General features: G+C 49.8%; 6 protein-coding genes across 8 annotated transcripts in view; 3 read left to right on the top strand and 3 right to left on the bottom strand.

Moving 5' to 3' along the window:
* ELOA (elongin A) overlaps positions 1–7,883 on the top strand; it is a 16,288-nt gene extending 8,405 nt beyond the window's left edge. The window contains exons 5-11 of the mRNA XM_026517070.4: positions 253–367; positions 1,107–1,262; positions 1,368–1,465; positions 2,661–2,841; positions 3,157–3,268; positions 3,947–4,119; positions 5,295–7,883. Of these exons, the coding sequence (XP_026372855.3) occupies positions 253–367; positions 1,107–1,262; positions 1,368–1,465; positions 2,661–2,841; positions 3,157–3,268; positions 3,947–4,119; positions 5,295–5,356 (897 nt within the window). The 3' untranslated portion in view covers positions 5,357–7,883. The remainder of the gene's footprint in view (positions 1–252; positions 368–1,106; positions 1,263–1,367; positions 1,466–2,660; positions 2,842–3,156; positions 3,269–3,946; positions 4,120–5,294) is intronic.
* A 9,577-nt stretch (positions 7,884–17,460) lies between these two features.
* Positions 17,461–24,008, top strand: PITHD1 (PITH domain containing 1). 2 transcript variants are annotated; one of them, XM_026517068.4, is made up of 6 exons: positions 17,464–17,694; positions 18,397–18,440; positions 18,798–18,875; positions 21,624–21,728; positions 22,415–22,523; positions 23,070–24,008. In XM_026517068.4, the coding sequence occupies exons 1-6, from the start codon at positions 17,497–17,499 to the stop codon at positions 23,169–23,171; spliced, it is 636 nt and encodes a 211-aa protein (XP_026372853.1). In that variant the 5' UTR covers positions 17,464–17,496; the 3' UTR covers positions 23,172–24,008. The 2 variants fall into 2 exon arrangements, with proteins under 2 accessions (XP_026372854.1, XP_026372853.1); XM_026517069.4 differs by lacking the exon at positions 18,798–18,875 and having other exon boundaries at positions 17,461–17,694.
* A 2,049-nt stretch (positions 24,009–26,057) lies between these two features.
* On the top strand, positions 26,058–30,607 carry LYPLA2 (lysophospholipase 2). The gene is made up of 10 exons (XM_026517066.4): positions 26,058–26,202; positions 27,689–27,791; positions 28,070–28,101; positions 28,235–28,300; positions 28,768–28,815; positions 28,914–28,984; positions 29,113–29,186; positions 29,263–29,364; positions 29,468–29,641; positions 29,729–30,607. The coding sequence occupies exons 2-10, from the start codon at positions 27,714–27,716 to the stop codon at positions 29,777–29,779; spliced, it is 696 nt and encodes a 231-aa protein (XP_026372851.3). The 5' UTR covers positions 26,058–26,202; positions 27,689–27,713; the 3' UTR covers positions 29,780–30,607.
* A 51-nt stretch (positions 30,608–30,658) lies between these two features.
* GALE (UDP-galactose-4-epimerase) lies at positions 30,659–35,570 on the bottom strand. Its single transcript, XM_026517063.4, has 11 exons — positions 35,036–35,570; positions 33,283–33,408; positions 33,022–33,137; positions 32,828–32,941; positions 32,445–32,621; positions 32,038–32,151; positions 31,875–31,941; positions 31,703–31,788; positions 31,524–31,601; positions 31,194–31,308; positions 30,659–31,034 (listed from the first exon to the last, which is right to left on the bottom strand). The coding sequence occupies exons 1-11, from the start codon at positions 35,208–35,210 to the stop codon at positions 30,976–30,978; spliced, it is 1,227 nt and encodes a 408-aa protein (XP_026372848.2). The 5' UTR covers positions 35,211–35,570; the 3' UTR covers positions 30,659–30,975.
* A 441-nt stretch (positions 35,571–36,011) lies between these two features.
* On the bottom strand, positions 36,012–50,496 carry HMGCL (3-hydroxy-3-methylglutaryl-CoA lyase). The gene is made up of 9 exons (XM_026517064.4): positions 50,364–50,496; positions 46,805–46,888; positions 44,867–44,974; positions 44,084–44,179; positions 42,863–43,011; positions 40,588–40,651; positions 39,019–39,207; positions 37,568–37,693; positions 36,012–36,660 (listed from the first exon to the last, which is right to left on the bottom strand). Exons 1-9 carry the CDS (start codon positions 50,421–50,423, stop codon positions 36,559–36,561), a joined length of 978 nt encoding a protein of 325 aa, XP_026372849.1. The 5' UTR covers positions 50,424–50,496; the 3' UTR covers positions 36,012–36,558.
* Positions 50,497–62,481: 11,985 nt separating this feature from the next.
* Positions 62,482–67,629, bottom strand: part of FUCA1 (alpha-L-fucosidase 1) — a 12,507-nt gene continuing 7,359 nt past the window's right edge. For both annotated transcript variants that reach the window (XM_026517061.4, XM_057305138.1), the window contains 4 exons: positions 66,195–66,395; positions 64,708–64,898; positions 63,480–63,579; positions 62,482–63,254 (listed from right to left, as the gene is read on the bottom strand). In XM_026517061.4, the coding sequence (XP_026372846.3) occupies positions 63,114–63,254; positions 63,480–63,579; positions 64,708–64,898; positions 66,195–66,395 (633 nt within the window). In that variant the 3' untranslated portion in view covers positions 62,482–63,113. The remainder of the gene's footprint in view (positions 63,255–63,479; positions 63,580–64,707; positions 64,899–66,194; positions 66,396–67,629) is intronic.

Here is a 67,629-nt window from a genome sequence, read left to right on the forward strand (position 1 = left end):
TCAGTTTCCAGGCCTCTCTAGCTGCCAGGGCAGCTGGCACCCAAGATGCACGTTTCCCGCGGTGTCCCGTCGTGCTGGGCCCATCTCTGTATTTCCTGCCTTCGGTCTTGTCAGACCTGGCTGATGGCCCCCCCTCCAGCCTGGGTCTGCTTGGGAAAGTGTCTGCCTCGTCAGCACTGCTGGGAACGGGCTGTAGGGCAGAGAGCTGTGCTCATACACGGGGCTGTCCACTCACTGGTCTTGTCTCTGCAGGTCCCCACGGATGCATTACCGGTGTTGCCAGACCTCCCATTACCCATGATACAGGCCAATTACCGGCCACTTCCTACCCTGGAATTGATGTCCTCCTTCCCACCAAAGCGAAAAGGTATTTTCTGCATGCTTTTTTAAATATTTAGATTTTAACAATTTATTCATAATGTCCTAAGATTTTGGTGCATTTCCTATCCTCCCAGGCTCTGGAGTTTGACAGCTTGGGTTTGAAACCCAGCTTTGGCTTCTAAAAGTTCTATGAACTGGGATAATAATTTTCTTGGACTTCAGTTTCATGCTCTATAAGTGGGCACAATAATGGTATCTGCCTCACAAGTCTGTTAAGTGGATTAAAAGTGATAATGCTGGTTAAGCTCTTCACTAGTGTTCAGTAAATCTTAGCTGCTGCTGTTACTAGCTGTCCTTTATTCTATTTGTTCTGCCTGAGCTTTTTATCTGGGGAAAAAAAAGTTCTGGTCTTAATAGCAAAAGAATTAGAAGCCACATAAGTGTCCCTCAGCAAGACAGTCACTAAACCAGGGTTCATCCACACAGTGGCCTTCTATACAGCTGTAACCAATGTGGAAAGTCTGTCTGATATGGGATGATTTCTAAAATGCGGTAAATGAAAGAACAATGATAGTAGGTGTTACTGGTGAAATTGGTGAAAATGGAATAAAATACATACTTGCTTATTTTTGCATAGACTTGATGGAAGAATACACAAAACTGGTAGCATTGGTTGCCTTCGAGAAAGTGCACTGGGAGGCTGAGGAAGGGGGAGAGAAGGAGAGCTCTCCCTGTAGAGCTTAGTGTCCTTTGTAACGTACAGTCCTGTCCTCCTTGCCCTGTAGCGCTCTCTTCACCCCAGGAAGAGGAAGAAGCTGGATTCACTGGACGAAGAATGAATTCTAAGATGCAGGTGTATTCTGGCTCCAAATGTGCCTATCTCCCCAAGATGATGACCTTGCACCAGCAGTGCATCCGGGTACTTAAAAACAACATCGATTGTAAGTCACATGCTTTTCTCGTGCTCTAACACACATTGTGGCCCTGGGACCTCACCGTTAGGTGGCTTGGCCAGTATTCAGCACTTCACCTTTGATTCTCTGCAGCCATCTTTGAAGTGGGTGGTGTCCCGTATTCTGTTCTGGAGCCCGTCCTGGAGAGGTGTACGCCTGACCAGCTGTACCGCATAGAGGAGTACAATCACGTGAGTACCCGTGGGCGCAGAGAAGCCCGTCTTCTGGTTCGTGTCTCCAGAAGGAGCTTGGGCTCTGAAGCTTGAGTGGGTGAAGGGCAGGCGGCAGTGGTCGGTTCACTGTTGTGGGCATGTTGCTTCCCCTGCGGGCCTTGAACCGTGCATATTTTTAGCACCTGCTTCTGGCACCAAATCAAGATGGGCTTCAAAAGGAGCAGAAAAACACTGCCCACCCTTCTCTTGAGCTTGCCTAGTCGCAGAGGTCAGGGGGGAGTTTTGGCAGCACGGCCTCTAGGATCCAGGGCGGCGGCAGAGCTTTGTGTTGACACTCAGGGGTCTGGTGACTATGAAAGGGCACGGGGGCACCTGGGGGCTCAGGCGGTTAACATCCGACTCTTGATTGCAGCTCAGGTCATGATCTCAGAGTCATGAGCTCAAGTCCCGTGTCAGGCTCCATGCTGGGTGTGGGAACCTGATTGAGATTCTCTCTTTTCCTCTGCCCCCTCCCCCCTCTTCAAAAAAAAAAAAAAAAAAAAAAAGGAAAAAAGAGCACAGATTGGTTAGGTGTCTCCTAGAGACATCCCGGTGTGACCAAATGTCTTTCTTACAATGCTGGACACGTAGTCATTTGATTGCATTCGCTGGCTGTCTCTAATTCTGAGGGATCATCCTTAGGTAGGCCCCTTGCCTGGATGTGTCATCATCGCAGTTCTACCTGTCAGCAGTTTCCTAAAGGAAAAACCTGGTCTTCAGCTAGTTTGTGTTGTCTTCTCTCCTAACCCCACAACCCCCAAAAGCAGCTAGTACAGTGCCTCACACTTAACATTTTTTTTTATATATAGTGATTTTTTTTCTAGAACCGTGGTATTTTATTTTATTTTATTTTTTAAGATTTTATTTATTTATTTGACAGAGACAGAGACAGCCAGCGAGAGAGGGAACACAAGCAGGGGGAGTGGGAGAGGAAGAAGCAGGCTCCTAGCGGAGGAGCCTGATGTGGGGCTTGATCCCATAACGCCGGGATCACACCCTGAGCCGAAGGCAGACGCTTAACCGCTGTGCCACGCAGGCGCTCCTAGAACCGTGGTATTTTAATACAATACTACTATGAGGACCAAAAAACCACGAGGAAAGTGGTCACCCTGAGGTGATTAAGATGGAAAAGAGATATGCTTGCATATGAATGATGTCCTGGTTCTGATTTTAGGTATTAATTGAAGAAACAGATCAATTATGGAAAGTTCATTGTCACCGAGACTTTAAGGAAGAGAGGCCAGAAGAGTACGAGTCATGGCGGGAGATGTACCTGCGGCTTCAGGATGCCCGGGAGCAGCGGCTACGCGTGCTGACCAAGAATATCAGATCTGCACATGCCAATAAGCCCAAAGGTAACGGGGACCCGGGCAGGAGGGGGCCACCTGGCAAAACAGTGAGCCCTGTGCTCTGGTCAACCACAGGGCCTTAGCAGGCCGAGCTGATGTAGCCTCCAGCTTCTAAATCTGTCTTGCTTTTGCAGAAGCGGGGCAGGGGTGGGCTGTATCTTCTGCCACCACACATACTATCTATAGGGGTTTTCAGGGTTAATAACCCCCTGGCTTTGGGGGCACCTGGAAAGCCTTTACCTCTTAATAGTGTAAAGTATTAAAATCACAGTAGCATCTCTGCTCTAAAAAGCAGGTATTGATCTCCATATTTCTCAACAGGCCGACAAGCAAAGATGGCCTTTGTCAACTCTGTGGCCAAACCGCCTCGTGATGTTCGACGGAGACAAGAGAAGTTTGGAACCGGAGGAGCAGCTGTGCCTGAGAAAATTAGGTGAGCCCCCTGCAGCTTAGGGTTTCTGTGTGATCAGGGAGGAGAGCGCCAAGAGCTTGTCTTTCAGCCCTACAAGGCATCCCAGGGGCAGGAAGCAATTCATTTCTGGGGTGAGAGCACGGCCTTGCAGAGTGGATTTTGGAGGCTGACCTTGACCAGCTCAGCACTTGACCCCCCCGGAGCCTCCACGTCCATGACTGCAGTGTAGGCCGATAATTATTCCTGCCTCTCGGGGGTTAAGATTAAATGGAGAACAGGGGAGACACTCCCTTGTGCTTTCCCTTTCTCCCTTTAAACAAACCATGCTCCTGGGGCGCCCGGCTGGCGCAGTCATTGGAGTATGCGACTCGTGATCTCGCGGTCACGAATTTGAGCCCCACGGTGAATGGTAGAGATTACTTAAAAAAAAAAAAAAATAAGAAAAAGAATAAAATAAACCATTGTTGCCGTGATGAGTACATAAGCTCAGTCACGTTAACATTTTCAGAATACAGAGTTACGCCTAAAGGGTGAAGGGCTAACGCCGTCAGCTCTGTGCCATCCCCAGAGTCCGGGGCCCTAGGGTCGGCTGGGCAAAGCCACAGAACTGGGTCTTCCTCAGGCAGGCCGGCCGTAGGCTGTCGGTGCCGAGGGCAGATTTCTCACACCCGGGACTAACCAGCTGGCTCTGTGTTGCAGGATTAAGCCAGCCCCGTACCCCACAGGAAACAGCCACGCTCCCTCCGGCGGTGGCAACAGCTACGGCGCCAGCCCCGAGGAGCCGGCCTACGATGGTCCAAGCACCAGCGGTGCTCACTTGGCTCCCGTGCTCAGCACTGTTTCCTACGATCCTAGGAAACCGACTGTGAAGAGTAAGTAACTTGGGGTTCATGCTCAGCTATCTCAGAACCGGTATTTGAAGCCTCGACTGTCCTGGCCGCTGCATCACGTTCCGCGTGCTAGGTGAGGCACGTGGCCGAGGCTCTGCCCGTGGCTGGTCCAGATGTTGGTGCCTCCTTCCCCGGCTTTGTGCGTGACGCACGAGCATCTTCCAAATAACGATCGTCGTTTTGGCACTCTGCCTTTTTTTTGGGGGGGGGCGGGGAACCTGAATGTAAACCTGCTTCTCTGGGCAATAACACGGGGTTCATAACTATTACTATTAACTGCTAAATGACAGTCCGTCTGGAGGGTTTGTAACCTATAACCCCCAGCTTCCAGGTATTTATTTTTTATATCTAGTTACGTGTATTTTGTATTTTATTACATGTATTACCATAGACTATCTCCAGTATTTTTTTTTTTTTTTTAAGATTTTGTTTATTTATTTGACAGAGATAGAGACAGCCAGAGAGGGAACACAAGCAGGGGGAGTGGGAGAGGAAGAAGCAGGCTCATAGCAGAGGAGCCTGATGTGGGGCTCGATCCCATAATGCCGGGATCACGCCCTGAGCCGGAGGCAGACGCCCAACCGCTGTGCCACCCAGGCGCCCCATCTCCAGTATTGTAAGCGGGCATCCTCCCCTAAAAGCAGGCTTCTGTATTCACTCTTGGGCCCGTGGGCAGGTAGGAGTCCTGGCATGAGCCTTGGCCGTGCTCGGGTGAATTATTCAAGAGGGCGGGCTAGCCAGCCTGAGGTGGCGTTTATTTTGAGCTCGTCTCGGACGTGCTGCTGCCCTGCACAGACCCAAGTGAGAGGGCTGCCTTGTGCTGGTTCGGATACTGGTGACTCAGAACGGCCGTGAGATGGAGCTGGTGAATCCCAGTTCTGCCGCCTGCTGCCCAACCAGGGGGTGGGTCGGCCAGGGTCTCGGGGTTGGTGAGGTGGTCGCAGGTAGAGCCGGGGATGGTTACGGGCCGGCAGGCGCTGCGGAAGTGCCGGTACGTGCTGCTCCGCTGTCGTGCTGGGAGCGGACTCCTGCGTATCCCCATCTGTCTGCTGGTGCGGAGCCGAGAGCAGCAGGGCTTGGCCTTGGTGTCAGCCAGTCACGTGTGTTAGTCTAAACTGCCACGATCTGAAACAACTGCCTGATTGCTCTTCTCACAGAGATCGCCCCAATGATGGCCAAGACGATTAAAGCTTTCAAGAACAGGTTCTCCCGACGATAAACTGAGGACTCGCCTTGGAGACGAATTAGCGGGGAGGAGTGCCAGGACAGTGGGGTTGGGGAATGGAACTTCCAGAGGAGACCAGGATCCTTTGCTTGGAGGCACCTTTTGGTCTCCGAACCCTGCACGGCCCGCAGGTGTTGCCCCTGTGAGCCTGTGCACCGCGGCCACTGCCTCCCGGCCTGGAGAACACTTCAGAATTCTGAAGAAGATGTGAAGCCTCAGTCTTACCGAGGATTTTAAGGTCAATTATACTTTTGTTGTTAATTAGCTTCTTTGTAAACTATAAGACATAGTTTTAATTAATAAATATTGCCCCCAGATTGTATTTATATTACCCCAGTATTTTTTTTTCTTTTTTTTTTTTTTTTTTTTAGGTCCTCTACTATACACTTAGCCTTTTATTTTCAGGGTCCCTTATTAAAGTTAGATAAAAACCTAGTGAAAGCCATTCCCCTGTCCCAGTTCAGCTCTTCTGAGTGGACTCCGGTCCAGAGGGAGGGCTGGGCATCCTCAGCGCCTGTGTGGTGCCTGCTGCACAGAGGGCCCGGAGTGGGTCCTGGGCTGCCCGTCCTAGCGGGGCGCCTCGACGTGGAGACCAGAAGTGTTCAGGGTGGACCCCTCGCCTCTGAGGCCCTTCTCGGTGTTGCTTTGAGTTCCTATGCAGGCACATCTCTTCTTCTTCATTAAATAGTATTTATTAAAGGAGGTTATTTGTAAAGCTCTAGAGTCTTTTCCCCATCCTTTTTGCCAGTTCCCACTTTTTTGAGGCTCACTAGAGGACACAGAGCCTTGGGGGATCGATTTGCACAGAACCCCAACATTTTTACGATTTACAATTTCTGATTCAAAACTTTAGGGTCTTTTTTTCCTCCCCTATTTTTCCTTCTCCCCACTAGCGGGGGGGAACACACATGGCAGGGCTTTCTGTGCCCCCCCCCATTCAACTTCGGAGTCTAAGAAGCCAGCACTTTAATCTCTTGTTCCCTGTGAACTGCTAACAGAAGCGAGTGATTTTAAAAGTTGTAACGCTGTGTTCGAAATTGGTTTTGTTTTGCCTTTCTTTAAAAGGTAAGATCATGTGATTGAAAGAGCACAAGAATTTGCTATGTTTTGTAGAGAACTTTGCAGCTGAAGCTGTCTCTACTTTTTGCGTGTTTAAGCCAGAATTTGGAGGGAACGGCCAACTTAGGGAAAGTGTCTGAGCTGTAGTGTCAGGATGGGGGAGAACCGCAAGGACACCCACCAGGTTTGGGAAGGGAGGATCTCACTTTCAAGCTGACATAGGAGCAAGATCAGCACTTAGGAGGGCAGCGTCAGTGCCCTTCTCGGCTGTTGACGAGCACTGATCTCGTAGGAACCCACTTGGTTGTGACCCAGGGGGAAGCAGATGCTATAAATTTGAGGTGCCTAGCCTTAAGATACTTACGCGGTAGACGGAGGGCATGGTTCGTAGGACAGCCTCAGGAGCTTGGCAGTGAGTCCCCTTGACAGGCTCCCTCAAAGCCCGGAATAGGGAGTCCACTGCTTTTAACCATCCTGGAGACCTCAGGCTGACTTTGAAGATTCCAGAGCGAGCAGAGACTGCGCCAAAAGCTGCAGCGTTCGGTGTGCGTTGCTGTGCAGGCTGCCTGTTGCAACAGGACACAAGTATTGCCGTGTTTTCATTTGCTGTGTTTTTGAATTGGGTAAAACACCGTTTCTCTTGGTCGTTTGTCTTACCATTCCACCCCTAGCCCTGGCCTGCTCCGCAGATCTGGTACTAGAAAGCCTCTTCCCTAAAGCCAAATGAACATCTGGGTCAGGGGCCAGACGGCTGTCGCCTGGAATAGCTTCCTGTAGGTGTCCACCAGCTTGAATCTGTTTCTTAGCTCTGCGTTCAGGTCTTTGTCACTGAAACCGTTTTCATATTGCAGATCCCGTCGTGTAGGATTTCATTTCCTTACTTAGGAGTTTTTAGGCAGGGAGGGAAGGAAGGACGCACTCGTTCATGCCAACATCACCACCCATTTTTAGCACGTGCAGATGTTTGATCAGCCCTGTTTGCTTAGAGCCAGATCTTTCCCTCCTCCCCCTCCAAGAGTGTCTGCATCAGGGATGTGACTTGGTGAGAAGAGTAAGGAGGGAAGAGGAAAAGCCGAATTTCTGAACAACCTTCTCACCTGGTTATTGAAATGGCTGCAGAGCAGACACGCAGGATGATGTTGAACCTTTGGTCTCATTTGTGAAAACGTGTGCAATTTTTCTCCTGTGCTACACTACATACGAATCACCAAATTACAAATTAACCCTTTGTGATCCTTGGTGTACTGAGCAGTTTCTTTGGGGCTTTCTCTTCCTGGGAAGTGGGAGGAAAAGGAGCAAGGGGTCCTCTCCTGCTCTTCGTTTGTATTTTGGTCCCAAAATGTAAATACAATTTTCTATGTTACTTTTTTGTGGTAACTACCAAGATGAATATTTTAATTAGATAAGTTATATGAAAAGGAAGGAAAATTCCATGTCTAAATAAAAAAACAAAAAAACCCCATATACTGTGGTGTTCTTTCCTTTCTCCCTTATTGTGTCCGAGAATGGCAGTTGGTCACCAAGTGTCTGGTTCCTGGGCAGTGAGGCAGAGAGCTTGATCCCCGGACCAGGCTTCGTAAAGGATGTTGGGTTTCTGGAGCAAAGCGGGACTGGGGGATGGGAATTCGGGGGGGAAGGAACCCTTGAGCAAAGGGAGGAACCTCAGATGACAACGAGTACCTCCTGGGACTGAGACATTGACCCCTTATTACAAGCCAGAAGCCGGGGCTCCGGGGTGAAATAATGCAGCCAACCTGCTGTGCAGAAAAGGGTGTGAAACCCAGGTTCTCTGGCTGCAAAGTGGGTGCCACTCTACCTGTCAGTCCCTGGGGGGTGTGAAGGACCCAGGTGGGACTTGCTAATGAGAGCATAATGACAACTAACACAGACGGGTCACATCAGCCAGAACTTGAAAACCCCGCGGCGTGGGCCCTGGCTGAGTCACAGGAGCGTCACGCGCTAATGGAGCCCAGCGCTTGGTTGCGGCCTCTGCACACATTGGATTGTAGCTTTTTTTTTTTTTTTTTTTTTTAAGTGAGATCATGAGTTGGGGGCGGGGGAGCAGAGGGAGAGAGACGATCTTAAGCAGGCTCTGCTCTGAGTGGGGAGCCTGACAGGGGGCTCGATTTCACGACCTTGAGATCAGGACTGAGCCAAAACCAAGAGTTGGACGCTCAACCGACTGAGCCACCCAGGCGCCCCTCCATTGGATTGGATCTTACGTCAAACCTACAACATCTTCCAGAAACACATTTTTATTATCCTTCTCTCCTCAAGAGGGCATTCTTGGTGTATGCACTTAACTTTCCCCCACCTTTACTGGATCGAATGCTCACTGTAAGGAGTTACAATGCATTGGAAGGAGATTATGGAACATCGTATCTGATGGATGATTTTACCCGAGTTTGTAAGTTAGCACCTGGTCCTTTACTCATTAATTCAACATTTGCTGAGCCAGAAGCTGGATTCGGCCCTGGGATACAGAGTAGCACACCCGTCTGGCAGGCAGTTAGGTAAGAGTACCTGGCCTCACTGGTTCTGCCCCCACCACTGGCAGGCACGGCTCTGACTCAACCACATTGTCTCAGTTATCACAGCGATCTTTCCAGGTAGGTGGTCATGGCCCCATTTTTAAAATGAGAAAACTGAAGCATAGTGAAATTAAGAATGCGCACAAGCTCCCACAATCGGTGAGCAGGGTGGTGTGTGCTGGCCTGACTCCCAAGCACGTGTCAGTCACATTTCACTATCCCTGCAATCACACACCCGAGTGAAGCCGAACTCCAATGCAAAAAAACGCCCTAATCGTTGTGAACAATGATTTCTTCTCTCTGCTGCATATAATTAATGCCCAGAAGAACACTCTGGCTGGCTTATCGCCTCGACACATGCCCCCTTCACAGACTCTCTCCACTAGGGTTCCACATCTACTTGAGTCTCTCTCTGATTATTTGCCCAAACGGTAAAACAGGCAGTTTGTCTTCACAGGCCCCCAGACTTCTCTTCCTGTGATGCCTACTGTCTCAACTCCATTCAAAAACCTCCTTGGAAAGGACAAGCCATTGAAATTTTATAAAGCTATACCTGTGTTTCTCAAATATAGAATCTCTGGGGCTGGGGCCCCAGCGTGCACAGTAAAAAAAAATTAAAAATAAAAACCAGTTCTTAAAATGTACATTAAAAAGTTTGAGAACTGCTCCGGCTGATTTGCCGCAATTAGTTTACAAGCTCTTTTCAGCTGACCCATGGGTCAGGGCTGGGAAGTTTTCACATTCGGTCGTGTGGCACACCCTTCGCCCCCAGCCTGTGTCACCGAATCAGACAGACATGGTCCCTGCCTTCCTGGAGCTTCTAACTAGTAGAGGAGACAGTAATCTGGTTACTGCACCGATCATTGTTTAAAATGCAGATATCTGGGGCGCCCAGGTGGCTCAGTTGTTAAGCGTCTGCCTTCGGCTCAGGGCATGATCCCGGGGTCCTGGGATCGAGCCCCACATTGGGCTTCTCCGCCAGGAGCCTGCTTCTTCCTCTCCCACTGCCCCTGCTTGTGTTCCCTCTCTTGCTGGCTGTCTCTCTCTCTGTGTCAAATAAATAAATAAAATATTTAAAAAAAAATAAAATAAAACAGGTATCTTCTGGGCCCCACTGCAGAAATCTGTTCAAATAGGTCAGAGGTCGGATCTGGAAGTAAGTACTTTTCAAAGGCCTTCCCCAGTGATGAGCAGCCTGGTTTGGAAATGCCTAGTGTAGTGGAGAAACTATCCATGAGCTTTGAAGAGAGGTCCAGGTTCAAATCCTGCCTCCACCACCCGTTAGCTGTGTGACACCTCTTTCACTTAGTTTCCTCGCCTGTAAAATGGGAAGAATGACACCCCACGGGAATTCTTGTAAGGATTCAACGAGAGAAAGGGAGCTCAGTACGTTTTATTGTCCTTCCTTCATTCCCTTGAAATACGGAATGAAAGGAAAAGCTTTATTTCCTATTGATGGGAATTGAAGCTTTCGGGTCACAAGCTGAGCACTATTTTGAGGCCAGCAAGTCCTTCCTGATAACTGAAATGCTAGTCTGTGCTGCCCCAGGTGGGGTCATTCAGCTTTTCTATTTTTGGACTCCTATCTATTCTTTCAGGTCCCTTACACTGCAGCCCCTAACGACCATGAAAACAGCAGGCTCTACCTAATTCCTTCTTTTTTTTTTTTTTTTTTTACTATTTTATTTATTTATTCGACAGAGACAGAGACAGCCAGAGAGAGAGGGAACACAAGCAGGGGGAGTGGGAGAGGAAGAAGCAGGCTCCTAGCGGAGGAGCCTGATGTGGGGCTCGATCCCAGAACGCCGGGATCACGCCCTGAGCCGAAGGCAGATGCTTAACCGCTGTGCCACCCAGGCGCCCCTACCTAATTCCTTCTTATCTCAGCAATCACAAACTCATACGCCAGGAGTTTGGTATAAGGTAACAGCGGGGTGGGAGCGGGTGGAAACAGGAAATGAAAGCTATTTACCTAGATCCACGCGATTGTCTCAAGGTGGAAGGCAGGGCCCAGTGCTGCCACATCTTTGGAATTTTAAAGAAAGACAGAAATCTAGAATTGTTTTAAAAGATTTTATTGAGACAGAGAGCATGAGCAGGGAGAGGGGGAGAGGCAGAGGGAGAAGCTGACTCCCCGCTGATCGGGGAGCCCAAGGTGGGACTCGATCCTTCTGGAATCATAACTTGAGGCAAAGGCAGACGCTAAGCTGACTGAGCCACCCAAGAGCCTCCAGAAATCTAGAGTCGACTTGACTTCTTTGTAAAATTTCCCAGCTTTTAAAACCTTGGGCCACAACTATATGAAACAGATCAGGAAACCAATATGAAGTAGATAATTCTCCAGAAAAAAAAAAAACAAAACTTACCAAAATTGACTCCTATAGGGATGTCGCCTTTTTTTTTTTTTTTTTTTTTAAGATCTTATTTATCTGACAGCACAATCAGGCAGAGCAGCAGAGGGAGAGGGAGAAGCAGGCTCCCCGCTGGGCAGGGAGCCCGACATGGGGCTCAATCCCAGGACCCTGAGATCATGACCAGGACCCTGAGATCATGACCTGAGCTGATGGCAGACGCTTAACCAACTGAGCCACCCAGGCGCCCCTAGAGATGTCAAGTCTAAACAGAACAGTTACCACAGAAGAAATAGGGAAAGTAGTTATAGAGCCCCTGTAGATGGTTTCATAGGGAAATTCTTTCCACCTTAAAGTCACAGAATACTAACGCTACTTAAACTATTCCAAGGCAAAGCCAAGTAAGGAAAATGCTATTGAAGTTAGTATAACACTGACCTGGAAACTGAATAAAGACCGAGCCAAAAAAATTACAGACCAATCTTATTTATGAATATTGACGTGACTATCCCAAATATTAGCAGAATCTAACAGCATATTAAAACAAATAGGGGCCCCTGGGTAGCTCATTCAGTTAAGCATCTGACTCTTAGTTTCAGCTCAGGTCGTGATCTCCTGGTCATGGGATTGAGCCCCGGGTCGCGCTCTGCGCTCAGCATGGAGTCTGCTTCGGATTCTCCCTTTCCCTCCCACTCATTCTCTCTCTCTCAAATAAATAGATAAAATCCTTAAAATAAATAAATAAAACAAAGAAATCATGCCTAAATGGGGTTTACTTAGGACTGGCAGGATACTCAGACTATTAGGATAGGCTGGGAAGTCATTCTCAACCAGAGGTGATTTTGCCCCTAACGAGACACTTGGCAGAAAATGTTAAACATCCCACAGCACAAGGGACATCCTCCCAAAGCAAAATATTATCGGCCCCCAAATGTCAATAGTACTGAGGACGGGGAACCCTAGACTTGGTCATGTTGTAGCAACAACTCCCAGATCTCAGTGGCTTAAAACAACGAGGTCTATTTCTCACTCGTATTACATGTCCTTTGTGGGTCTGATGGGGTTCTGCTTTATGTCATCCTCACTCAGGGACCCAGGCAAAGGGAGGTACCACCTGTGCTGCTAAGATTTTTAGGACGAGTGAAGCATAGTGCACGGCTGCTAAGCTATGTCCAGAAGTGACCGCCATCATTTCCACCATGTTTCATTGATGGCACCTAAATTCAAGGGGATAAAGAAGTACAATCCCTCCATGTGCCTGGACACAGAGAACTGGAAATATTTGCTAACAGCATCAAAGACTCCCAAAGCAGTTACAACAGCCTGGACCCTCAGGTAACCCACAAGGCCACCCAGCTTCAAATCCTGCACTTCCTAGCTGTGGGCCCCTGAGCAAGTCACTTAACCTCTCTGTTTCTCCTCCCCAAAATGAGGAAAATATATCAACCCTGCAGAGTTATTATACAATGATGTAATGACTTAAAACATATAAAGTGCTTAAGACAGTGCTTGGCACATAGAAAGCGCTCAGGACATGTTAGCCAGGATGAATAATGTGAAGTACCCCACGTGGAATGGGCATTTAGTAAAGGATGGTTATTATGATTGAAGCTATGAGGGAAATGAATGTCCAAGCTAACGCAGCTGGTAAGGACAGCATGGTGGTTAAGAGCCTGGGCTCTAGGGGTGCCTGGGTGGCTCGGTCATTAAATGTCTGCCTTCGGCTCAGGTCATGATCCCAGGGTCTTGGGATCGAGGCCTGCATCAGGCTCCCTGCTCGGCGGGAAGCCTGCTTCTCCCTCTCCCTCTGCTTGTGTTCTCTTTATCGCTGTGTCTCTCTCTGTCAAATAAATAAAATCTTAAAAAAAAAAAGAGCCTGAGCTCTGGGGTCTCACCTTGGTACTCAGAAATACTCAGTAATGTTAATTAATATTTGGAGAATGTTCAGTGTGGTTTAGAGTATGGACACTGCCTGGGTTTAAATCCTGGTTGCAATACTCATCAGCTGTGTGACCTTGGGCAAGTCACTAAGCCTCTCAGAGCTTCAGTTTTATCATCTATAAAATGAGGATCATAATAGGACACCTGCAATTATGAAGATTAAAACACAATATAAGTAAAGCCCTAGGGACCTTTGTGGCCAAGTGTTTGGCGCATTATCAGTGCCATGTGGTTGTTAGCTATTATTTTACTATGCTCTCAGCTTGCCACACAGAGGCAACCAAAAGTAAAAGAAAGACAGTTCGTTTCTCCCAGCCTAATTAAAATGGGTGAGAAGATACAAATTTATCAGTCCTTGAACCACAGAAATGTGCACAATGAATCTGGGAATGAGAGAAAGAAAAAAATTGGAAACGTTTCCTACCTGCCCCAGGGAGTCCTAGAAGTCAGTGAGAATTTCCATTTGTTCTCAGTCATCCCTGCGGCATAGGAGTTCAAGAGAAGGGGCAGGCAAAATAAGCCCAGTAAGCAGAGGCAAAAGGGCATTATTCCTAAATCAGAGCCAAGTTACTCTGTAACCGCTAGTTTCCGCCAAATCCGGCCCCCTTTTAAGCAATTGCAGTTTCCCATCCAACCACACGGGGGCGCTGAGTCAAAAGTCTTGCTCTTAGCAACAGTAAGTCACTATTTAACTTTTTTCCTACTGGACCAGACGTTGTTCCAAACATTTTCCATGCATGATCTCATATTGCCCTCATAGTAAAACCCTACAGAGTAGGTATTCTTATTATTCCCATTTTAGATATGACAAATCTGAGGGGAGTAACTAAGCCACTTGCCCAGCAGGCCATACCTAATATTTGCAGGACTGGACCAAAAGTACACCAGGAGGCATACTTAAAAAGTTGTAAATGAGGGGCTGCTTGGTGGCTCAGTCAGTTAAACGTCTGCCTTCGGCTCAGGTCATGATCCCAGGGTCCTGGGATTGAGCCCCACGTCAGGCTCCCAGCTCAGTGGGGAGTCTGCTTCTCCCTCTCCCTCTACCCTTCACCCTGCTCGTGTGCTACGTCTCTCTCTCTCTCTCTCTCAAATAAATAAATAAATAAATTTTTTTTAAAAAGTTATAAATGGAGTTCATGAACTGTTACGTAAAATACAGTCTATTGGGCTACCTTGAAAAATAAATGACCTGGAAGGCCACATTCAAATCTCTGGGCTTCTCGGAGCTCTGCACTAGAAGGTGGTGGAAGGTGGAAGAGCGGGACGGTGGCCCCATGCCCCCTTCTCTTTGTACCCCTAAGCGCATTCCCCTGCAAGGGACCTTGTGCACATATGTGCAGATATCCTAACCTGTATGCTCACGTTCTGTTCTAAGGTTTCAGAACTGAATGGGTCCATTAGGTATCCAGCACAGTGAATCACGAAAGAGCCACAACAAAGCACATTATCACCTTTCAGAGTACCAGGGACCAAGAGAAAAGCTAAAAAGCTTCTAGAAAGGGAGCAGGGGGAATACCAATGCAAAGAATGGCAGTGTACTTCTCAAAGCTAGAGGAAAACAGCAATATCTTCACCATTCTAAATGAATTTTATCTTCAGTTAAATTACCAATTAAGTAGAAGAGAAAAGTAAAGACATTGTCAATGGTCACTTAGCCTGTATGGTAGTGTGGTAGCCAGCCTTTAATGAGTTCTCTCTCCTCCTATTTGTATCCTGACACAGTTCCTTCACACTTTGAATATGGCTGACCTGTGGAACCATGGTATATTCCAGAATTGACAGTATGTGATTTCTCAGGCTAGTGCATAAAACACATTGTGGTTTCTACCTTGCTCTCTCTGCTTTGGTGAAAGCCAGCTATTATATCCTAAGGACACTCAAGCAGTCCTATGGAGAGGTGTATATGACAAGGAAGTGAAGCCTCCAGTCAATAGCCTACATCAACTTGCCAGCCATGTGAGTCCGCCATCTTGGAAGTGGATCCTCCAGCCCCAGTCAAGCCTTGAAAGACCCCACCTCCTGAGAGAACTGAGCCAGAATCACCTAGCTAAACCATTCCCAAATTCCTGGCTCAGAGAGACTGAGATACATACTAACTTGTTTGGCCGTTACGTTTGGGAGTAATTTATTCCACAAGAAAAGATAATTAATACAGATACATTGGGGAGGGAGGGAAAGGACCCAGAGCATTTTGCAGTTCTCTCAATTAAAAGGTGCAGTCAATACCTCCACCCTTGAGTTTGGATTTGGCCATGAGACTTGTTTGGCTGATGGCACATTAGCAAAGATTACAGGGCAGAGGGTTAAAAAGTGCTCATGCAATTGGGTCTTCCTTCTCTTGTTCCTAGAACTGTAACTGCCACCACGTTACTAAGCTCAGGTGGCCTGCTAGAGGCATACAGCCCCACCGCCTCAGCGGACAGCCAGCGTCAACCAGACATGTAAGGGAGGCCATTCCAAATTATCCAGCCCAAGCCAAACTGGCCCAGAAAAGAACGGCCCAGGTAATCTACAGAATCACAAGCATAGTGCTCAATAAATCAGTAAAGAATGACAAGGATGAAAATGACAGGAAAGAAGCCAAAAATGAGTAATTGTCTTGAGTAAGGCCTGTGTTAGTCCTGCAGTGGCACATGGTCTTCCCAAAGAAAGGCTTCTAAGTATATCATTCAATTAAACAAACATTTACCAAGTATTTACTATGCGCCAGGCTCCTGGCCTGAAACTGTCATTGCAAAGTAGAAATAATTCGTGACGTTGTGCTGTTCTGAACCAGAACCAAGCTTGCCTATTTCACAAAGAATTGAACTAGGACATCAAAATATTTTAAGTAGGCTCCACGCCCAGTGAGGGGCTTGAACTCACAACCCTGAGATTAAGAATTGCACGCTCTACTGATGGAGCCAGCCAGCCACCCCAGACATCATAACTGGAACTTAACCAGATGGATATTTTGGGTTGTATCTCACCAGCCCCCAGTCTTGTTTGGACACTCCAGAGGCAGACATGAAGGGCAAGGGACAGCCAGAGTGTCCCATAACTCTCTCTACATCCTCTGTCTTTCCCCCTCCCCACCAGCAGTAAGAACGCATTCTACTCTGAATCCAAATTCATTTCAACTTTAAACATTGGCTTCCAATTCTTTTGACTTCAACCCACAATATGAAAAACACTTTACATTGCACCTGAGTACACAAACCCAAAACTGGAACAAAAGTTCTATAAATCGAGACTTAAAAGTGCGATATATTCTGAATTTTGAAATTATATACTATTTTTTTAATGCTAGTCACAATCCTCAAAATGGGTTTTAAGACCCATTAATGGGTCACAACCAGCCATTTGAAAAACCTACTCTGACATGTCACATGGCAAGGGGACTTAAAGGTCATCTAGTCCAATCCTTGCACTTTACAAGCAGTAAACTGAGACTCAGAGAGGTTAAGTCACTTGCCCAAGGCCACATAGCTAGGAAGTCCAAGGCGCTTAGATTTGAACCAAGATGTGACTCAGCTATTGAACTATTACCATGTGTCAGCCACTGTGTTGAGTTCTTTAAGTTCATTATCTCATGTAATACTCACTGTGGTCCTATGAAACATGTTATCATTCCCACTTTACAGACGAGAAAACGAAATGTCGGGATGGGGAAAATGACTTATTCAGAGTGTCACAGTGTTAGTAGCAGACAGGACTTGTCTCCAGATCCGGTCGTCCGTGAAGCCTGGCCTCGATCGCTAAGCCCACTATGAAGAGAGTGGTTATGAAAGTGAGTTTGCGAGCTCTAAACGCCTGCAGGTGCACATGTGAAGGAGCGATAACGTTCTGCGCCCAACCCTTCAGGGCCTTATCACTGCTCACGCTTTCCTCGACCAACTCCCAAAAAACGTTGGTGGCAAAAGAGCACAGACTTTAGCCTAATGGGGAGGAGGATTCGAATCCCAGCCCCATCATTTACTCGGAACGCCAGCCGAATGTCTCTGCGCTTCAGTTTCCACACCCGAGTAGCGGGGAAGCCGATAGCATCCAACTCCACGTCTGCCTCTCTGGCACCTGCAAGCGCTTGTCAAACGTCAAACCCTCTCCGAGCCCCGCCCCCTTTCTCCCCGCGCGCATGCGCCGCACAGGCGCGCCTTTTACGACGCGGCGGCCGCGGCGCGCTTGGCGGCCGGAGCGGAGCGGGGCGAGCGCAGCGCGGGCGGCGGCGGCGGCGGCGGCAGGGCCGAGGGGACGCGCGGGCGGCGGCGTCGCCATGTCGCACGGCCACAGCCACGGCGGGGGCGGCTGTCGCTGCGCCGCCGAGCGGGAGGAGCCGCCCGAACAGCGCGGCCTGGCCTACGGCCTCTACCTGCGCATCGACCTGGAGCGGCTGCAGTGCCTCAACGAGAGCCGCGAGGGCAGCGGCCGCGGCGTCTTCAAGCCGTGGGAGGAGCGGACCGACCGCTCCAAGGTGGGCCTTCCGGGGCCTGGGGCGGGCGGGCGAGGCGGGGACCCGCGCGGGGCCTCAGGCCTGCCGTCTGCTCTGTCGGCCTCAGTCCTGCTGTTAAAAATAACGACAGCCCGCTTGCCAAGCGCTTTCCCGTGCCCGTCACCTGCCCGCCCCCTGGGAAGAAAACAGGGTCGAGTCTCCCCATTTTGCAGATATGAGGAACTGAGGTCCAGAGAGGGAAAGGGGCGCTTTGGCTTTACACAGCCAGTATTCTCTTCAGAGCTTCAGGAGGTAGCGGAGGAAGGCTGTGAGGGCGTTTTCCCGACTGTTTGACTGCTAGACCCAATGGCTGCCTGATCGTATCACCTGATGAAGCCCAGACGGGCTGGGCAGATGAAGCGTGTTATCCTTTCTCGAGCATTTACCGCTGTGGGGTCACGGAGCCGCTTGAAAGCTGTGGACTCCATAGGCACGGATTTTTACAATTTCAGGAGGCTGGTTGGGTCTGGAAGTTCATTCACGGGGTCCCCATTTAAGAGCCCTCTGAGAGGATGGTCTATAGATAGTAACTTACTAGCGTCAAGTTAGTAAGTGCTGGAAAACCGAGGGAGGTTGACTCTTTGCCTTGCACTCCAGTCCTAGAACAGGGTGGAAGATGCCTGAAATTGTAGGCTCTCAGCAAATATTTGTTGCTTTCTCCTCCCCACTCCCCATCCCCTCCAGTTTGTTGAAAGTGATGCAGATGAAGAGCTTCTGTTTAATATTCCGTAAGTATCTCCTTGGTGTTTGCCTCAGGCTAGATAGGCTGTACCCAGTTGTCTTCTCAGGATTCATTCATTGGTTGTGTCAAGGGCACACATCTGTTTCTAGAAATGGGGGAAATTACAGTGTGGTGGGTTTGAGGAGGAAAGCATAAAGATGTATCTGTTGAAAGATAACTGAGGAGTCAAGGTGAATTTATAGAACTGCAGAATGCCAGAGGCAGACAGGATCTTAGAAATGCTGTGGTACAAGTCTGACCCATGAGTAACCTGAAGCCCAGAAAGGGGAAGGGTCTTGTCCAGGGTCACACAGCTATGCAAAAGTTCATACCCAGGTTGACAACTTCTTTTGCATTCTGGCAGATTTACAGGCAATGTCAAGCTCAAAGGCATCATTATAATGGGAGAGGACGATGACTCACACCCCTCTGAGATGAGACTGTAAGTGGTGAGGGCCGAAGCCCTCAGGAAGCTCCTAGTTCTCATTTCTCTGGTAGCACTTTATTCCAGAATGACACATATTTTTCTTTTTACTGGGTGAAATATTACCTCCCCCCTACTTAAAAATCTTGGTCTTGTTCTGCATCAGAATACACTTATCTCTTCCTGAATTAGCGACTTTTTTAGATTAAGCATCTTTAGGGCCAACAGCTTGTGTCTTTTCAAAGTACCTGCTGTGGCACCATTCATCCAGAGAGCATCCTGTAAATGCCAGTTGTTGATGACTTTGCAGTTTTCTTAGTAACCCAGCTGTAGATCTCAAATGATCTTTATGGTTTCTACTCAGGGTTAGTTTCCAAATTTACCCTTGTTATTTGACACAGTTAAAGTCTTTGTGTGTGTTTTGTTGACATGGAATGACTACTCCATATGAGTGTGGATGCCCTTTAGTTAGCAAAGTTCTGTATACCTATTACAACACTGGATCTGTTGCTACCAGGGTTAATACTCCATTTTTGACAGCTTGCCTTAGTCCAGCATAGCCTTCCTAAAAGAAGGGGGAAACTTTTTTGAGTGCTGGAGAAAGAAATACCAGAAGAACTTTACATTTAAAAAAATTTCTTCCTGAAAAATTGGTCAATTTAAGTGAGAGATTTAAGAAATTGATATTGTTTTTGAAAGTTAGAAACATGAATTTGAAAGCAAACCCACATATTTAATCATTTTAAGGAAACAGTACATTTGAGTTGATGCTTTTGGAGACTCGTTTGCTGGGGAGATGGATTGGCTTGAGAAACTAGAAATCTGTGTTGCATTGTGGTTAAGAGTGGCCTCTGGAATAAACTGCTTGGGTTCAAATTCTGGCTTGTACCACGGGTTAGCTGCATGACTTTGGGCTATTACTTTATCTCAGTGCTCTTGTATGTAAAATGACAATAGTGATAGTATGAACCTCATAAGCTTGTGGAGAGAATTGAATGATACATAACATGTAAAGAGCTTAGAGTAAGTCTGGAACATAATAAATGCCCAGTTTTGGTATGGCAGGTACAAATACTTATATAGCCCTTGGTCCTAAGCAATTTACATATATTTTATCAGATCTAAGATGTCATTGATTGTAATTCTCTTATATGCCATAAATTTAAAAAATTTTGTTTATTCAACTGTGACATGCCACTGACACATCTAGAAAAGTTAAATTGGTACTTAATGAAATTTGAACACAGACTAGGTGTTAGATGATTTTAAGGAATTGTTAATTTCTGTAAAATGGTATCATTTTAAGAGTGGTATTTTAAGAAGTCTTTACTTTTTAGAAATACTAAAGTATGAGTGAAGTGAAATGTTTGGGATTGCTTTAAAATATCAAGCACAGGGGCGCCTGGGTGGCACAGCGGTTGAGCGTCTGCCTTCGGCTCAGCGTGATCCCGGCATTATGGGATCGAGCCCCACATCAGGCTCCGCCGCTATGAGCCTGCTTCTTCCTCTCCCACTCCCCCTGCTTGTGTTCCCTCTCTCGCTGGCTGTCTTAATCTCTGTCAAGTAAATAAATAAAAAAATCTTAAAAAAAAAAAATCAAGCACAAACAAAATGGGGGTGATAGGAAATAGGCATAATGTTGATTATTGAAGCTGAGTGATACATAAATGGAGATTCATTGTATTTTTCTCTCTCCTTCTGTATATGAAATTTTCCATAGTAAAATTTTTAAAGTGTATGTATCTTAAAATTGATTCAATTTAATCTCATCGTTGTATGGGATATGTACTATCACTATCCCCAGTTTATAAGTGAGGAAACAAATACAGAGAGGTTAAATCACTTGCCCAAAATTACACAGCTGGTAAGTGACAGAGCCACGCTTTAAACCTAGAAGTCTGGCTCCAGAGACACTGCTTTTAACTACAGTGCTACACTGCCTCTCATAATGCTACTCATAAATGTTCACTATTATTATTATTCTGTGCATCATTCTTAGAAACACTTTGAAGCAGACATTTGCTTTCTTAAATTACATGCATTTTGCTGCCCCTAATGTCTAGGCCCCTCCTATGTGGGTGTGTTAATAAAACACTCTAGAGATGGTAGGGGTGTGGCTTAGGTCTTTAGCATCTGTGAGTGATAGAGGAGACAGCTGATTCTTAGGTATTTCTTTGAAAACCTTTTTCTTCATTATCAGTTTTACTTGACTTTCCAAAGCTCGTTGTGAGTTGGCAGCCTTTTGTGCTCTTTTCAGAGTGGAAACCCCCAAATTGTATTTTTTTTTAAAGAACTGTAAGAGGATTCAATATATAGGGTAATTTTGAACACAAAAATTGCTTGAGCGTTAAGTTACCTGCTCTTATCTCTTAACTCTGTTTAATAGGTTTCTGCCAAAAGTATGTTTTCTCCCTTGAGTAAGCTGTTTTATTTAACCTCCTCAGCTTGGTCTGAATGTGCTGAGTTGCTGATTCTCTCCATGTGTTTGCTGCACGTGACCTGGTTTGAGCCTCCTCTTTGTATATTGCTTCTCATGTGATCTTAACCCACTCAAAGATGCCACTGGCTTATGTTGCAGTTCTCAGCTCTTTTCTTGTTGGTTTAAAGATATTTGTATATAAATGCCAGTAAAATGCCATTCCTAAAATTTGATCTCTTTTGATAAAACTGAAGGCAGTTGAGTCGATAAGAAGTCTTGAAGAACTAAAAAATATGCACAATGTGATAAGGCACATTTCTTGATTTTTCTTCCCTTTCCTTTCTCAGGTACAAAAACATTCCACAGATGTCCTTTGATGATACAGACAGGGAGCCAGATCAGACCTTTAGTCTGAATCGGGATCTTACGGGAGAATTAGAGTATGCTACAAAGTAAGCACTTGGCCTGTCTCCACTTCTGGCTTCTCCTGAGGAACAGCAGGTGTTCATTTGTAGTGAACATATGTGCATTAGCACTCACTGAGCTTGCAGTTTAATTTTGGCCCATTTCCTGCTTTCTTAGCATGAGAAATGAGTTAAAACAGTGGAGGAAACTTGATCCTTGGCTTGGTCATTTTTGGCAGAGATGCAGTGGAAGCCATAGACTTGTTAAACTTGTGAGCTGTTGACAGATCTACTAGGGCGGTCTTAGGAAAGATGTTTTCAGAATTCCTCTTTGCATAGTGGGCTTACAATAGGCCATGTTACCCAAGACCACCTTGTGTCTTCACTGGTTCTTTTTCCTAACAGTAAGGTTGGTGAGATCAACACTGAACTTCTGTTAGAATCCCTGCTTGGTCATACAGCATTTCTCATTCCTGCTCCCTGAGGGCAGGGCAGTGTTGACTCATTTTTCTATTCCTACCGCCTGGAGCAGGACCTGGCAGATGCTCAGGCAGTAGCCACTGAATCAATTCTTGTCCAAAAGAGAAGAATGATACTAAGAGGCCAGAGTGTTCGCTGACATTTACCTGGGTTTTACCACAAGTTGGAGCTAGAATTGTTGTTTTTGTCCTGATGGCGAGATATTCATTGAACTCTAACCTGTGTCTTCTCTCCCCATTCCTTTCATTCTCTAGAATTTCTCGTTTTTCAAACGTCTATCATCTCTCAATTCATATTTCAAAAAACTTTGGAGCTGATACCACAAAGGTCTTGTATATTGGTCTGAGAGGAGAATGGACTGAGGTAAGAAGGGGCGGGAAGCATACCTGACCCCCCCACCCCAGTGTATCTGCATATGTGTGTATACATCTGTATACTGTGATCTGAGCACTATAAGGAAAGGAAAAAAGAGCAAGTGAGATACCACTTGCTCTCAGTCTGTGTATAATTTTTCTTGGTTTCATTACTGTAAACAGTCCATCTCTTTTGACAGGCCATAGGTATTTTTAAAGGAGTTGAAATAATACAGTTGATATCAATTCATTTTTTTCACTTTGAGATTCTTTTCTTCATTTGACATTTTTGATGACTTTTCTTGTTCCAGGCACCCAGAGATAAGATAATAAACAAGATAGATAAGGTCCTCTTCTCTCATGGTGGCACCATAGTAATGGGGGAATGAATCTTAAGTTGTGGGGTGATTCATTGATAATGATCTTTGCAGTCTTTCTAGGATAAAAATGTCAGAAGGGGGTAGAGATGACTTTCAGAAATGAACCTGAATAAGGACTATTCCAGTGTGTGGTCTGGGAAATGGCCAGCTGACCCAGCCTCTCACTTTTCTTGCAGCTTCGCCGACATGAGGTGACCATCTGCAATTATGAAGCATCAGCCAACCCAGCAGACCACAGGGTCCATCAGGTTACCCCACAGACACACTTCATTTCCTAAGACTGGCCAGGGCTCCCACAGAGGCGCTGTGTCGGTGAAGATGTACAGCGTCCTGTTGGGGAGGACAAAGAGATAGGGTTCCAGAGAGAGTTGGTGCCACAGCCTCTGCCAAGCTTTGTCTTTGGGGCTTGCTGCAGAAACCTGGCCTGTGGAAGATGCCACACCACCGGGGAGGGTAGTGTGGGTGCTGAGGGACAATCGTGGTTCTCTAGGGCCTAGAAATTGAGTCTTGGGCTGGTCAGCATCTGGCAGTCATTGGATAATGTCTGCCTTTCCAGTCAATGTGGCCATGGGATCCCAAGTGTCTTGTTGCTTTGTGGCAGGATTTTTGTGTGACTTTTTTTTTTTTTTTTTAATGGAAACTTTTTCCTGGGCTGCAGTAAACTTTCTGAAGCCTCAGCATTGTGTTTCTATTAGCCATCAGGAGGTTCTCCACCTAGAAATACTTGTCCCTGCTTGCTCCTTCATCTTGTCAGCGTTCAGCATCCTTGTCAAGTTGCCCAGCTTGGAGTTGTTTGTCATGTACTAGTGTCCCATGGTTATAGCTAGGAGAGCAGGAGTCTCCTGATGATGCTCAGTAGCTTGAGGGGGTCTTTTTTCTTACTGCCTAGCTAAGCAGTCTGGGGAGAGCATGGCATCATTTCTGTGTTTGTGAGTTATCCTGGTTGGATAAGATTGGGACTTAGGTAAGATTCCCCTTGGGACGTCCTTAATGTTTATTAGCTTCTAACTAGTGTGTAAGCGCAGTGCCAGAAATTGGAGATCTCAGTTCTTCTGTTCATGGCTTTTTATTCACCGTAACTAATAAGCTTCCTAATAAATCTTTGCCAGACTTAATGTTTGTATATTCTTTTGATTTCTTGGTAGTACCGATGAAACGTTTACTGGGAACTGTATGGAACTTTGAAATTTTTTGTTGTTGTTTTGTACTAGGTAGGTCATAGTGCCACAGTGATATTTAATTAAGACTAGATAATTTTTCCAGGAAAGGTACAGTGGACTAAAAAACACTCCTACACCCACCCACCCACCCACCCACACTTTGTAAAGAGGAAGGTGAGGTTACAAACCGATGTTCCGTTTCTCATGAGAGGAAGTAACTTGTGGAGTGACATTTACAAAAACAAGGGAGAACAGATTCCGGAGCTCACCAGAAGAAATGAGAACAAGGAAAATAAGTGAGCAGCACATGTGGACCCAAGACTGGACTTAAATTTTGTAAGTCAAGATAGCAACTGGAGACAATTTAAGTATCTATAATGAGGGGATTTGAGATAGTATTCTCTCCTTTGCAGAAATAGAGACAGTGAATAATGGGAATTAGTGTTGAATCTCATCCTCTTGAGAGAGTTTTTCTGAAGTGTTGGCTCACGCTGTTTCTCCAGCCTGTCCAAGGGAAAGCCTGCCATCACCAAGCTTTGTCAAGCCTCAAGATTTCTAAAACGTAACCTGAAATCAACCAGAGTGCAAATGCAATTCTTGGTGCACTAAGGGTCCTACTCCTCAGCCTCTTTATTTCAGTTAGATCATTTTGGAGATAAAAAAAATAAAGGCTATGTTTTAAAATTTGGAGTAGGAGGAAAAATAAAGTTAGAAATCGTAGAGCAGACTGTCCCTTCATTAGTTCCACTAATTAAAGCCTAATCACAGGCAGGCCCTGGGACTGGGCTTCTGAATTTGAAGCGTCACTCTGAAGAATTTGTTCAAGAACTTGAAGAAGTGCCCCAGGGTCCTAGGCGATTGGGGGTGCAGGAGGAATTGTTTAGTCTTCTATAAGCAGACCTAGCAGGGATCCTGGGGTGGGGTGGGGGGACAGTGGCTGGCAATTTTGTGGTCTGGGCACACTCCTCCCTTCCTGACATCCAGTCCGGTTCTTCAGCTTGTTGCAGTCCTCAGGGCTCAAAAGATTTCCTGTTCAGAATCCTGGTATTTTAGGCTGTCTTTGTGACCTGTTGAGCACTTAAGACAAACTGCCTCTCAGCCTGGAAAAGTGCTTGAAGTTCCCAAGCTTACTGTTTTCTTTCAGTTCAAAGAAAACTGTAGGTTATACTGGGAGACTTAGTCCTAAGCTGCTGAGGTAGCAGCATCACTCATTTCCTGTTTGTAGATGCCCACATGTTCTCTTAGGAACATAGTCCTTCAACTCAGTTTGCTTCCCCTTCCAGCCTTTCTGTGGACCGGGAGCCCATTTCCACTTTATCAGTGCAGCAAGGAGCAAAATGGGGACGAGATGAAGCCCTTTTTGTTCTTAACAACTGGGGCTCATTGATGGTATTCTGCGCACCATCCACGTGGCCTTGCTTGTTGAGGGCAGAACTAAGACAACACTGCCTGTCCAGCTCTCCTGCTGTGACCTGTGTTGTTTTCCCAGGGTCCTTTTTCGTCATTAAGTCCTCACGCTGTAATTTTACAGTGTATGAAGCATTTCCACACGACCTCATTTGCGCCTAACCGCAAAGCTGTGAAGTAGGCAGGGTGCTGTTCATCCCTGTGTTCTGGCTCAGGAAGCAGGTGCAGAGAGGCAGCAGTACAGTGTCATCCTGAGATTGCCGCTTCCTTCCCCTCCCTGAGCGTCTGTTTCCTCATCTTTATAATAAGACTGGAGAGCTAGATGGCCTCTAAGGATGTCTTAAGTGTATGATGCCATCCATCCGGTGTATGATCCATCCGAAACTATGCTAGTGTGAGCGGTGCGTCTCCTTCCGGATAGCTTGCCTTTAGGAGGCGCACGGGTTAGGTGGTAGCAGGGGGGAATCACCGACGCGCTGTCTAGATTCTGCAGGTGCCTCCGTGGCTTCATTACGGGGAGTGGCCCCATCGTATCCAACATGGCAGCTCCTATCTGGCGGATCGCCGACGCCCACTTCCGGGTTCCGTACCGCTGGCCAGGCTACTTCCGGCAGCGCGATGGCTGGGTTCCCGGGACTCGAACGGAAGTTCCGGCGGGGGCGGCCGAGGGGGAAGAGTGTGTGTCTGTGCAGGAGAAAGGGGAGAATCGCCCGAGAGGTCTCGAAACCCCCAGGGAGTGGAGGTACCCTCGTCCGGGGCCAGCCGGAGGAGGGAGGGTACCGGGGGGGGGGGGGGGAGACCGGGCCTCCGCGGGAGTCCGGGCGAGTGGGGAGGGGACCGCAGTTGTGAGGGATGGGGGTGGGGAGTGAGGTGCGAAGAGGCGCTGGCCGGTCTTGGTTACTTTGGGGGTAGAGAGGGGCAAGAAGCTGTCCGGCTATGATGGGAGGGACTTAGGGTCGGAAGAGGAAGATCCCATTGTGGGGTTGGGGCTCCCCAGGGTCAAAAGTAGAACGCCCCTTTGTGGGCAGGAGAGAGGGTCCTGGCTCAGGGTAGAAAATGTCACTGTAGCGAGGGAGCGACCCTTGGTCAGAACAGACGTTACTAGAGTGGAGAGTGGGAGACCCTGGGTTAGGGTGGAAGTTGTTACTGTGGGGAGCTCTCTTCCCTGGTCAGGGGGGAAGGCATCACTTTGAGAGGGGAGACCCTGGGTGAGAGGTGGAAGTCTCCCAGCGAGGGAAGAAGGAAATCCCTGCTTTGGGCAAAAGGTACATCCCCGTGTGGGAAGAGGGACCCCGGGGTCAGAGGTGAGAGATCCCACGTGGAGATGTGCACTCGGGTCAGAGATGGAAGGTTGAAGCTGGTAGGGAGGGTGGGGGGCGGTGGGTGGGCACCTCAGGGAAAGGTAGGTGCTTAGAGGCAGGTAGCTTCTGAGGACTTTGGAGGGTGCTAAGAATGGGGAGGAGCCAACCAGCCTCACATTCTTTTGTGTGTTTGGGGGTCCCAGAGCATCGTCAAGCTGGGGGACCTGGTTGGATTCAGTGGGCACTAGCAGCAGCAGGCAGCACCATGCAGTGGGGCGTGGGGCACCAGTTATGGGGTGGGTAGTGGACCGGGGTCTGTGTGCCTTCTGGGGACATGGGCAGCTCCCAGGGGCTCTGGGAAGGGCTGAGCCAGAAACTGCTTGTGAAGGCCGGGTGGGGGCTGGATGTTGGGGAGGAGGTTGGAGAAAATGTGTGTGGGGGGGGTTGGGGGTAGGGGCTAAAACTATATTTTCCTGGCATTGCTCTCCCCTTGGTTTCCCAGTAGGTCTGGGAGTTGGGGAGGAGGGACCCTGGGACTCTGTTAGAGGCTTGATGATTGGAGAGCAGGGAGGAGGCAGTTAGTGGGGGGACAACAGCAGGAGATGCCCTGGCTCCCCTCCCCCACAGTCCCTAAGCCCTACCTCTGCCCCTCTGGGTCTCCAGCAAGCTCAGGCTGTGTGATGTGGGTTAGAACCAGGGACACTAGGGTGGCTTCCTCTGCTTTTCAGCCCTGGAATGGAGGCAAACTTCCTACCTGCTCTGGCCTCAGACTTCTTGCCTGCCTTTTCTTGGTGCCCAGGACAGAAACCCAGGGTGTTATGGGGCACTGATGGTCTGAGTGGGCCCACGGTTTGGGGCTCTTCTCCTGTGTCAGGAGTCTCTCCCCTGCCGGGTCTTGCTCTTGACCACTCCCCCGGATTTGCACAGGCCCCAGCCGTGGAGCCTGCAGTGTATGTGTGGTAACACCATGTCTGTGCCCCTGCTCACCGATGCTGCCACCGTGTCTGGAGCTGAGCGGGAAACGGCTGCGGTAAGGGTCCTCCCCTGCCCTTGGCAGCCCCTAGGCCAGCCCCCAGCCCAGCCGGGGAAACTGGCTGGAAGGAATGTGGGGAAAAATGGAGGTGTGTTGAGAAGGGAGCAACCCGAAGCCAGGTGGCAACGGGTTAATAGCCTGTTTGGCTGCTATCACAGTTACCCCCAGGTCCTTGGGGGCGCAGGGGGGTGGCCCGAAGTTAGAGGACCGAGGGGGAATGAGAGCAGGGTGGCGACTGCCCTCTTCCCACCTCCCCACGTCTCACCCTTTTTCAGGTTATTTTTTTACATGGACTTGGAGACACAGGGTGAGTGAGCTGGAGAGGGAGGGGGTACTTCCTTGGGAAGGTGGGGAAGGGCCCCGTGGGCAGGATTGGAGGGGCCTGTGCCCTCCCTCTCTCCCTCCCCACATCGGTGCCATTTTTCCCTTCCTTCCTACAGGCACAGCTGGGCTGACGCCCTCTCCACCATCCGGCTCCCTCACGTCAAGTACATCTGTCCCCATGCGTGAGTGTCACCCCAGCAAGGGAGGGGCTCTGGATGGGGATCAGTCGGGGGGGTGGTCCTGTGGTCTCAGGCCTGTTCTTTCCTGCCAGCTGCAGCCTGCAGCCTGGGCCCAGGGCAATTAGAGGTGCCATTTTCAGCTTCACTCCCGTGGAGCTCGCAGCCCCAGCCCCCTGCCCTAGGCCCTCCTAGACCAGGGCTCTCCTAGAACCAGGAGATCCTGTGCCCCTTCCCCAAGTACTCACCCACGGAGCTGGAACCCCGTCACACCGAGCGCCAGGCTCTGCTTCTCTGCTAGTGCCCCAACCACAGCCTCCAGCCCCACGTGGCAGGTTGCCTGGCAACACCTTAAACACAGGCCTTGCCTGCTGGGAGGGGCCCCCAGGGGCTACTCTGCCCCCTCCCGGCTCTCTGCCGTGGCTTCCTCATCCCTTCTGCGCATGATGGCCCTTCTCGCTGCCCCTCCCCAGACCCCGGATCCCTGTGACGCTCAACATGAAGATGGTGATGCCCTCCTGGTGAGTTGGCAGGGGTGTCGAGGGGGCAGGATGGGAGCTGAGAGAGGTGCAGGGGACGGGCCAGGCTCTTCCAGGAGCCAACACCTCTCCTCCCCTAGGTTTGACCTGATGGGGCTGAGTCCAGATGCCCCAGAGGACGAGGCTGGCATCAAGAAGGCCGCAGAGAACAGTAAGGCCCCAGCCCCTCAGTATCCGCCCTCCGTCCCCGCCCCCCAAGAAAGCACTGGGCAGTATCTGGCTCCCTTCCCTGGGCCCTCCAGCAGCTTTTCCCCTACCCAGTCGTGTCCCTCCCCCCAGTCAAGGCCTTGATTGAGCACGAGATGAAGAATGGGATCCCTGCCAATCGAATCGTCCTGGGAGGCTTTTCACAGGTGAGTGGAGAGAGAGGGGGTGGGGGGTGATAGGTGAGCTGTGCCCTCATGACCTCTCATTTTCTCCTCCCTCCAGGGTGGGGCCCTGTCCCTCTACACGGCCCTTACCTGTCCCCACCCTCTGGCTGGCATTGTGGCATTGAGCTGTTGGCTGCCTCTGCATCGGGCCTTCCCCCAGGTAAGCATCTCCATGACCCCACTCCTGCCCTTTGAATCTCCTTGTAGCTTGGGGGTTGTGCAGAAGCACTGGCTTTGCCCTGGAGGTCCTGTCTGGCCCACAGGCAGCCAATGGCAGTGCCAAGGACCTGGCCATCCTTCAGTGCCATGGGGAGCTGGACCCCATGGTTCCAGTACGGTTTGGGGCCCTGACGGCAGAGAAGCTCCGGTCCGTTGTTACACCCGCCAGGGTCCAGTTCAAGACTTATCCAGGTGTCATGCACAGCTCCTGTCCTCAGGTCAGTGATGAGGTGCCCCTTCCTCCTCCCAGCCCTCTCCCTCCTCCCTGCAGCTGGGAGCCGCTCACAGTCCCTCCTCACCCCCAGGAGATGGCAGCTGTGAAGGAGTTTCTTGAAAAGCTGCTGCCTCCTGTCTAACCAGAGTCGCTGGCCTCCAGCGCAGTCCCCCAGCTCCTGGGGGACCCAGCACGCGCGGCACCATCTTGGATCTGAGCCGGTCGAGCCCCTGTCCTCACCTGTCTGACCATCCCTGACCTGTTCTCTTCCCATAGGCCTCTGGGGCAGGCAGGCAGGCCGAGGCCTGGCCAGGCCTTTGTTCCTGGTCTCAGCCACCTGGCTGTCTGCAGCAGGGGGTGGGCCGCCCTCTTCTCCCGTGTCCCCAGAGGCGGGGCCCCCGGCAGCAGTATCGGAGGGGCTGTAGGCAGCGGGAGGAAGGGGCCCAGCCGCTGACCCACTCACTCAGGACCTCACTCACTAGCCCCGCTTTGGGCCCCCTCCTGTGACCTCAGGGTTTGGCCCATGGGGCCCTCCCAGGCCCCACCTACCACTCCACTCCCAAGTGATTCTGCCCAGATAATCGTGTGTCTCTCCTCCTTCCCTCCAGCTGCTTCTCAATCATGAATGTGTTCATGGCCCTGGGCCCCCGTGCTGCTGTGGGCTACCTGCCCCTGGGCAGGGGTGTTGGTGAGGGGGCAGAGTCCTTCGAAGGGGGCCTTCCCTTAGCCTCCCCAACATGGGGGTTGGGCCCTGCCTCCCCCTTACCCTGCTCCCCCGCAGGCCTGGAGCCTGCAGGGCTGGACTGAGGCTCGAGGTCTCCCCCAGCTGTCTCACCCCACGTTGTCCCCACTCTAGGGCCAGGGGGGAGGTGGGGGAGGAGTTGTGTCTCGTCTTCTGTCTCCATGTGGTTTTGGGTGTTTTTCTTGTTGTGTCCTGGATTCCGATAAAATTAAATTGCTTCAACTCTCAGGCTGGATTATTCTATCCAAGGGGTAGAGCGTGATCACGGGCAAGAATCTGTCCCAGTGTTAGAAAACTTTTATTTTAAATACTTCGGAAAGCTCTTTCGGAGCAGTATAAATTAGTGCCTGTCTCGGGACCCTTGCTCCCCCGTTCACTTCTGGTGGTCCTGATGGGTTCCTGGACCCTGCTGCAGAGAAGAGTTAGGGACCCCCCCCCCCCCAACTCCTGGTCAGTGGAGCCCTTGGCCTCATGCCTGGTGGGCTGAGAAGGCCCGGCTGGGGTTTGAGGTAGGGGAGGCTGAGGCCCCTGGGTTCCCACCAGAGGCTGGAGAGCAGGCAGTTCTCTTTCCTTTCCTGGTGCACGGAAGGGGAGGGTCAGGCCTGCGCGCCGAAGCCTGAAGGATTCTGCTTCTGCCAGCGCCACAGGTCTTCACCTGTGGTGGGGGAGGTGTGGAGTGAGGGTCCACATTGGAACGCAGGACCCCCACCGTCTCAGGCGGCCCAGGGTGAGCGTGCTCAGACCCAGGCAGCCCCTGCCCCCCTCTCACGGGTCAAGCCAGCACCCAGGGTCCGGGGTTGGGGTGAAAACTCACACATCCTGTCCAGCCCTAAGACGGCTGTCCAACCCAGCTCCTTGAGGGCCAGGCTGGGGTTGGCGTAACAGGCAGCCACATCGCCTTCCCGCCGTGCCACCACCTTGTATGGGATCTGCAAGCGAGGAAGCAGCTGTGGCTTAGCTGAGCCGGCCTGGCCTCGCCCACCCGGCTGCCCACCGGCTGCCCACCCGGCTGAGAAGCGCAGGGGCAGGCACCCAGCACTGAGGCAGGCGGAGGAGCGGGGCTGGGAGCGAGGCTAGTGGGAGGGGCCCAGGGCGCTGTGGAAGTCGGGCGCTGGGGGGCGGCGCTGGGGTGCAGCTGGCCTACCTTCTGCCCCGAAGCCTTCTCCATGGCCTGGACCATCTGTAGCACCGAGTAGCCCGTGCCTGTGCCCAGGTTGTAGATCTGCCCGGGGCAGGAGAATGGGTGGTGGAGCGGGTTGGACAAACTACCCCCTCTGGACCCCCATCTCCCTCGCCAGCCTCGCTTCTCCCTCCTCTCCCTACCCGACAGCCACACGGCTCCTTCAGCTTCCTCAAGGCCGCGATGTGGCCCTTGGCCAGATCCACGACGTGGATGTAGTCCCGGACGCCTACGGTGGTTGGGTGGGGCGTTGTTCAGCACCGTGTCCGTCGGACCTCATTCTCCCCCTGGCTCCCACCCTGGTCCTGGGCTCACCTGTGCCATCCTCCGTGTCATAGTCGTCGCCAAAGACATTCAGTACCTCCCGTCGCCCGATCGCCACCTGGGGTGGAGGTCAGGTCAGCTCTTCCCAGGTCCTCAGTGCCAGCTGTACCCTTCCATCCTAGGGCCGCCCCCAGACCTCCCCCTTCTCCCTTACCTGGGAGACATAGGGCATGAGGTTGTTGGGGACGCCCTGGGGATCCTCGCCAATGCAGCCCGACGCGTGGGCGCCTGTGGGGTTGAAGTAGCGCAGCAGCACCGCGTTCCAGGCCTGCAAGACAGTCAGGTGATCATGGGGGGGGGGGCGCAGGCCGTGCCCAGGCGGACGCCAGAGCTCTTCACCTGCACCCCGCCCCCCATCCAGGATGATCTTCATCCCTGGAAAGCAGCAGGGGTCAGGTCCACCCCCGCCAGTGCTGTGCCGTGGGCAAAGTCACTGCTGCTTCCAGAGTCCTTGCTTCCTCCCGGGTGGGTGGCGGGTGGCACTCGGGATCCCACCCTCAGGTGCACGGGAGGCCCTGGGTCCGTGCGTGGGACTGGAGCTGGGTCAGTGGGGGCCCTCACCTTGTCTGCCTGGCACAGGTCCCGGATCATTTCCTCGATGAAGAACTTGGACTTGCCGTAGGGGTTGGTACAGCCGCCTGTGGGGTGGGCCTCATCCAGGGGCAGGTACTGGGGGTTCCCGTACACGGTGGCCGAGCTGCTGAACACCAGGTTCTTCACCCCGTGGGCCCTCATGATCTGGCCACGGAGGAGAGGGGTCAGTGGCCTCCGCACGTTATTCCCACCCCCTTCCTCCTCCACAGGTGAGAGGGGCTGAGGTTTGGGCAGTCCTGTTTACGGATGGGGAGACTGAGGCGGAGAGGTAGGGAGAGGTAGAGGGACGTGTGTCTAAAATGGTACAGCTTGGGGCCCGCCAGTGTCTGGGAGCTTGTGGCTCGTCTCACCTCCAGCAGCTGGATGCTTCCGGTCAGGTTAACTCTGTAATAATCCAGAGGCTTCTGCATGGACTCTCCCACGGCCTTGAGGCCCGCAAAGTGGATGACTGCCGTAAAGCTGTGCTGCAGGGGTGAAGCCAGGGTCAGAGGTCGCTTTACAGGCCCTCGCCCTCCGCAGTGCCCCCTGCCTGCCAAGCACCTACCTTCTTAAAGAGACGCTGTAGGGCTGCCTGGTCCAAGATGTCCATCTCCTCAAACTCCACCGAGCGGCCCGTCAGCTCCTGAACCCGCTGCAGGCTCTCAGGCATGGAGCCCCTTCCTGGTTGAGCACGTGGAGACCATCAAAGGAGGACGTGCGTCCTGGGCTCCCAAGGGACGAGGCGGACACACACCCGTAGGAGGTGGTGGTGGAACCCCCCCCCCCCCGCCCCCTGTTTTCCTTCCATCCCCGCCCCCGTGCTCACCACGGATGGCATTGTGGAAGTTGTCGATGACCACGGGCAAATAGCCGGCCTCCAGCAGCTCCAGCACTGTGTGACTGCCGATGTAGCCAGCCCCGCCGGTCACCAGCACCTTCTCTGCCATGGTACCTGGCCCAGAACCCAGAGCGTCAGAGGGGCTGAGACTGCCCGCGCAGCGCCGCTGGCCAACATCGGAGGGAGGCAGTAGCACGTCCCAGTGAGCAGGGCGGCTCTGGAATCAGCCCCCGGCCTAGTCTGGGTACCATCTCTTCCTGGCCGTGGGCCTTGGAGATCACTTACCCTCTCCTGGCCTCACTTTCCATCTCTAGAGGTTGGAGCTTGTCATTGTACAAACACCGTGTGGTTGTGGGAGGGTTAAATGAGGTGACTAGAAAGGCCTGCCGCACCACACGGTTGGGGAGATGGAGGTGCAGGCACCGCTATTTCTAGTCCCAATTTACCTGGGATTGAGAAGGGGAAACCTAAAGCCTCCAAGGTGTCTGGGGACTAGGCAGTCCCGGCCAGAAGGAAACATGGCAGCGTCGCCGGGACTCCCAGAGCCCAGGAAGAGGCTCTGTCTGCTCAAATTCAGGCCTTCCCAGTCCCTCTGCCATCACTAGGTGTAAACTGACCCAGCGATTATTACCTCCTGCTCTAGGCAGCTCCCCGGACTCCCTCTCCCTCAAGAGTCAGCTGGGAGGAAGCAGGAAATATACCAAATGGCCACAGGGTTGGGTCCTGCAGTGGGCCCCACCGCACCCCAGGTCAGTCAACCTGGCTCAGCCTCTACCAATGCATGCCAGGGCCAGCTGGGTCACTGCCCGCTGGAAGCTAAGGATCCCACCCAACTTTAGGCGGCACGGAGCCGGGCGGTGTGGACGTGGGCCTGGTCCCGACTCCACTGCCAGGTGTGCACCTCCGCCCTGAACAAACTCTGCGGGCAGAGTGGGGGAGAGGGGAGGAGGCTCCAGACACTCAGGTCTTTCATTCGGTGCGGCCTGGCCCGCAGCCGCCTTCCTCCTGGCTGCCTCAATCCCCGCTCTGGGCTTATGCACTCCACCCACTTGACTGAGCGCTTGCTGCATACCAGGCTCTGTACCGGGCACTTCTGCATTATTTTCCTGGATTCCCCAACATCCTGATGAGCCAAGTGTTATGGCTGGCACTTTACCGGGAAGGATACTAAGGTCAGAGAGGTTAAGTAATTTGCCTTAGGACACACAGCTGTGATAGCCAGGCTAGAATCCGGATCTCCAGGCTCACAGCCCGCTATCAACGCGCCAAGCAGTTCACCCTTCCCCCTCACCACTGCTTCCAGCTGGACTTTGCTCCGGACGCCGAGGCCGCCCCCACCCCCACCCCGCCGAATGGAAGCCCAAAAAGTGGTCGCGGATGGGCCCCAGGAGGCAGGAAGGCTGGTGAGGGCAGCCTCGCCCCGGACCGACGGGGTGACCTCGGTCGGCTGTCGCCGCCTCGGTTTTCCCGTCTGCAAAATGGAGGGCAGGAGGCGGTGAGCGTCGGGCTGGGATTTGGGCCGTGGCTCCGAGGGGGCCGAGCTCGGAGTCCCCAGATCGGGAATGAATGAATCCGGGCCGCCCCAGCCAAGGCGGCGGGAGCAGAGAGAGCTGCATGGGGCCCGCCCCAGTGGGACTCTGCCCAGCACGCGGCCCGGTCCCCTGAAGCCCTCCATCGCTCTCCGCAGACCGCCCAGCCCCTCGCGAGCCCGCCAGGCCCCCCACCCATTTGCCTCGCGAACCTGCTCCGGACCGCGCGCCCTGCGCTGCTCCAGCGGCGCCGCCTCCTGCGCTCCGCGTCCGGGTCCCTTTAAGAGCCGACGGGCCACCTGGTCCCGCCCCCTCCACGCCCCCAAGGAAACGTGTCACCCGGGAACGCGCTACGGGGCGCCGGAAGGACCAAAAGCGCTGTGGCATCAAGGCGCCTGCGCGGCGCGGCTCGCTGCCGGCGGTGGGACCGAGGGGAGGCGCGGCCTGGACCCGGGAGCCGGGCGGCCAGCGGCGGACTGCGCCGGGTCGCCACGTACGGCGCGGCACCCGAGAGTTCTACCCCGGCGGGAGCCGCAGGCCGAGGGCTCCACGAGCCCGGCTCCGCGCTCTCTCCAGCCTTCCTGTACCCGCCGAGCTGTTCTTTCGAGCCGGCCCCGCAGGAAATGAGCGACGGCGCGCAGCAGAGGCGGTCGGGGCGGCGCTGACCGAAGGAAGCTGGCTCTGGGACGTCTGGTTTGCAGCGCCCCCGCCGCGAGCTGGGGAAGCTCTGAGGCCCAGGAGAGATGGCGCCGCTGACTGCGCCGAGCCTCCCCGCGAACCGCCGGGGATGGTCCGTCCGCACCCTGCCTACCAGAGCCGGCTAGAAAATGATGCGGTGCTTCTGGGTAAAGGAAAGCTGGGCCAAGTCATGGCATCCGGAGTGCTGAGCCGAAGTGCGTGCCAGCCCGGAATGCCCTGGGCCGGGAGTCCAGCAGGGACGCCACCCACGAGCCGCAGCCACCGCTTCTCCAGGGTGTTCGGGCCAGGCCCGAGCGGGCCCAAGGCCATGGGTTTCCAGTCATTATGAATTCGGGCATCAGGTGGGGAAACGGAGGAGATCCAGAGATGAGTAGACTAGTTCCAAGTCTACGTGTTCCTCTCAGAATGCCACGCGGTAACGATGTTCCACTCCCCACCAGTGTCCCCCATTCATCACACACAGCTGCACAACACGATACTGGGCCATGCTTTTATGTCATTAAAACTTTAATTACATAAGCTGTGTTCAAAAATCACGTTCAGAGTAGACATTTTCCAAAAATGCTGGAGTTGGCAGGTGGTCGCCAAAGCATCTCAGCCCTCACCCCTTCCGCCAATGCCCCCTGCCAGCTTGGGGAAAATCTCCTCCAGGCCCCTTTGCCCCACGGAGTCAGCGATGGCCCCAGAGACACAGCAGGGTCAGGCTGTGTAGCTAGCTGATGGATTTCACCCAGACGTGGGGCCTGAGCACCAGAGAGCTGGGTTCCAGGGGTCCCCAGGCATTCAACTCCTGAGCCAGTGGGTCCGTGGGGCAGGGAGACCTGCAGCCCCCCAGGCTTCTCACTCAGACTAGGGTCTGGCAGGGAAGGGCTGAGGCCAAGCAGCTCCTGTCTCTTGCCTCCCTTTTGCAGGAGAGACCTACGTGTGGACCTGCCTGGGAGATGCCCGCTCCTGTTAATTTTATTCCCATTTCCACGTGCCCGTTCCTGAATCATTCACGTGAGCCCCTATTCCCACAGAGTCCCCCAAACGGGGCTTACAGTTTACAGGTAGCCTGAGCCACTTTGGAGCTGGTTTTTCTGTTCAGGGCTTGGCAGATAAAGGTCCCAGCTTCCAGGAGCTTCTGGAGGTTCACACCCTTTGAGAAACAAGTTAAAGGATGCACAAGGTCATGACGTGCCTGCAACACCCAGGGAGACGTCGGACTGGACGGAAAACCGATACTGAGAGAGTAAAGGGGAAGACAGGTTCTCGTTCCTCTTGTGCTAGGACAGCACCTGCCTGCAAGGCTGCAGCCTTCTGCCGTCTGGGGTCCGGGACTCCCCTCGTATAAGATGCCTCCATCTGTGGAATGGTTTCTACTGCTGCCACCAGGGCAGGGACCTCGTCAGTCTTGTTCAGTCCCCATCTCCAGTGCCCAGCACAGGGCCTGGCCTGCGGCGGTCAAAAAGCGGGTACTGGAGTAATAACGACTCCCAGGCAGAGCGAGCCGGGAGGGAAACACCAACTGAAAGGGCCACTCCGAAAACCTGTCCACGGCAGGAGCTCACGTGTACTGATGCATACTGTGTGCTCAGCTCTGGTGGGCACTCTCCATTTTCCTACCTAGTCCTCATCACAGCCCCACGAGAGAGGTGCTGTCAGCATTCCTGTTTCTTAGGCCCAGGGAAGTGAAGTCATTTGTCAGGTCACAGCCTGTGGGTGGCAGGACTAGGTTTCAAACCAAGTTCCATCTGGTCCCAAAGCTCAGACATGGTACTGCCTCCAACCCACCACTGAGGGTCCTCACTGACCCCGACAGAGCCCTGGCGAGGGCCGTCTCCTACTCAGGCCCTCATTTTACAGGGGACGAAACAGAGGTCCAGAGGGAATGGACTCAGGTGATGGGTGTGGCCCTTTCCCTACAGCCTGGTGCCTCCTCCGCTACCTCTTCACTGTCCCGTCACCACAAACCCCTGAACAAAACCATCAGCTTCTGTCCTCCGGCTTCAGGGAGAGGTACAGTCAGTTCAGGGCCGTCACCACCAGGGGGCAGGCGCGCTTACCGTGTGAATGCCCAGGCCAGACAGCATGTAGACAAGGTCTTCAGTGGCCAAGTTTCCGGATGCCCCCTGTGCATAGGGACAGCCTCCCAGTCCTGCCACAGAAGAGTCCACGACACTCACTCCCATCTGGAAACACAAGGATGGTGAAACACGGGTGTCACTGTGGGGACCAGAGCCTACAAAGCCAGGAGGTCCTTGCAAACCTCCCCATCAACTGCTGCCCGAAATACCAATGAAAGTTATTCTTTCCTTTGGCGAAGGATTCTGTTAATGTTTCTCTTTTTGGTTCCTGGAACAGTGTGGACACTGTTTCCTTTCGCGCTCCTCACCCTGAAAGGTCTCCCCAGGCCCTTCGTGATCACACCTAAAGGAAGCGCCTCCCACAGCTGAGATTTCAGAGCCCGTGGTTGTTTACTGCGATTCATTTACCCTCGCCCAGCACCCCGCCTAAGGTCTCACTTCCCGTTGGGCCTCTAACCCCAGGGGGCCTATCCCATTTCCCTGGGTCAGCACCACCCACTCTCCTAATGATTGTTTCCCGTTCTCCTCTCCCCACAAACCTCCCACAGACCGTAACCTGGACAGCGACAACAGAGAAAACAGACCCAGAAAGTTACGGAATCATGTGGCTTAGAGACCTCAGCCTCTAGGAAGTAACTTAAGACCAAAAAAAGAAGAAAGAAAAGAAAAGAAAGAGAAGAAACAAAAAACCCCCCGCAAGAACAAAGATGGCCCAGGACTGCTTTAGGAAACTTAAAGACAACAGGCCAGACTTCAACCAACAGGCCAGCAAGGTCAGGCACAAGATGCAGACACAGCCTATGGTCAGACACTCAGAACTTTCCTTCTGAGGGGTGGCCAGTCCACAGAATCCCCCTTCAGGGTCAGCCCAAGGAGCAAACCTCAAGGGAAACCCAATCTGAAGCCTCAGTTCAATCTCTGGGGAACAGCAGGAAAGGCTCCCCTGGAGTGACCTCTGCCTGCCTCTCTGCCTCCCCCTCCCCCACCATCTCCTTGCCCGCTCCCACGCATGCGCACAGTCACAGCACCAAACCCCACCGCAGCCTTACGGCGCAGGGCTGCCTAGTCAGCTTCCCGCTTCCCTTTTCCAACTGCTTAACTTCCTCACATCCTCTAGGCCTCATTCAGGTCTCTCCCAGCAAATCCTCTCTGACCTCCCCGGCCGGGATGGAGGCCTTCCTCAGCCGCACGCTTCCTCCCTGCACGCGATCTGTCCTAACGTACGAGGACTACCACGAAACTCCCTTGACTATCTCCTTCCCACACCCTTACAGGCCAGGGTCACGTGTCCGTGTCCTCTGTGGCCGCCCAGGGCCTGGCACACAGGTATCGTGAATGCTCGTGGAAAGAACACGGGAACCTAGCTGTCCTGCCACTGTGTGCTTTCGGAGAATAGACACGCGCCTTTCTCTTCAGACCCACCCTGATACCTGCAGGGCCATCAAGGTGTTGGCCAGGGCCTGGCCGTAGGTGTCATGGCAGTGGACCGCCAGCGCAGCCACGGGCACCTCGTGCATGACAGCAGACAGCATGTCCTTCATGATCCCCGGGGTGCCCACGCCGATGGTGTCCCCCAGGGAGATCTCGTAGCAGCCCATCGAGTACATCTTCTTGGTGACCTGGGGAAGCAAGCGGGCAAGCACTTGGAGGACAACAGATTCCTTAAGCCAGGGGCCAAGACCTCAGAAGCAGGGGTCCTGGGCCTGTGCAGAACATCTCCTTGTCTGAAACACTAAATTCCTATCCGATCTTGGCTCCTTACAACTTTCTGAGTGGGAACGATAATCCCCACTCTACCCACTGGGAAGCGGAGACGTAAGGGAACAGCAGCCCCTGGGGCAACCGTGGGCTGCAACGCTGAACTTCCTCCCACCCTGTCCCGCCTGCCCGTGCCTCCGACTCCAGCCTTCACAGACCACCTCCAGCCACGTCAGAGCCATGACTGCCATCAGTAAAACGGCTCCTCTCTCGTGACTTCACCCTCAGCAAGAGCCAGATCTCACGGGTCTGCGGGCTAGTTCTGGATTTCTAATAGAGTACCTAACTTTCCACTTCCCGAAGCTCGTCTGCAAAGCTCTGAAGCCCGCAAAGCTCTGAAGCCCCTGAGAAACCAGCGCAGCGCGTGCCCCGCCTGAGGAGCTGCCGCCCCCACCGCGCTGCCAGACGGGTGGACGGTGTGACAGGGCCGGGGCGCAGGTGACGCTCAGCCCACTGCCCGGGCGGCAGGCCGAGGCTGCAGCGAAGGCGCCGGCTCTGGAGCGACACGCGCCGGGTCACGGGCCCAGTCTGCCTGCTCCCTGGCTGGGCGGCCCTGCAAACGGCTGATCCGTTTGGAGCTTCCATTCTCCTTGCGAGAAGCAGTGGTGCAGCTTTGCAGGCCGGCAGTGAGGACCGGCGGGGACGCGAGCGCCGCCAGTCTCAGTAAGCGCCCGTCCTGGCGGCTCCCGGTGTGCGGGAAGAGCGGGGCGTTGGAGGGAAACCAAGTGCGGGCTGAGACCTAGCGTCCCCGTTTGCAACCTGTGTGGCAAATCACTTTGTCTGTTTCCTCGCTGGAGAAACGAACACCACCACCACATTTGCAGGGTGACTTTGACAGCGAAGCGGCATGAGCTCCTGCGTCGCTCAGACTCGTTCCCACACTGCCCTCTCCCCAGTGCTGGCCTGGCTCCCGCTCGGAGGGCGTGGCCTCTCCAACCACGGCGAGAAACTGCAGGGACCCTGGGTGGGGAGCCCCTCCACAGGTCACCTCCACTATCACCTGTCCGCTGACCAGACTGCAAACTGTCAGAGGCTTCCAGGCTGGGGCAGAGGGCAGGGCTGCGAGCGCGCCAGGAGGTGGGCCTCCAGGAGCAAGGGCTGGGCTGCGTTCCCAGAGGGGCTCCATGAAGGAGTTGCGGGAACGAAGGACATGAGTGACCCATCAGGAAAGGGTAGTGAGGGAACCTCAGTGGCAGGCAAGGCGGACAACCTTCAGAAAACCCCCCGCCGGATACACACACCTCAGCTACTTTAGCCGGGGAGATCTTCCCTTCATAGGGGCATCCAAGCACACAGGAGACATACCTGTTGGAGGACAGGGGAGGGATGGTGTCAGTGCCCCCGAGCTCCCGGGCCGCAGGACTGATGCAGGGGAGCTGTTTGACAGCCATCCCTGAAGTGGGGCAAGGTCCAATGCCTGGGGGAAAGGCAAACTCAATACTGCGGAGCCCGAACAAAGGGAGTGCTGCGTGGTGCCAGGAGGGGGCAGTGGAGAGCCAGGGCAGGGAGGGGCCTCCGGGCTGCACGCTCGGGAAGCCGGGGTTGCTGCACAGGCCTGAGGACAGAAGCAAGCCCGAGAGGGCAAAGTGAGCAGGCACCTGGGCTATAGGGCAGTGAGATAAAGCAGGACAGGTGCCACAGGGCAGCTGGGGCCCCTACTCCCAGGAGGGGACCAAGGACAGATGAAACCCAAGCAGGAACTAAAGGGCTGGCCTGGCCTTGAGGGCCAAGGATCAGCCGCTCCAGGGAGCTGCCCCAGGATTCACACACTCGTTTATTCTACGGACACTGACGGAGCCGCCCACTCCGTGCCAGGCACGCGGTGAACAGCACGGACGGACAAGGTCCTACCCTCACGGAGGTTATTTCCAGTTAGGAAGAGAGCTGATAAAAGGGCAACCGAAGGAGTGGGTGAGATAATCTGAGTGATGTGCTGTGATGGGAAGAACAGGGGATGAGGCAGGAGCCACGAGACGAGGCTGCCATAGCCAGGGTGGCCCAGGAAGACCTCCAGGCCGTGACGCGGGAGCTGAGGGGGGCGGAGGTGGCAGGAGAGCCACTGGGAAAGCATCCCAGGCAGAGAGCAGAGCAGCGCAGAGTCCCTGAGACGGGAGAGAGGGTGCGCTCGCGCCACAGAAGCACGGGAGAGCAGGCACAGAGCCAGCAGCACGGCGGCACAGCACGTGGCCAGACAGGTGGCTGCGGGCCGATCACGGTGACCTGCCAGCCAAGGGAAGGAGTCTGGATCTTTGGATCTTGGTGGCCTTCTGTTCCCACCTGCCCTGTTGGGGCTAAGGCCCCACTAAGCCTCTTGAGTCTGGCAAGCGGCTCTGCGTGTGAGAGGTATCACAAAGGTTGCCTGGATACATCATTTCAGGCTCGAAGATCTCAGGGCGTTTTCCCAACTTCCTTCTTCCCCTTGTTCTCCAGTCACTGCTGAGCAAGGAGAAGGGAGATGCTGAGGAATGAGCCCCGTGGGCCCCTGATTCCCCATGCACGCCCCCAGCCAGCCACCCCTTACTTCCCGAGCACCCCGGCGTGCTGGCCCTGCGCTGCGGGAGGGAGCCCACCATGAACTGCGGCACTGCGCAGGGCCCAGTGGGGTGGGAGGCAGGGGAGAAGCTAACACGCAGCGAAGTACTCTGTCAGAGGATATCCGGGGGCCACGAGAGCCCGACGAGGGGCGCTAACACCAGCGGAGGGACAGAGAACGCTCCCTGGAGAAGCTGCGGGACGAGCAGGAGTTAGCCCGGACAAGCGGCATGTGCGACAAGAGAGTTCTGAAGCTACGGAAAGTGCGAGCAAGGGCGGAGAGGCGAGAGAGAGAGAGAGAGAGAGAGAGAGAGAGAGGGAGCATGGGCACACGGAAGGAAGCCCCCGTTGGGCTGGACACGGAGTGGCAGTGAACGATGAGGCTGCAGAGAAAGGCAGTGTCTCGGAAGCCAGGTGACAAGTCCAGAGTTGGGGCGTCACTGACAGGTTTTAACCAGGCAGGGAGGTGATCACACGGGCACTTTCTGAAGGAGCCCGCCAGACAGCGGCGCGACCTCACAGCCGACTCCTCGGCCTTCCTGAGCCGGTTCTGTCCCCTGGAAGCAGGAACAGCCCTGCTTGCTGGGTGACCGTGAGGTCCCAGTCAGGTAACACAGGGACTATGCCTGGCACTCCTGCCATGAAAGATGTGGTGCTGGAGACCTGGAGGCCGAGGGGGTTCCCCAGACACATGCGAAGAGGGGCTGCTGGAGGTGGGATTCATCCGACCGCCACACACCCCGGGGAGTGTCCTGTCCTGCTGGATTCCTCTAGGGAACCGACCCCAAAACCAGGTGTGGAGAAAGCACTGGCCAGGATTTCTTCTGACCACAGCTACTTGAGGAAGGACGTCAAGGTGTGGAGCATGGGCGGCCTGCGCCCAGGATAAGGAGTTTGCAGGGGGGGGTGGTTTGAGTCTCAACCTGGCCCCCTTCCGGAATGGTACTGAGGAAATGCAGGCAGCACCGACGTGGCGTGACTCACCCGCGCACGGGAATCGCGGCGGCCCGAGCTGCCCTCAAGATTTCGTCGGACCGCTGTAAACTCGCATCAATGGAGCAGTTGACGTTCCTCTTGGTGAAGAGCTCTGAGGCAGCGGCAAAGACGGACACCTCCTTGGCTCCAGCAGCCACCTGCCAGTAGGGGGAATTCCTATCAGCCTTTGTCTCTTCAAGGAACACCAGCGTGGCAAAAACTCGGGTCTTACAGCAACTTTCATAACACACGAACATCATGGGTTGAACTGCGTCCCCCCCAAAAAAAGATCTGTAGAAGTCCTAATCCCCAGGACCCCAGAATGTGGCCTTATCTGGAAATACGGTGGGTGCAGAAGTAGTTAGCTGAAATGAAGCCATAGTGGTCATGACTCCAATAAGATGGAGGCCATGTGAAGACACACACAGGGGAAGGTGGTGAAGACGGAGGCAGGGTGGGAATGAGGCGTCGACGACCCAAGGAATGCCAAGGATTGCCAGTCTTCGCTAGAAGCTAGGAGAGCCATGTCCTCCCAGCCCTCAGGAGGCTCCCACCCTACTACCGCCTGGATTTCAGACTTCTCGCCTTCAGAGCTGAGCTAGAAGCCATTTCTGTTGTTTTAAGCCACCTGGCTTTTGGTATTTTCTCCTGGCAGCCCTAGCAAATGAACACGGGGAACCCTATCGCCATTAAAGCAGCAGCCTCACCCTTGGCACTGCCGCTGCCATCACCGCCCAGGCTGTCACTCTTAAGGACAGCTTTCTGCCTAAATTCAGACTCCGCATCCCCATGACGTTCCTGTCCAACACTCTAAGAAAGACGGCAGATCCTAGCAACCACTGCGGGGAGTGTGATCACCTTTCTCGAAAAGAGGAAATGGATAATAACAACAGAGCTAATATTTATAAAGCGTTTACCTTCTCCCAAGCTCTTGCTAAGTAAGGTGGGTGCATTCTATCCTCTGAAATCCACCCACCGTGAGGCACCACGATCAGCCCTCATTTATAGGCAGAATCTGAGGTTCGGCGAGGTTAATTAGCTGGTCAAGGTCAGAGAGCCGGGGGTGGCAGGGTCAGGACTGCCCTGGGTCTGTCTGTCAGTGCTCATCACTACTGGAGACAAGCCCTTCAGACAGACAGCCCAGGGCAGGGACTAGGGTCCGGCGACAAGACAGGAACTGATGTCATCAGTTTCATGTCAGGGGCCCCTGCCGTCAAGCGAGTCTCTTACCGCTGCCTGGAAGCCTTTGATATTCGGGGTCAGGACTGGGTAGTTGATGCCAGGAAATTTCTGGATGCCCTTCAAGACTTCAGCATTGTCAGCCATCTGGGACCCAAAGGAGACATTGCCAGGTCACTGCCAAGGCAGGCAGAGAGCTCAGGTAGAGAAAAGGTTTTTATCACAAAATCTGTTGTCCAGAACCCTTGAAGAATGAGCCCTTTTGCAGAGCTGTGTCTTCCCAGTGCTTTCACTCTTTGTTTGACCGCTAATGGGCCCGAAGGCCCCTTGGGGCAGGTAAGTCCCCCAGTTTCTCTCTATGGCTAATACCGCCAGCCTCACACAAGCAGTGACAACACTACCAGCCATTTACCGAGAACAGACTCTGTGTTACTTAACACTCAGCTGAAACAGGACCTTTCTTCCCACTTGATGGTTTTCTGTGAAATAGGAGTCATCCGTCTTTCCCTTTTACAGACACAGACACCACATCTCTAGACGGGGCTAGAGATTCTAGACTTCCAGAGCCAAAAGAGACCTGAGAGCTCACCCTCAGCCTGGAGAGGGGAAGACCTCACTAAGGTCCCCAAGCAAGTTAGGGGCAAAGCCAAGACGGAATCCAAGCCTGCTGCCACCAGGTGATGGTCTTCTGCTGCTCCACGCTCCTCCAAGTGACGAGAGCAAGCCAGAGATCCGGAGACCTACGTTCCCAGCTTCTACTTACTTCCAGGGCAAATGCAAAACTTCACATCTCTCTCGTCTGAGAAACGCTTATTACTGAGGGCTGGGGCTCACCTGGGGAACCCACTTGGGGGACACGAAGCTGGTGGCTTCTATAACGGGGAGTCCTGCTTCAGAAAGCATGTCTATCAGCTTGATTTTCGTAGAAGTAGATACAAAATTCTGTAATGCAGAAAGAAACACCAGAAAAGACAGGTTAGCGACAGTGGGAATAAAATGGTGTCGGACACAGGGCCTGTTAGTTCAGAGCTTTGCCACGGCGTGCACTTCACTATCTCCACTTCCAAACACAAGCACGGATTCGCATGTGATTCGTGCCGACAGGTGGGGGACATCTTCAAGTTCTACAGATAGCATTTTGCAGTGGAGGCAGCTTCTCGTCTGAAAAGGAGCTAATATTTACATGGAAACAATATTTTTCTATCATAAAGGCTTTTTCTTAACTGTTTGTTAATTTATGACCCCATCATAAAACTGAGAGCAATGTGCCATGACCTGAAAGGGCAGAGATGACTAGCCCTCTGTCTGCAACCTATGAGATGGGGCCCCCAAAATATCACACCGTCCCCTTTTCCACCTCCCACCTGGCACCGGGCCTCACCCTCACATGGTCGGCCTACTGCTGCTTTCTCTCCCTCCCCCACAAGGCGTACTTGCTTACCACATTCTATGGCTCCCTCTTCCCGAATCTACTATCATTCTCTCCTGATTATGGCATGGTCTCACTCCACCAATTCATCCCACACAGGAATCTTTCTAAAACAGCCTCCATTGTTTTACTCCCTGCTCAAAAGCCTTCCGTGGCTCCCTAGTGCTTACAGGATTAGGTAAAAAAAATTCCAAGAACTCCTTCTCACCAGGCCCTTTCATGCCGACCCCCTCAATTTCTCTCTCATTGCTTTACCTTAATCCATCTCCTAAGTATTTTTTGAGAGTCCTCCATGATCCAGGCGTGGTGTTAGGTGTTAGGGATAGAGCGGTGAGCAGAACAGACACGAGGCTGCCCTCACAGAGCTTATAGTTTATCGTTAGCAATAAGCTCTCACTATTAAAGCTATGCTTTCCAAAAAAGAGAAAAAGGTTTTCCAATTGAAAAAATAATGCACAATTATTTCAGAAAACATGGCCAAAACAAAAGAAAACCATCCTTAAAATCTCCCAGAGATAACACTAGTAACATCCTGATAACGGGACTTTCTAGATCTGTAGTCCAATACATTAGACACTAGCCGTATGTGGTCATTTAAATTCACATTCATTTAAATTCTATAAAAACAAGATTTCAGTTCCCCAGCTACACCAGCCACATTTCAAGCGCTCAACAGCCTCGTGTCCAAGACAGCTCACATCCAGCATGTTTCCATCCTCACAGAAAGTGCTACCAGACAGCACTGTTCTAGATCCTTTTCCAGGCAGAGGTTCCCACAGATAGATGAAACCATTTTTTGTTTTTTGTAAAACATGAAAGTGTAAGATTAAAGAACATGTCTATTCTTTTATAATCTGCTTCCGTCACTTAACATGCTCCTCTGTTAGAACAGCGTCCTAATCCATCTAACGAAGTCCTTGAAGTAGTGGAGCTTTCTCCGCACTGAGCACCGAGGTGGTTTCCAACTGTTTTATCACAACGAGGTTGTGCGGAACATCTCTACGGCTAAATCTTTGCATGCGGCCTTTGTGACGTCCTTTGGGTAAGTCCCCTTACGTGGAATTGGAACTGCCAGATGAAAGGCATGCCCTTACCCTCCCTCGCTCTCCTGCAGCCCTTCCCATCCGCCCTGCCGCCTGGGGCCTTGAGATGGACCCTGGAGACGCCACATCTGATGCTTGCTTAACTGTCACCTGCACCTGCCAGGCCTCCTCAACTTTGCTCTGCACTGGGGCGGTGGGGGGGGTGATCATATCTTGCCTAGCTCTGTCCATCCCCGCTGCGCCCGCCACAGGCAACTCATACTGCTCGAGAAACCTCTTTTGGCTGATTTCCATCTTTACCTTTTCATTTTGTAGTCCGTCTCGGGCACCCACTTCCACAATTTTCACTCGCTTTGGGAAAGTACTGACAGAAGAGGTGCTGACCTGTGGTTTAAAAGAGGAAACAAAAAGGGACAGGAGGAGATTGTCACAATTCTCCAAGGAGACAAATCTGAAAGAACGCATCCATCCTGAGACAGGAAGCGATATTTCTCACTGTAAACACTACATATCTCTCACGTTCGGTTTGTTTTAGAAGGAAGAACAAAAAGAACAGAAGCCTTTCACGGAGGAATGGGCAAGAGATTCATGCCCCCAGTACCAGCCCATTTCCAACTGCCTGTCTGCCAGCTGAGCATTTAGGATGTTTCCTACACAAACCTATTTGCACCTCCTACACTTAGAAGGCCCCAAACAGAACTGCTTAAATTCTAAAGCCCCGCCTGGCGTCATGCTTTCTCAGTGAACAGTAACACATGTATTCTATTGCTTAAGCCGGAAACCTGACTCATCCCCTTACCCCACTCACCACGGGCTAGAAGGTTATCATTTGGTTCCTGCTGAGCTCAGTGAACTCATGACTTGCTTCTACTGTCCCACATCCCCCAGTGAGGTCCCTCTACTGCAGCTCCAATGGCCTTCCTCCCACAGCAGGGCCTCGAGGTTTACTGTTCCCTCTGCCCAGAATGCTCTTCACCTGCTCTTCCACCTCTGGCTCCTTCTCACCTTTCAGCCAGATGGGCCTCTTCTGAAAGCCCTTTGTAAAGCTGCCAATCCTGTGACCCTCATCATTTTCTATTTCAAAACTCTAATTCCTGGGGTGCCTGGGTGGCTCAGTCGGTTAAGCGTCCAACTCTTGACTTCGGCTCAGGTCATGGTCTCAGGGTTGTGAGACTGAGCCCCACACTGGGCTCCACACTGGGCATAGAGCTTACTTGAGATTCCCTCTCCCTCTGCCCCCACCCTTTTAAAACAAACAAACAAACGAACAAACTCTAATTCCTTCCGAGCCCTGACAATAATGCCTACTCAGCTTCCTTCAGGAGAATATAAGCTCTACCAGACCCAGTCTCGACCTCTGCTCCACCCCTCATGTGTGGCCCTGCGCTTGGCACAAAGCAGGCACGCACTAAAAAGCCACTGAAACAACAAATAAATGCACGAAGGGCATAGCCACCCCAGGGGGAGGGCAATTCCTGGGTATGGGGAGGAGCAGTTAGTCTTGGACTTTGTGGGCTTTGGGGGATGGAGGACGACTTGTTCTGTTACAGTCGCAGGCTGGGTGATGACAAGGATTGGGTCTGGGGAGAGAGGACACCAACAGCTGAAGACAGTAAAAAAAGGCTTTGAATCTCCTCCATTTAAAGTCTGCCCCAAATCTTCCCCTCCTTACCACCAAGCAGTATGAGGCTTCTTTTCCCTCTTTCCTCTGTTTTTAATACTGTAATTCTTCAAATTAACTTCATTTGACCAGATTTAACCTGGGTAAACACACTGCAATGGGGCAAGGGGAGAAGTTCACTGAGTAATCTGCTAAGGGTCCCAAACTCCCCAAGTCCTTAAGGAAGGAAACATCCCTGCTATGAATCAGCTGGAAGGTGAACAACTCACCTGAACTGGCCTTGCTTTCTGTCAGCAAAACCTCCTAGAGACTAAGGTGATGAGCCACTGAATTTCATGAAGTCAACAGGCTAGGCTAGAAGGTCCCTGCAAGTCGAATGTCACTACAACAGGGATGTTCAGCCAATGCCGGTACATTGCCCTGAGTTGATCCCACTGGACTGTAAGCTGCATGCATGAGGCAGGAACTTTTATCCGTTGCTGTAATTCCAAGGCCTGGGACATAACAGGGCCTTGTTGAAAGTATGCAAGACCTGCTTCCAAGTTCCTCTTACTAGAACAGAACTTAATTCCACATCCTTGCCCATAATAACTCTTCACATAATGAAACAATAATTCACATTTATTAAGAATTTAATATTTGCCAGGCACTCATAAGAGCCTTTTACATATTAACCCATCTCATCCTCTCAACCTTATTACGTAGGAACTATTACAATCTCCATTTTACTGTGAAAAGTATGAAGCCCAGAGATTAAGTAACTTTCCCAAGGTCACGTGGTTAGCTGGTCACGAGTCATTATCTGAACCTGGCAGTGTTGATTTACAGTGCTGCTCTTATCCCCTGGGCCACATTGCCTCTTTGCCACCTTTCTGTCCCCCCCAGTCTTCTCTTGTCTTGGTTAAACACCCAGTTCGTTCCCTCTGTACAGCTCTGCTCAGAGATGATCTCCTCTAACCACAGAAGTCCTGGGCCACGCCTCCTGAGCTATGGCGTTATCTATACCAAAACAGCTAATACCAAGGAAAGCCCAGGGCTAACTTCAGGATCAGTACCTCATTTAGTACCTACATGGCAGGGACTATCATTATCTCAACTTCATACAGGAAAGAACAGCCTCAGAAAGATTCTCCAAAATCACACAGCTAGCAAGTGAAGAAGTCTGGCCTTGAACCGTCTGGTATCAAGCCTCTGCTAGTAGCCCCACAGAGCGCCTACGACCACTACCTCATTACACCAGGAATTTTTTCGAAGCACATTAATACCCACCATCTCATGTAATTTTCTTAGTACCATCTTTATTTTACACATTAATAATTGGTAGGGGTGGACAGCCTAGTAGACATTAAAGTGGTTTTCGGAGGGGCCCACTTGCCAACATAGTGTAATTTCCCCACTACACACTTACAACTCCTTCTAAACTTCAAGCAAAAATAACGCACCTGATTTACCACTTACTATGAGCTAAAACAATGTCAAATGCTTTACCTACATTTCCCTTAACCTCCCAAGAACTCTAAGGTAATGTTCACGCGTGTTATAGATGAGAAAACTGAGGTTTAGAGAGCAAATAATTGTCATTCGACCTAGAAAGTGTCAGAACCACTGGGACACTACAGCTTCAGCTTTAGCCAAAACAATTTCTTCAACCCCTCATTCAGCTAGGTCTCCTAGACTTTCCGTCCACTCACTGAGCAGGGGAGGGGGAAACATAAGGATCGATCATGCCCGAAGTACAATTCCAAGGGAATCGCACGTGATCCTACGCGACCCTGGTCCTACTTGGCACGCTAGGATAGCTCTCCAAGCGTCCCCAAACGCAACAAGAGCTGGAAATGTAGGCGGTGGGAGGGGGAGGACCTTGCTTTTTTCCACTCGGAACTGGAAGGTTATTCGTGATTTTCTCTGAGGAGAGAGAGGAGCTTGGAGAGCTCGCAAGCTCAGAGGAAGAAGGCACCAGGGTCGCCGGGAAGAGCCCTGGACGGAATCAGGACACCTGGGGTGGCGCCCCAGGTCTCCACGACCCAGGAAAGCCGTTCCCCATCTCTGGGCCTCAGTTTCCCCGTGCCCCTCAAGGGATTTGGGCGGGACAAAGACCCGAGACTCCAAGGCCCTCCCGAAAGTGGCCTGAGCAGCTGTCCGGCTTCGCCTCTCAGACAGCTGCCGCCACGGGCCAGGCTCCGACCCCGACTATCATGGTGCCTGCAGGGCCACCCCTCGGTGGGCCGGGGCACTTACAGCCCGGAGAGACGCCAAGCCCACCAGCCTCGGCGGCAGAACCTTCCTCATAGTCGCCATCTTGGCCCAGCTTCCCCCGCAGCCCCTAGCTGAGTCCCACGTGACCGCCGACTGCCTGGTGGGCGTGCCTCCGCCTTTGGGGCGGGGCTTCTGGAGCGACGTGATGACGCCCTATAGGGGCTCTGTTTCCAGCTTCTAGGTTTTCGTTCTTTCTGACCAATTCTTTCTTATGCGTTATGTTTTTTCTGAGTGCTTTCTGCTTGCCATGGCAAAGTGAGGCTAGGACTATGAAAATGAACAAATAATCAAGGGGTTTAGAGTTTGGAAGCTCTGGGAAGGCATATGAAAAATCACACAAATAGTTGTATAATTACTACCTTTCGTAATAAAAGACGAAGCATTACTATTTGCCATGAGCTGTTCTGAGTTCTTCGCGCGTGTTAACTCTTCCATCACGATCTCCAGGATTCAAATGCAGGCAGTCGACGGGAGGGAGAGAAAGGGTGCTCGCGAGAGTGAGCGAGAAGCATCCTTTGATTTCATACCTTGAGAATGGGTAAGATTTATCCAGGTAAAGAGGACACAAGAAAAGCTTTCCAGAGAGCACAGGATATGCGAAGACCCTGAGGCCAAGAAATGGAATGCTTAGAGCAGTGTTTTTCAAAATGCGTGTTGTACCTCATTAATTGGTCATAACATTAATCTAGTGAGTGCCAACTTTTTAAAAAAATAAAAAGCATTGGAGCGTATTGCATAAGTAATAAAGCTGAGTATTGCTTTGCAAATCTTGTTTGTTGGTATATATGTCAACCAGGTTGCAATGTAAAATAATTTCTTACTGTAGGCTGCAATTAGAAATGTTTGGGGGAAATTTTTGTTTTAGAAAGATGGAAAGAAGGCCAAAATGACCGCAGAGCTGCGAGGAGTAGGGACAGACTTCCTACTAAGATGGGAGAGGTTGACAGGGACCATACCACCTACTTTGGAGAACACATAGCAATGCATTTGATGGGTTTTAAGCAGAGAGAGATGATCAAATTTGCATTTTGTGAATAGTCACTGTGGCTACTGGGTGGGTGGATATCCAAATGGTAAGTGTACTGATTGGCATTCTCAGGGGAGGCAGAGAGGGCACTGTCCCTGCCTTCAGGGAGCTCAGCTGTTAGCTAAGGAGAGAATGAGACCCGGTAAATGTTCTGTTAATTCTTCTGCAGCACCGGGGCGCCTGGGTGGCTCAGCGATCAGGTGTCTGCCTTCAGCTCAGGTCATGATCCCAAGGTCCTGGGATTAAGCCCTGCATCAGGCTCCCAGCTCAGTGGGAAGCCTGCTTCTCCCTCTCCCACTCCCCTTGCTTGTGTCGCCTCTCTCTCACCCTCTCACTCTGTCAAATAAAGAAAAATAAATAATAAATCTCAAAAAAAAAATGCTTCTGCAATACCAAAAATTTCCTCCATCATAGCAGAGCAGTACTCACAGAATTCTCAAACCTGCAGATAGAGGACTGAGCATGACCCCAAAACTACCAGCATGACATTTAATTATTTAAAAATATTTATGTATGATTTTCATGACTGTGATGACATATTTTTTTTTTACTTTCAAGAATTGTGCGCTGAAAACTACGAACAATTCCTGAAATTAAAGAAGACAGGAATTGGGGCGCCTGGGGGGCTGAGCTGGTTAAGTGTCTGCTTTTGGCTCAGGTCATGATCTTGGAGTCCTGGGATGGAGCCCCACATCGGGCTCCCTGCTCAGCAGGGATTCTGCTTCTCCCTCTCCCTGTGTTCCTCACCCCTGCTCATGCTCTCTCTCTCTCAAATAAATAAATAAATAAATAAATAAATCTTTAAAAAAATAAAGAAGAGAAATAGATGGAAAGATATTCTATGTACATGAATTGGGAGACAATATTAAGATGTCAATACTATCCAAAGTGATCTACAAATTCAGTGCAATCCCTATTAAAATCCAAAGATGTTTTTTGAAGAAATAGAAAAATCCATCCTAAAATTCATGCAGAACCTCAAGGGACCCTGAATAGCCAAGGCAACCTTGAAAAAGAAGAACAGGGGTGCCTCGGTGGCTCAGTTGGTTAAGTGTCTGCCTTTGGCTCTGGTCATGGTTCCAGGGTTCTGGGATTGAGTCCCATGTCAGGTTCCCTGCTCGGCAGGGAGTCTGCTTCTCCTTCTCCCTCTACCCCTTCCCCTCTGTTTGTGTGTGCCCTCACTCTCTCAAAAAAATAAATAAAATCTTTATTAAAAAAATTTTTTTAAATTTTATTTATTTATTTATTTGACAGAGACAGCGAGCACAAACAGGGGGAGCAGCAGAGGGAGAGGGAGAAGCAGACCCCCTCCCCACCGCCGCTGAGCAGGGAGCACGATGCATGGCCGATCCCAGGACCCTTGGATCAAGACCTGAGCTGAAGGCAGATGCCTAACCGACTGAGCTACCCAGGTGTCCCTATAAATAAAATCTTGAAAAAAAAGAAAAAGAACAAATTTGGAGGACTAACAATTTCTGATTTCAAAACATATTAATAATATAATATTAGTATTATAATTAATATATAACCAACAATAATATATTATAAACAATAATAAATAATATATCATATTAACAATATTAATATAATAATAATAATAACAGTGTGGTACTGGCATAAAGGAAGACATATAGATTAATAGAATAGAATAGAGAACCCAGAAATAAACCACTGATATATGGTCAAATAATTTTCAACAAGGATGCCAAGACCATCCAATGGCAAAAGGACAGTCTTTTCAACAAATGATGCTGGGAAAATTGGAGATCCACATATGAAAGGATGAAATTGGACCCTTATCTGACACCATATACAAATGGATCAAAGACCTAAACGTAAGAGATAACACTATAAAACTCTTTGAAAAAAAGCATAAGGGAAGGGGTGCCTGGGTGGTTCAGTCATTAAGCATCTGCCTTCGGCTCAGGTCATGATCCCAGAGTCCTGGGATTGAGCCCCACATCGGGATCTCTGCTCAGCAGGGAGTCTGCTTCTCCCTCTCCCTCAGCTCCTCCCCCTGTTTGTGCTCTCCCTCTGTCTCTCAAATAAATAAATAAATAAATAATCTAAAAAAAACTGTACACTTGAAAATGGTTGAGGGGCACCTGGGTGGTGCAGACAGTTAAGCATCTGACTCTTGGTTTGGGCTCAGGTTGTGATCTTAGGGTGGTGAGATGGGGCCCAGCATTGGGCTCCACACTTAGCACAGAGTTGGCTTGAGATTCTCTGTCCCTCTCCCTCTGCCCCCACCCTCACCCTGTGCACTTGCTCCCTCTCTCTCTCTCTCAAATAAATAAATTAATTAAATCTTTTTAAAAAAATGGTTAAGGGATTCCTGGGTGGCCAGTTGGTTAAATGTCTGACCGACTCTTGATTTCAGCTCAGGTCATGATCTCAGGGTCATGAGATTAAGCCCTGTGCCAGGCTCCACGCTGGGCATGAAATCTGCTTAAGATTCTCTCTCTCTCTCTCCCGCTGCCCCTCCCCTCCTGCTTGCTCTCTCTCTCTCTCTCCAAAATAAACAAACAAACAAACAAATAAATAAATAAATAAATAAATAAAATGGTTGAAATGATGAATTTTATGTTATATATATATTTTTTATCATACTAAAAAAATTAAAGAGTTACCATATGAACCAGTAATTCCATTCTAGGTATATACACGAGAGAAATAAAAACATGTGTCCATAGAAAACTTACACATTAACTGCCTTATTCATAATCAGCCTCAAAGTGAAAGCAACCCAGAGCCCATCAAGTGATGAATAGATAAGTTGAGTGTGGTGGTGACAGGCATACAACAGAATATTCTTATTCAGGCATAGAAGGAAAGTTCTGATACTTGGTACAACATAGATCAACTTTGAAAAAACTATGATAGGTGAGAGAAACCAGACACAAAAGACCACATGTTGTCTGATTTCATTTATATGAGGTACCTAGAATAAGTAAATTCATAGAGACAGAAAGTAGATTAGTGGTTACCTAGGGCTGTTGAGGGGAGTGCTGGCTTTTAAAAGGTATGGAGTTTCTTTTGGGGGTGATAAAAATGTTCTGAAATGGATTGTAGCGATGATTGGACAACTCTGAAAATATACTAAAGACCCTTGAATTGTACATTTTAAACACGTGAGTTGTATAATGTGAATTATAGCTCGATAAAGCAGTTTTTAAAATGTCAAAAATATAATAAAATAAAGGGAGGGAAAGTCCTGAGATGATGGACAATGGAGTCTTTTAGGCCCAGTCCCACCTTTCCATCTGCTCAAGGTTGGTCAACTGGGTCTATGGCTCAAGGTAGCCCCCGCGAATACAGTGTCTTGTGCCTGGTCAAGGTCACTCAGCTGCAACCCATGTCCCTAGGTGGCCACTGTGGCAGGATCGTCCACCTTCAGAAAACTTGCAGCCCATTAACAGACCATGAGAGTCACTTTGTCAGTTTCCTAAGATAAGCACAGCGACCAAATAATTTGTCAGCTTAGGACTCGACAGATGAGAGGAAATGGCCTGCCAAAGTCCCCAGCTGAAAATTCCAGAAACTTGGGGTTTAATTTTGTAAGGGGTTCGAGCCACTCTTCGTTGCAAACCATCCTGCCCTGGTCTGGTAATTCCCACGTGGGATGACTTGAGACATTTGAGTTGAGGGCAAATCTTGTAAGGTGTTCAACTGACTTGTGTCCCCCGAGAAAGATCCTCACAGTGAATGCACTCAGTGCAGATTTTCTAGAGACATCTGATACAGTCGTGAAAGGTTGAAGAGTTGGGGCCACACCTTGAGCTAACATTTTGTAAGAAGCTGGATCTACTTATTTCCATCATAACCATCATCTGAAATCAAGTCCAACGGCCCAGATGTACTTCAGACATGTGATGCAATATCTAAGACTTACGGGTTAGGGACAACTCGATTTTGTAAGGAGTTGAATCTGCTGGTTTTTGAAGCAGCCACTCTCTAATGACCAACAGCCCAGATTTACTCCAGACACTGGATGCAGTCTTAGAGTTGGGATCACACTTTGGGATTAAACATGTAAGGAGCTGAATCTACTCTTCTCCATGAGAACCATCCTGGAATCAGTCCAGTAGGTATCTTCTGGAAGACTGAAGAGCTGAAGACACATTGGGGCCACGATTTTGCCAGGAGCTGGGTCTGTACACGGACTCAAGCAGCAGGATCGCCTGGGGACCTGTCACACAATCAGGAAGGCTCAGGTGCAAAAGCCGCAGAGTGGCTCTGCATCTCCTTCCGTGAGACACGGCGGCTAGGGCCTTGGGAGCTGCGATGCCTGAGTCTCCGGCACAACTTCTTCTCATTTTGTTTTAGGCACCTTATATCTTTTGTTGTTGTAGAAGATGGAAGTTTTTCATTGTTTTCTAATTTCCGGACTGTAGAAATGAAATGGATTTTTATCTACTGATCCAACAACCTGCTAAAGGATCTTATTCATTCTAATAATTCATTTGTATCTTCTTCGAGGTTTTGTATGTGGACAATCACATCATCCCAGGACAGTGACAGTGCGGTTTCATCCTTGCGAATTCTGATGCCCCTTATTTCTTTGACCTGTTTTACTGCGTCCGTTACGACTTCCCAAATAGCACGTAGTGCAGTGCTCCTGGGCAGCCCCGCTCACTCCTGGCTGGGAAGGCTTGCTTCTCGACCTGCTGCCTTTGTTACGGTTTGCTGTAAGTTGTTACTGTATACCCACTTCCGGTCCTGCGAGGTTTTGTTGTTGTTGTCTTAAATCAAAAGGTATTTCTGAAAATACTGAGAATCATCTAACTTTTCTCCTTTAATGTGTTGAATTCATTGGCATTTTTTCTGATGTTAAAGGCAACCTTAAGTTCCTGCCATATAACCAATTTCAACATGTGTTATACTTTTATGACTGTTGCCTGAATTCAGTTTGTGATATTTTTGCTTACGGTTTTTTGCATCTGTGTTCATGAGTGGATAGAGCTATCCTACTCTTTTACTTTTGTCCTCTAATTATGGTGTCAAGGTTATGGTAGTATTACGCACGAGGTGAGGTGTGTTCCCTTTTCCCGTTGCCTGAAAAATGGTGACTTTCAGCCTCTTTGGAATTTCTGTGGAGCTCACCTGTAAAAACCACTCGGGGCTGGTGTTTCCTTTAGGGGAAGATTGTGCACTACTGATTCAGTGCCTTTAAATGTTGGAGGACTTTCAAGTGTTCTGTTTCTTCTTAAGCCTTTTGGCTGAGTGCTATTTTCTAAGAATGTTTTCATTTAATTTTAAATTTTATTGATATAAAATCACCCATGTTATTCTTTTTAATCTATGTATAGTGTGTCATTTTTCATTCCTAAAATTATTTGCGTCTTGGGGCGCCTGGGTGGCACAGCAGTTAAGCGTCTGCCTTCGGCTCAGGGCGTGATCCCGGCGTTCTGGGATCGAGCCCCACATCAGGCTCCTCTGCCATGAGCCTGCTTCTTCCTCTCCCACGCCCTCTGCCTGTGTTCCCTCTCTCGCTGGCTGTCTCTCTGTCAAATAAATAAAATCTTTAAAAAAATTATTTGCGTCTTATCCTATTTTTCTTATTTATTTTGTTAGTGTTTCAAACAACAAACTATTGACCCCGTTGATCATTATTGTGTTCTGCTCCTTCAGTTTCTGTTTTTAATGTCATCACTTAAACATTATTTTCTTTGGATTGGTGCTCTGCTTCCACCCACGTCCCCAACCTTGCCTGCGTCCTGGTTTCTCTACACTGACATTCAGTAACTTATTAAATCTCAGCCTTTCATTTTCCCCAATATAAACATTTAAGGCTATACTTTTCCTCTAAGTACTTTTTCCAATTTTTTTCCATTTTTTATTGTGGTAAAATACATAAAACATACAATTTATCATCTTAACCATTTTTAAGTGTACAGTTCACTATTAAATACAGTCATGGGGCGCCTGGGTGGCTCAGTCGGTTGTGTCCAACTTTTGATTTTGGCTCAGGTCATGATCTCCGGGTCATGAGATCGAGCCCTGAGCTGGGCTGTGTGCTCAGCGGGGAATCTCCTTGAGATTCTCTCCCATTCTCTCTCCCTCTGCCCCTCGCCCTGCTCGCTCGCTCTCAAATAAATAAAGCTTAAAAAATACATTCATAACATGCAACCATCGCTACTATCCATCTCCATAAATGTAGTAAAACTACATTTCATCCTGTAGAACTGAAATTCCACATCCAGCCCCCACCATTCTACTTGCTGCTTCTCTGATTTGGACAATGCTAAGTCCCTCACACAGGTGGAATCCTACAGTTTTTGTCTCTTTGTGGCTTTTGTGACTGGTTGACCTCACTTAATGTTCTCAAGTTTCATCCATGTTGTAGCATATTGCAAAATGTCCTTCCTTTTTAACACTGAATAACATATATGTAGATAAGCAAACCATGCAATATACATGCGAAATAAATAATATACATAACAGAAAAGCAAATTGTGGAAATACATATATAACTGTGAAGCACATAGATCTCAGTTTGCTTATCCATTCGTCCGCCAATGGACACTTGGGTTGCTCCCATGTTCTAGCAATTGTGAACAATGCTGCTATGAACATGGGTGTGCCAATAAGCTTTTTGAGACGCTGCCCTCAGTTCTTTGGGGGTATATACCCCAAAAGTGGAATTGCTGGACCCTACGGTAATTCTCTTTTTCAAGGAGTGCTATTTTGTTTTCCACGACAGCTGCCCCATTTGACATTCCCACCAGTAACGCACAAGGGTTCCAGTTTCTGCCCATCCTTGCCAATACTTACTTTCTGGTTTCTTTCTGGTTTTTTGGTAATCGCCTAACAGTCCGAATGGTTCTGAAGTGGTGTCTCCTGGTTTTGATTTCCATTTCCCTAGCGATTAGTGATTCTGACCGTCTTTTTATGTCTTATCGGCCATTTGTGTATTTTCTCCGGAGAAATACATATTCAAGTCCTTTTCCATTTTTAAATTGGATTCTTTTGTTAGTTGAGTTTTAGGAGTCCACTTTGTAATCTGGATATTAATCCCATATCAGATATATGATTTACAAATATCTTCTCCCATTCTGAGGTTTGCTTTTTTTTCCTTTTTCTTTTTTAAGTAAGCTCTATGCCCAACATGGAGCTTGAACTGACAACCCTGAGATCAAGAGTCGCATGCTCTATTGACTGAGCCAGCCAGGCGTCCATGAGTAAAGCTGTTTTGCTTTTTTTTTTTTTTTTTTTTTTTTCAAACTGAGGTTTGGGAGTGCCTGGGTGGCTTAGTGGGTTAGGTGGCCAACTCTTGATTTCAGCTGTCATGATCGCAGGGTCCTGGGATAGAGTCTTGCATCGGGCTCTGTGCTCAGAGTCTGCTTGTCTCCCTTTCCAGCTGCCTCTCCTCCTGCTTGCTCATGCTCTCTCTCAAATAAATAAATAAATCTTAAAAAAATAAACTGAGGTTTGCTTTTTAAATTGTTGATAATGCCTTTTGATGCACAAAATTTAAAAATTTTCATTAAGTCCATTTGTCTATTTTTCCTTTTGTTTTCTGTGCCTTTGGTATATCCATGAAATCGTTACCAAATCCAGTATCATGAACTTTTGTCCTATGCTGTCTTTGAAGAGTTTTATTGTTTTGGGTCTTACACACAGGTCTTTGATCCATTTTCAGTTAATTTCTGTATGGTATCAGATAGGGGTCTAATTTCATTCCTTTGCATACTGCTATCTAGTTTTTCCAGCACTATTTGTTGAAAAGACTGTTCTTTCCCCATTGAATGTCTTGGAACCCTTTTTCTTTTTTTAAGATTTTATTTATTTATTTGAGAGAGAAAGAGAGAATGAGCAGGGGGAGGAGCCGAGGGAGAGGGAGAAGCGGATTCCTTGCTGAGCAGGGAGCCCAACACAGGGCTCAATCCCAGGACCCCAAGATCATGACCTGAGCTGAAGGCAGACGCTCAACCGAGCCACCCAGCTACCCAGGCACCCTTTTCAAAAATAATTTGACCACATGTGTGTGTATTTATTTTGGGTCTCTGTATTCTGTTCCATTGGTCTACTTTATGTCTGCTTTCTGCCAGTACCATGATGGTTGGTTACTTAGTCACTACCAGTTTTGTGTGTGGAATTCTTAGGGTTTTCTACATGTCAGATCATATCATCTGCAATCAGGTTATTTTATTTCTTGCTAATTTGGATGCCTTTTCTTTCTTTTTCGTGACTAGTTGCTCTGGCCAGGACTTCCAAACAGAAGAGCAGGAATCCCTGTCTTGCTGCTGAGCCTTAGAAGAAAAGCTTTCAGTCTTTCACTACTGAGTATGATAATTTGCTGTAGGATTTTCATACGGCTTTTATTATTTTGAGGTAGTTTTCTTCTATTTCTAGTTTATTTTTTAATTTTTTAAAAAAACATTAAAAAAGATTTTGTCAGAGAGAGACAGGGAGACAGAGAGACAGAGAGCACAAGCTGGGGGAGCAGCAGGCTCCCCACTGAGCAAGGAGCCCAATGTGGGACTCAATCCCAGAACCCTGGGATCACGACCCGAGCTGAAGGCAGATATTTAACCGACTGAGCCACCCAGGCCTCCCTAAAAAAGATTAAGTAATCTCTACACCCAATGTGGGGCTGGAACTTATGGCCCTGAGATCAAGAGTCGCATGCTCCTCTGACTGAGCCAGCCAGGTGCCTCTCTATTCTCAGTTTCTTGAGTGTATTTATCACAAAAAGGTGTTGAATTTTGTCAAATGCTTTTCCCCCTCAATTGAGATGATCTTGTTTTTCCCCCTTTGTTTTGTTAATGTGGTTTATTACAGTGATTGATTTCTGTATCTCAAACCATCCTTGCAGCCCTTCAATAAATCCCACTTAGTGATGGCGTGTAATACTTTGAGTATGTTGCTGATTTGGGTTTGCTAGTATTTTGTTGAAGAGTTTTGCATCAATGATTATAAGGGATGTTGATCGGTAGTCTTCTGGTAGTGTCTTTGTCTGGATTTGATATCAGTTTAATGCTGGCCTCATAGAGTAAGTTAGGAAGTTTTCTCTCCTCTTTACTTTTCTGGAAAAGTTAGTTCTTTAAATGTCACTAAAGAAGCTATTGGGTCCAGGGCTTTTGTCAGATCTTAAAATTACTGATTGAGTCTCCTTACTAGTTATATATCTATTCAGGTTTTCTATTTCTTCGTGATTTAGTCTTGGTAGGTTTCATGCTTTTAGGAAATTTCCCACTTCACCGAGTACAATTGCTCATTAGTTCTCTCTTATAATCCTTTTTATTTCTGTAGAATTAGTAGTAATGTCCCCATTTTCATTTTAGTAATTTGAATCTTTTCTTTTTCCTTAGTCCATCCTAGCTACAGGTTTGTCATTTTGCTGATATTTCGAAAAACCAACTTTGTTTCATTTTTCTTCTCTGTTGTGTTTCTCTATTTTGTTTATCTCTGCTCTAACCTATGGTCTTTTCTTTCTTCAATCTTTCTTTTTTCAATTGCTCAGACTCAGGAATTTACATTGTCCTATCTTCAAGTGCAGTATTCTTTCTTCTGCCTACTCAAATCTGCCTTTGAATCCCTTTGGTGAATTTCTCATTTCGGTTGTACTTTTCAGCTCCAGAATTGTGTATGTGTGCGGTTTCTTCTTAGGTTATCTAGCTATCTATTGACATATCCTTTTCATTCATACATCATTTTCTTGACTTCCCCCATAGCTTCCTTTAGTTTTTTGAGCATCTTGAAGGCAGTTGTTTAAAGGTCTGTCTAGTTTACCTGCCACCAGGTCTTTTTCAGGGGCTTGTTTCAGTTTCTGTTGATTTACTTTTTTCTTTTTTTGTTGAAATCTGGACATTGGAATCTAATAATGTGGTAACTCTGGAAATCAGATTCCCCCTCTGCCCCACTCCCAGGGCTTGTTTTTTTGTTTTTTTGGTTGTTGTTATTTTTGCATTTTGATTGTTGTAGGCTGTCTCTGTGCTGCAGATGAGCCAGAGGTGGGCATGCGTGGTCACTTTCGAATTTTCCTCATACATGCAGTTGTTTTTGAATGTCCTAGTTTTTAATGTCTGGCTCCCAAAAGGGGGACTATTTGAAGGGGGGGTCATCAATCCTTTAAATCCACTGGAAGTCACTTCAGCCAGAGGAGGGCCTTGTAGCAGGGGGGAGGTGCAACAATGGCTGCCCACCTCTTTCCCTCTACCTCTGTGATCAGAAGCAGCAATCAGAGATCAGAACTCAAATCCCAGATATTCGGAGGACAGGGTCCTTTTTGCCCACATTGGCACCCACGAGCCGTGTAAAAGTTGCTCCAGGAGCACGTTCATAGCTGCCCGCTACATGGCTGTGGCTGGGGGATAGGTAGGTGAATTGACCAAGACCACGATTTACCATTTGAATCTTCCTCTGGAAGCTGGAGCCTTGGTAGACTCCAGACTTCTACAATAGTTCCACCAAACTCTGCCAGTGTAATTGTTGTCTAGGGCAGGAGACAGATTCCTGGTGCCTCCTGTCATCTTCCCAGAATCCTCTCTAAAGACTTCATTCCATCTCACAAAGTTCAGTGCATAGTGGTCTCGTTATTATTCTAAGTATTTTCTAATTCCTTGTGGTGTTTTCTTTGATCACTGAATTATTTTGAAGTGTGTTTTAAAATTTCCAAATATATAGGTTTTTTTCCAAATATATGTGTTTTAAATTTTCCAAATATATAGGTTTTTTTCCGCCAAGTTTTTATTTTCTTATGTTCCTTTAATTATGCTGCAGACATACAAGTCTGTATGATAGTGCTCCTTTGATATTTACATTTGTAAATATTCCACGTGCTTGAGAAAACTAATATTCCTCAAACGTTGGGTAAAGATTTATAAATGTATCTATTAAAAAACAAACAGCAAATCTGATTAGATCTATAATAATGAAAGGGGCTGAACTGGTTGCCAACTCAAAAGAATGGTACTAGAAGTGAGAAGCAGAAAAACCAAGGGAATTATGTTCTTTGTTTGGCATTAAGGAGACTCGGCAAGTCCTTTTTTTTTTTTTTTTTTTTTTAACAGAAACAAAGCTTTTCATAAGCAGTCCATAAGAAACTGGGAGAAGAAAACTACAACATGCTTTTCAGTAGAAACGATTTCACATAAAAATTTATTTATTTGATCATATTTTAAAAAGCAGGGCAGAATCACATTCGTTTTCTTCATATACTACTGTGAACAGACTGAATTTCTGAGCCCCTAGTTTGCTTTGGAAACTTCCACAGGGCAGACCACTAGCAGCCCTAGCAAGCCTTTTCCTTCTCTTCCAGGCTCTCCTCCTCCCCGAGGGGTGCTGTGACAACGGATGTTAAATACACAGCCTATGGCTGAGCTTGCCAAATCCTTTTCACCTCCTCGCATAGGCAGTAGGGTGACTTGGTTCCTTCTTTACCTGAAGTCATTGATTAAGGAGACAGGTTTCAAACATAGAGAATGGAGGGAAGTTTCCGGAGCCACTTCCCAGGTTAGGAATAGAAGGATGAATTCAGAGCTTAACCGGTTAGTGCCTCCTGCTGATCAGAGAGAGGTATGCTAGCAATGGATCTCAGGTCTCTGATCCACTGAGACATCAGTATAACGCACTCAGTTCCTTTGATTAAAATGTGTTGGAAAAGCCATCTCTGAGTAGAGAAGTAGTTTATTACAACGATGGTGCTTTAAGAGGAAAACCAAAGCAGCATATAGGAGGCGGTTCTGCCTGAACTCCAAGGATCAGTGCACTCCTGTCAGCTTTATAGTCCAACCAAACTCAACTGGCAGAGTGAAGAGTGGTAACTGGGGCAGATAAACGAGTAGACCTTCTTCTGGATCTGTGGACCACTTCAGATCTTTCTGGATCCCCAGCATTGTTATCTGCAGAAAGCAAAAGGGAATGGAGAAAAAAACATCAGCGTGCTGAGTACAGAATATGGCTTGAACGTGATGGGAGACGGCCGTGCTGGGCCAGGGCAGGGCAGATAGTCTAGAAGGAGGGTGGTCAATATGGGGGAGACCTGGGGCAGGAAGGAAGAAGTAGAGAAGACCTCCAATTCCTTGATGAAAGGTACCTCCCAGAGCAGACTCACTGAGGCTCCTCACCTGTGTGGTCGAGGTAGTGACGGGGGATGCAAGGTATAAGACTCCATTATCTGGCCAGCGCAGGAAAATGGCATAAACAGCTGTTCCTCTTGAGGTATACCTGAGAGAAGGAGAGAAGAAACGTCCGTGTCAGAAATATCCAGCTTGGGACCCTGACACATAGCCTCCTATACCCCCTTTCAATTATCTACCGACCCCAACACCTTGAGTCTGTCAGTGCTGCCAGGAAGGGCTACGAACTCAAACCTATTAAGGTCTGTGGGAAGAAGGCAGCCCTGTGAGACTCTTCCTGGGGCTCGCTTCCATTTTCCCTCTCTATTGGGGTGTAAGTTTTCTTTAAACATGTTTAACTCTAACACCAGTTATTTCACACTGTAGCCATTTGCCTTTTTATGCAAATCTTTTTTCAACTCCAAATCCGTGGGAAACCGCAGCGGATCCATAAGACATGCAGTGAGGCTGGGTTGGTTCTGAGAGTTCACCGTGCTTAGAGAAGAGGGTGAAAATCACTACCCAGGCCCTCACCCCAGGCAGAAGGATGAACGTGCTTCCGCCGATGCAGAGGGCTATGTCCGATGGCATCACACGTACAGGGGCCTCTCACCGAACACCTGGCACATGCGCCCGGTGCCCTGCTGGGCGCTTTCCACGAATTCACACACTTTACCTCCACAACCACCACGGCAAGCTAAGTATCATCACCCCATCTCACACTTGAAAAACACAGGCCCAAGGTCAAATAACAGATTCACAAATCCCAGTTTGAATCACGACTTCTCCAGGAGTTAGCTTTGTGATCCTAGGCAAGGTAGAGAGCTGCCCTGGGTCCCCTGGTCACTTGTAACGTGGGGGTAATAACAGTAACCACTCGGTGGGATTGTTGAGGGGATTCCGCGAGTGGAAAGAATCTGGATTGGAGCCTTAAACATGGGTGGTGCTGTGCCAGCATGGGCTATTACTATTTTTAGGAGGCAGGGTAACAAGGTCAAGTATAGTCACAGACGCTTCGTAGCTCCTCCTTTCACCGAGCCCACCATACCTCTCGCTACTCAAAGATACCCTGCTGGCTTAAGATATAAATTGGGGTAAATATTTAATAGCAAAAGCGCAGCTTCGGGGTTTCCTCAAGACAGCTCCGACCCTGGCTTGTAACACTGAGGACCTAAGGCGACGCCAGCCGGGCAGGGGCTGCCGTCCTGTTCCCGCAAGCGACAGAGGACAAGCTCACCACACAGACGTCGTGTTCTTTTCCAGTTGCACCCTCCATGGTTTCGAGGCATAGATGGCCTCCCCGTTGGTGCTCAGCCACTTCCCAACAGCAAGGAGCCTTTCTTGGAAGATGGGAACGATCAGCCCATCTTTAGTTGGTCCGATGTTGAGAAGGTAGTTGCCCCCCAGGCTCACGGTCTGCACCAGTTCCTGGCGAGAGCAGAGACAGCGACGTCCTAGCGACGGGTGCCCAGACCGGCATAGCGCTCAGAGCGCACAGGTATCAGGAGAAGAAAAAGAATCCAGGGCACATTCTCTCCTTGGTGAATATCCTTTACCCTTTTGAAAAGGCTCTCTATTTTTTGCCATCATAAAAGCAGGACGGGCTTATATGAGAAAACTGACAAATCCTGCTACAAGCTGGAGAAGTATATTCACTCGAATTCCACGGAGTGATCACGGGCCTGCGCTTCCCCCCGGTGCGGCGGGCGGTGGGGAGGGCCGTGCGTCAGCAGCACAGAGTGCGGTGGGGAGCCGAGAACAAAGCACTTGGCTGTGATCCCAGGGAGCCGTGCGGACAGAGTACGGGGATCAGAGGAGAGGGGTTCTGAGTGGGTGCCAGGAGACTTGGGGGACACGGAAGAGGGATGCAGAATGTGGGACACTGTATGAAATGGGCGACATACATGTATATACTGTCCCTTCGGGAAAACATGTTGTAAAGGGATATACTCTTCAAGGCTCCTGGAGTGGTGTGGAGTGCATGGTGCGTGCGTGTGTGCGTGTGTGTTTACTGTGACTTCAAACAGGTACGCTCCAAGTGGACCCAGAAAAAGGACATTCAGAAAATCTAAAGAAGAACGTGTTATAGTACCCCAAAGACACCACACCATCGACTTGATATTCGCTTCTTTGCCCTGTGCAGTGGAAATATGTTTTATATAGTTGTGATAATCTGTAACTTATTTTTCACTCAAACCCTAGGCATTGACCAATATTACATTCATAAACATTTTAATGGTTAAGGAAAATCCCCAAATCTACTTAAATATCCCGTTATGGCTGCAAGAAATTAAAACAACCCACATATCCAACTGCAAATAATTCTGGGAAGAACATCTCCATATGAAGACTTTCTTCCGTAATTACAATTATTTCCTTAAGACAGGTTTTGTTTTTTGTTTTTTTTTAAGATTTATTTATTTATTTGAGGGGTGTGGAGGGGCAGAAGGAGAGGGAGAGAGAATCCCAAGCAGACTCCATGCTGAGCACGGAGCCTGATGTGGGGCTCAATCTTACAACTCCAAGATCACGATCTGAGTTGAAACCAAGAGCTGGAACCAACTAAGCCACCCACGTGCCCCAGGACAGGTTTCAATGGGTGTGTTCAATGACCCAGGGGGTTCCAGCGACCTGCACTTCCATCCAGAGTGCTCCCACCACGCTTAGTTAGAAGGCTACCTTGAGACCGTAGTTAACAAATAACCAACTCACAGGTGCTCTTACCGAAATGATTTCACATTCACTTGCGACGTCCCCCATCACCATGTTACGACGAAAGCCCCAGGAGACCCTGTCTATGGAGGTACACATTTCCCACTTGTGCTCTGGCAAGCTCTCTGGCTTGAATTTATCTTGACAGTTGTAGTATCCTCCATGGTGACAGGAAGTGTTCTGACCCCACCGGTCATTCACCACCACTTGATCCTACAAGAGGAGAGTACTGGGTCATCTAGTGTAAAACCACTTTGTTTCCTTAAATAATGCACTTTGGCAACTTGTGTATTTGGACATAAGGAACAGACTTGGTCTAGAACGGTTCTCAACTGGGGGCTATTTTGTTCAAGAGACTTTTGGCAAAGTCTAGAGACATTTTTGGTTGCCACCGTTGGGGGGGGTGCTACTGCCATCTAGTGTGTAGAGGCCAGGCATGCTGTTAAATGTCTTAGGACAAACAAGACAGCCCCCTCAAAACAAAATATCCAGCCCCAGAGGTCAATAGTGCTAAGGCTGAGAAACCCTGGTCAAGCCACATGTAATGTCAGAGCTGGGAGAACCTGTTTTAAAGATCATCTGGTAAACTACTACTTCTCTTAAAGGAGAAATGGGGAGAAGACGTGCCTGAGGTCACACCCCTGGGCAGAGTCGCAGGAAGCTGGGACTGTGAATCAGGCATGTGAACCCAGGCCAGGATGCTTTCCACTACATGGCCCTGACTTTCTTTTCCTAGGTAAAGAAAAGTCAGCAAATATTTTCTTTCCTTCAAATCTTTGCTTAACTATGAGAAATCATTACCCAGGATATCTTTTTTTAAAAAAAGATTTTTAAAAATTAATTTGAGAGAGAGAGAGAGCACAAGCAGGGGGAGTGGCAGGCAGAGGGAGAGGGAGAAACCAGCTCCTCGCGGAGCAGGGAGCTGGATGTGGGACTCAATCGCAGGACCCTGGGATCATGACCTGAGCCGAAGGCAGACACTTAACAACTGAGCCACCCAGGCGCCCCGCGGAATATCTCAATATTAATGATTAACCCTACTATGATTCTTGTACTGGGGTATCCAAGGTGAATACAACAGTTCTTGCCCTTAGAGATCCAGCAGAGACTGGCTGAGTAGACAGATATGTGGACAATATGATATCACATCAGAGTTATTTCTCTCACTTAAATGGGGCACACAGATCTGGGTAGGTAGGATCCAGGTGTGACCTCACCTAATCCATGTGGATATAAGAGAAATGAAATTCCCTCTTGAGATTTAAACTGCATAACCAGCACAGATGAGATGAGGTCATAAATATTTGCATCTTATTCCCATAATTTCATATATTAATTTTGTATATTAATTTTTGGGTGTTTTTCTCATTTATAATGTTCGCATGCTTAACAGTTTATTTTACTTTCTCTAAGTCTCTGGGACTTCTATGTACTCCTACTACTTAAA

The sequence above is a fragment of the Ursus arctos genome, unplaced genomic scaffold, assembly GCF_023065955.2.
Source record: "Ursus arctos isolate Adak ecotype North America unplaced genomic scaffold, UrsArc2.0 scaffold_32, whole genome shotgun sequence".
Classification (NCBI taxonomy): domain Eukaryota; kingdom Metazoa; phylum Chordata; class Mammalia; order Carnivora; family Ursidae; genus Ursus; species Ursus arctos.

Bases quoted from the DNA above. Each gene is read 5' to 3' on its own strand.
- PITHD1 (XM_026517068.4), top strand. From the start codon at position 17,497: ATGTCGCACGGCCACAGCCACGGCGGGGGCGGCTGTCGCTGCGCCGCC. The intron at 18,876-21,623 runs GTAAGTGGTGAG...TTCCTTTCTCAG, and splicing joins CACCCCTCTGAGATGAGACT to GTACAAAAACATTCCACAGA. The intron at 21,729-22,414 runs GTAAGCACTTGG...TTCATTCTCTAG, and splicing joins GAATTAGAGTATGCTACAAA to AATTTCTCGTTTTTCAAACG.
- LYPLA2 (XM_026517066.4), top strand. From the start codon at position 27,714: ATGTGTGGTAACACCATGTCTGTGCCCCTGCTCACCGATGCTGCCACC. The intron at 27,792-28,069 runs GTAAGGGTCCTC...ACCCTTTTTCAG, and splicing joins CTGAGCGGGAAACGGCTGCG to GTTATTTTTTTACATGGACT. The intron at 29,642-29,728 runs GTCAGTGATGAG...CCTCACCCCCAG, and splicing joins TGCACAGCTCCTGTCCTCAG to GAGATGGCAGCTGTGAAGGA.
- GALE (XM_026517063.4), bottom strand. From the start codon at position 35,210: ATGCCACAGCGCTTTTGGTCCTTCCGGCGCCCCGTAGCGCGTTCCCGG. The intron at 32,942-33,021 runs GTAGGTGCTTGG...TCACCCCTGCAG, and splicing joins TACAGCGTCTCTTTAAGAAG to CACAGCTTTACGGCAGTCAT. The intron at 31,309-31,523 runs GTAGGCCAGCTG...CCTCGCTTGCAG, and splicing joins AGAAGGCTTCGGGGCAGAAG to ATCCCATACAAGGTGGTGGC.
- HMGCL (XM_026517064.4), bottom strand. From the start codon at position 50,423: ATGGCGACTATGAGGAAGGTTCTGCCGCCGAGGCTGGTGGGCTTGGCG. The intron at 44,180-44,866 runs GTGAGCCCCAGC...TTTGGGTCCCAG, and splicing joins CCCCCAAGTGGGTTCCCCAG to ATGGCTGACAATGCTGAAGT. The intron at 37,694-39,018 runs GTATCAGGGTGG...TTGTGTTTCCAG, and splicing joins ACACCTTGATGGCCCTGCAG to ATGGGAGTGAGTGTCGTGGA.